This window comes from Typopeltis vanoorti, chromosome 14 (genome assembly GCF_054136105.1).
Source record: "Typopeltis vanoorti isolate ZY-2024b chromosome 14, IOZ_Tvanoo_1.0, whole genome shotgun sequence".
NCBI lineage: Eukaryota > Metazoa > Arthropoda > Arachnida > Uropygi > Thelyphonidae > Typopeltis > Typopeltis vanoorti.
Window position 1 is genome coordinate 9,949,497 of NC_143562.1, and position 60,948 is coordinate 10,010,444.

Sequence of the window (60,948 nt, forward strand, 5' to 3'; positions counted from 1 at the left end):
TCCCATCAAGAAGAAACTTAGGTGGCCAAATCTGGGCACAGTGGTCGAGATGAGGTCTTATCAAGGCTCGGTACAGAGGAAGAATAACTTGCTTGTCTCTGCTCGTCAAAGTATTTTTCAACAACCAAGTGAGTTGATCAGCTGATTTAGCCACTTTTGCAATGTGCCCCTAAACTTCATATCCCTATCCACCAACACTCCCAAATTCCTGGCCTCATCAATTTCCTGGAGTACGATTCCACCAATGTAGTAAACTGCTGCTAATCTTCTCACCCCAAAATGCATAACCTTACATTTTGTCATATTAAATTGACATCCATTCTCCTTAGCCCAGAACTCCAATCTATCCAAATCATCCTGCCAGATTTTGTCATCTTCTGGATTCACTATTGCCCTACCCAAATTTGCATCATCAGCGAACAAGTGAACTGTTCCTCTTAGATCCTTCCCTATATCGTTAATGAACAAATTAAATAGCAGTGTGCCACAGGGTTCTGTTCTTGGACCACTGCTATTTAATTTGTTCATTTGGGAATCACAGGCCGTCTTTTGGACTCTACTCCTGAATAAACTACTCTCTGATATCTCTCCATCAAATACCCTACTATCCATCTGACAAACCTTATATCCATTCTCATATGCTGCAGTTTACTGATTAGAATTCCATGTGGTATCCTATCAAAGGCTTTAGCAAAGTCCAGTAGAATCACTGTAAACTCGTTACCCTTATCCAGTTCAGCCGTCACTGTGTTATAGAACTTGAGCAAGTTACTGAGGCATGATCTGCCCTTCACAAATCCATGCTGTCCCCTGTACAGTATCTCATTTACATCAATCCATTCCTGTATTTTTCCCTTGACTACTTTCTGCAAGACCTTGACAACGACTCCTGATATGGTGATTGGTCGGTAATTTGCAACAGTAGTCTTGGATCCTCCTTTATGCAGTCTAACTATTTTCCCCTCTTTCCACACCTTCGGGACTAAACCAGACCCAAGATTCAGATTAAACAACATGGTCAAGGGCACTGATGATTCTTTAGCCGCTTCACGTAAGACCCGTGCCGGTATACCATCCAATCCCACAGATGTATTCAAATTAAGGTTCTGTAATAGACTATTCACCACCACTTCATTCATCACAATTCCCATATAAACTAATAGTTCCTTCATTTTTTCAATGTCACCACCTGGATGATATACTCTTGCAAAATGCTCGCTCAGTAATTCTACTATATCGACTGATTCAGTGACCTCCTTACCATCGGCATTCCTTAAAATCATTCTGTTGTATATAAATTTTGTTTTGTTTTGTTTTGTTTTGTTTTTTGCTTGCAGCATATTGAAAGAACTGTTTTGGATTCTCTTTAGCTTGCATAACTCGTTTCCTTTCATAATCCGCTTTTGCTTTTTTTTTTTTTTACCACACTTGTTACCCTTCTGGCCTGCGCTTTATACCGCTCGTGTGCCTGCCGGTTATCTTTCTCTTTAAATGCCCTCCACAGTTGTTTCTTTTTTTGCAGCTCAAGCTTAATGATGTTATTCATCCATTTAACCTCTACTTGTTTTACTATTCGGACCCTAGGTATACAATCGGCCATGGCCTCTTGTAAATGCTCCTTAACCACTTACCATGCTCTATCGACATCCAGCCCTTGCAGTTTTACATGCCATGGTGAAGCCACCTCCCAGGTGAAGCCACCTTATGATCACTCTCACCAATAGGTGGCAACATGGTCATATTCATTACAGTCAAATTCTCAGATGTTATTACCAGGTCAAACACTCTCAAACACCTAGTATTTTCAATTACATGCTGTCTCAGATAGTTATCCCTTAATAATTGAATAAAATCCAGTTCCTTCCTCACATGTGTCCTCTCCTCCTTCCAATCAATGTTACCATAGTTGAAATCCCCCATAATAATTTCCCTCCTTCCACTCATTTCATCAATTTGTTTATGCATACCATCTCCACCATCTATTCCATCACTTGGTCTATAGCAGCACCCAACTGCATATTTTGTTCTGCCAGTCTCAATCTCACACAAAATAGCCTCAAATGAGCTCTTTTCACTATCCTGCAATACAACTTCAATTCTCCTTGGCTGCAGTTCATCAGCTATCATCAATAACACTCCCCCCATTTTATTCTCTCTGTCCCTCCTAAACACACTATAACCTACACATTCTCTCCCACTAACTATTTCATCTTCCGTCAGCCATGTTTCCCTAATGCCAATAACCTGTGGCCAGGAAGAGCCAACCAAGACCAAAAATTCTTCCTTCTTGTTCCTAATACTCCTGGCATTAGTATACATGAAATGCAGAGGTCGCTTTGTCCCTGTTTTTATGCGTTATTCTAACTATACCATTCCGATTACTTGTCCTTAGTACTCGCTAGTACATTATATATATTCTTACACTCAACTGCCTCACTAATGTCCGCATATCCACCCCCCCGCTCCTAGGTAGTTCTAGTTTCCTTGGTTCTACACATCCATTTTCACTTCATTCGGCAACACGTTTTCCGGTCTCTGCACCAAATCCATTCAAATGCAGGCCATCCATCTTGTAGAAATCCTTTCGCCCATCAAACTCATTCCACAAGTCCACGAATTCCACACCACACAGTCTGCATAACCTGCGCATAAAGTCATTTGCGATTATGGCCCTCCTTCTAAACTCCTCTCTGTCGTACCGCGGAAACAGACTCACCATCCTAACTCTGTCACTCTTTTCTTTCGCTATCTTTAACAATACTTTCAAGTCCTCACTCATAAAAAAATTTTCTCCTTTCAATTCATTCGTACCCGCCACAATTATCAATTCTTTCACCCTCTGTTTTTGTGCTCTAATACTCTCACTCACATCCTGAAATTTCGCAACCTGTAAATACGATTTACTTAAACTGCCATCTATCACACCTCTTAATAACGAGTCACCGTACAACCCTCTTTCCTTTATTTCTGAAACTCACTCACTCTTACGCTTATTTTTCCTTTCAAACACTTGTTTATTTCTGTTAGCCGAGGCACTCTGGAAAGAGTTTTGCAGGTGCTCCAACTGCCGCTGCGCACTGGGTATTACTCCGCGTAACTTGCGATTTCACTCCTTACAAATAATTCCTAATTTTTTCATCATTTAAACCATTTTCTCTCTCTCTCTCTCTCTGTATACTTGCTTTCATTGATCACCGCAATTCCCTATCAAGCCATTATTTTCACTCACATTCTGGCTTTCTTCAACCACAACAATCTCACGACCTGATACATACTTCAATTCCTCACTTTCCTTACACTTTCTGCACAGTCTCCCACCACTATCATTTTCCATCCAAACTCCAGCCTCTTTCGGGAAAGCATACATATCACACTGGACAAACTTCCTCACATTAAAGTTGTTGAACAAAGTCGTCGTATTTTTGGACGCCATTATGTTTTGTCGCATTGGCGCGATGTGCTATTCTATGAAACGTATCTTTAAAATACTAAGTTAAATAAAAACGGAATACACACCAAAATCACACAGACAAAACACTCTACCAAAAATAAACAATACTACGTTAAGATTTAAACCAATATTCCAATTTTTACTCAAAATTATATTTAGCAATTAATTAAGCGGAACACCTTAAACCAGGGGTCGGCAACCTTTACAGACTCACGGGCCATGCAAATATTAAATCATTAAGGTCAAATTCCAATTGTTTTATGTCGCTTTTCTCAGAAATTGAACGATGTATAGAATACTGGGATAGTGAGATATCAATCCAATAATCTAAAATTGGTCGATATTTTCACGTTAATTATGATACCATTAATGATCGTTGGGATTTTAACCATCTAGTTGCAATTTTGCATTCTTAATCTACATAAATTAGACTCAAATACGAAGTGCTGAATCTGTTATGACAGTAAGACGTATTCTCTTGTTTACTATATATCGTGTACGCGATGGCGCAGTTGATTCATTTTAAGTGAGTTAAATAATGTTCTGACCATTCAAACATAAGATATAATACCACTGAATGATATAAATTTGCATTTAGATAACAATAATACAAAATTTAAGCATAACCATCATCGTATGTTACGCTTTTCTCGCAGGCCTACACATTTTACCGCATAAGCTTCCGTAACAGATAATCCCGCGGAATAGGTTGGTTGCTCCTTATTCCTGGTGGTATCCCATGTCTGTCGAAGCGTGTGTTCACGGCGCCAGTTTGCCTTCTTTGCGGGAGGAAAACCCCCAGGATAAACTGGGAAAAACCCTGCTGTCCATCCCCAAGATCGGCTATCCGTGCGGACATTTGAAACATATGAAAGTATATCATCTTCGCATGGGTTTTTTTGCATAAACAGAAAGTAACACGGGAGAAGCAGGCAATTTAGCAAGTTGTATTGATCACATATAAGAAAAGAACTGTCCTGTGAGGTATCAGATATAGTCTATCTCAGCAGTATAACAGGCCATCGCTTTATACTGCTGCCTCAATCTCTACCATGCAGTAGGGATATGAGTGATATCATGGGAACTAGCATAAATTTTAATGCTTTTGAGAAAAAAATATATAAGAAGTTTCAAATCACCAGTCCAGTCTTAGATCGAATTTATGTAAATCAGTTATATGAGGAACTCATCAAAATTATTAAATATGTAGATGGAAAATCAAAATATTAAATGAAACAAAGGATCTTCACATAAGTTCCGTTACAAATGAATTAAAATTAATTAGAACTAAAGTAAAATCATACAATAAGCATTGCAAGAACCCTTATAAATGAATTTTTAGAAATGCTTGTAAAATTTCGGTATCTGGTTAAAGGAAAATATAAAGTTTCCAAAAGAAAAAAAAGTAAAGAATGGAGGTTGGTAAACACCATAATTGGATATACCAAACAAAATACACGCTGAATTCCCAGAGGGCAATGATGACGCCGCTTTCCTTATCGAAATGAAAAATCTCATTTTCTAAATTGTGATTTTCATCTTACGGGCAGGGCCAAGTATGTACGAGGGTAGTCTTCATGCAAAATATATCCTACACGTTCTTTTGAAATGCCTATAGTCTCAGCAATTTCACACACTTTGGCTCACCGGTCATTCAATACCATATTCTGCACTTGATCAATGATTTCTGGTGTTGTTACACATTTTGGACTTCCTTCACGTGGATCATCTTCAAGGCTGGTATGATTTAAACTCAGCAGTCCATTTCTTAATTGTCAAACACGAAGGAGAAGAGTGCCCATAAACTTTTATGAACTTTGAATGAATTTCTTTTGGCGTTAAACCTTTTTTTTACAAAGAATTGTATAACTGCACGATACTCAATTTTATCCATTTCAAGGGATACAGACGACACTTTTGCTTCAGACAGCTGTTTAAAACAAACTGCTGGATAGAATGACTTTCAATTTCACATGGATGCTTATGACAGTAGGAAAAAAAATCTTGCCGATAGTGTTGCCATCTATGTTCGGGGCCGACAACTTTTCAGACCACGCTCGTAAATCACTTCGCTTTAATAAATAATTCATTTTAACTAGATGCAATAAATGAGGATGAAGAACAAAATGTAGTAATCGGATTAAAATCAAATTACCGTTCAAAAGTAACTGTTAAAGGTTCTCTACCCCTAGTAATAAATCTTTTGAATAGAATGTTTGAAGGTTGAAGAAATTTATAGAATGCTTGAAGGTTGTTTCTGTGCTTTCGTTAATTCCGTTACACAAACGAAATCAAAAATTACAAGCATTATCGATATTATCGACAGCCTCAAAAGTTATTTTTTTCCTAATAAAGCAAATCGATTAAATAGTACCTAAATTATATTTTCTTTTACATGCCTAAGCAATACTGGTTTCAGATTCGGATTCGGTATGGAAAAAGCTCTTGGTGTTCCATAAAACTCTTTAGTGGAATAAGTAAAGGAATGTACAAAGCCATTTTACTTGATATATCCAAAGCATTCAAGTGTGTGCATTATGACTTACTCCTTCAGAAAATATCTAGATACGGCATTAGTAAACTTTGGTTCAAATCCTATTTGAATGAAAGAAAATAATATTTCAGCCATGGAACCTTTAACAGTAGAACGGAAATAACACAATACGAGTCATACAAAGTTCGGTGCTAGTTCTTCTTCTTCTTCTGCATCAATCCGAAGATTGCTTAGTTATAGCAGCACATCATAACATCCTGTCTTGTGACCTCCTTTTTATCTCTTCATAACTCCTAGCGCCGGTTATTATCATTATGTTATTTATATATGAAATTCTTCGTCTATCTCGTGGCTTCTTTCCTTCTACAGTCCCCTCCATTATTTGTGTAATCAGTCCCCCAATGCCTCATTTGAGATTTTGTGTAGTTTCATAAATTGATTCAATTGCTGCAAAACTGAGTGAGAAAGAAAAAAAAAAGTTCCGAATTTCAATCACCGTGGGCGTTGAAAACACGAAATACATGGAATATGCATATCATTCAACTCAGCAGGTGCGAGAAAGGTTTAAAACGATAGACAGCGGATTTTCCCCTTCAATCTGGTTAATACTGTCCTCAGTGAAGGCACTAACCTTCCCCAACGTGCTTTGCTCGTGAAGCTGAACTAGTTAACAACTGTAATGCTGTTGATGCACTCCACAAATTTCGTCGCTAGTCGTTTGGATGAAACGGGATCGTTGGGAGTTAGACCTGGCAAAGGTTGGCAGAGGTCACAAAGCATTCAGTTCACAAAAAATAAATGAACATTTGTTAGGAACTTAGAATTTAGAATGTTGTAGAATTTTCCAAACAGCTGTGTGGCAAATTCTACAAAAGATTCTGCATTTCTACCCACTCAAGATAACATCGATATGGGATTGACATTCGCTTTAACATTCCATGCTCGAGTGGAGTGGACGATGCGTGGTCGTGGATGATTTTGTATGGAGCTGAGACTCACTTTTTCCTGAACAGAGCTGTGAATATCCACATCTGCCGGATGTGGGCAACACAAAACTCTCATGCAATCCTAGAAGTTCTTGTGCATTCACCCAAAGCTACCGTCTTGTGTGAATTTACAGCTTCGTTTATCATTGGACCATTTCTTCTTTGAGGACATTCGTCATTGATATCTTGTGACCTGCTCAGTTGCTGTAAAGCGGTATCGCGATATGATGAACAATTTTGCTGCGCCACAACTACAGCAGCGGCCTGTGCATGAATTTGTTATTGTCAAGCAGGATGCGGACCTCCCACACATCTGTCGATTGATACAGGAGGTTCTTCCAGAAAATTTCACGGAAGCCAGAGTGATCATCTGTACGTTTCCCATTGCATGGACACCTCGTTCTCCTGATTTGACCCGCTGTGACTTCTGGTTCTGGGAAATTTCTGAAAGATAGGGTTAATCGGGATCATCCTGATGTCTAGCCAATATTGAAAGGAAGTATAACGCATCATGTGCGCTACATCAGTCCTAACCAGCTGCGTTCTGCTGTCGAACACACTGCTGTGCAAAGGATGCAGTTTGTGGAATACCGGGAAGGACATCACACTAAATACACCCCATGAATGCCTAATGGGAGTGAATAAAAGTGTTGAAAATGAATGAAAGTGAAAATGTTATTTATGCTTGTGTCGCTTTTCCTTCACACACACACACACACACACACACACACACACACACACACACACACACACACACACACACACACACACACACACACACACACACACACACACACACACACACACACACACACACACACACACAGAGAGAGAGAGAGAGAGAGAGAGAGAAATATTACTATATGTACATTTCGCTCATCCTACAACGTCTCGGGTGAGGAATTTTGGATCTGTTGTGTTTTCTTAAATATCACTTCCGCATGACGCTAAATGTATTACTGTGAAGTTTCCCAGCATCTGAATCACTGGGTGACTCTCCACAAGAAAATTTTACACAAAAAACAGGAAATTTTTATTTTTGCTCACCGTCTATGTAAATAACTTTTATGGTCACAAACCTTTTGGCAAAGTAATTTCGTTCGCTGATGTAACTGCATTCATATATACAGAAAACGACCATTGAGGATTTAAAAAATCAGATTCACCATGAAAATTGAAAAGTTTAATTTTGCAGTGACTGTCTACATTTGTATTTTTATAATAACCAGTATGGCTACAGCTCTTGCTTACACATATTGCACACTTCCTTGTAGTCTATTTCTATTTTCTTTTCTTTATTCATAAGTGGTTTCTTTAACCTGTCAGTTTCTGTATTACTACTGAAGTGTGATTGTAGTATTTTAATAATATATGTAGTATTAATTTTACTATCTCCTATTATCACTTTTTATTGTTATGTTCATCATGTGTAATCATCACTCTTGTATTCATTTGTACTACTCCTTCAGGTCAAATAAACTTTCAACTTGAGAAATGATAGTCGTTAGTACAACTTGTTTGGCAAAGGAATTGTAGTAAGAGGGATTCGGTGTCAACAATATTGAATTTTTAGATAGGATGCAGAGAAGATGCAAATAGAAGAGGTGACCTCTACCAGAATCAGAGACTTCACCACATCCACCCAGTATATGGTGGGTGTGGTGCTATTGAAGCTCTCCTATGTGAGATAAACGTGAATGTGGCAACAATATATAAACTCGTGTGCCGGCACTGGGCGAGGAGGGATAGTAGAATGCTTTGGCATTTTAGCACAAATGGACACAGGACGTTTAATTTTCATTAAAACAACACGATGACATACACGAGAAAGACGAAAGAACATGTGTGTGTGGTGGGGGGGGGATAAAATAGAATTTAAGCAAGTGAAATCGATTGTGTAGCGTAATTGGAAGAACCACATCGTTTTGCGTTCTTTGGTTGAGAAGTCTTGGCGTTGATTTTCTTTGTAACGAGAGGCATCTTTTCGTGGGGTTTCTTCAGAAAACCCACTAAAGGTTTCTTTTCGGAGGTGATTTTGCCAATATTATACAGAAGTAGGGTTTATATATGTATTTTTTTATATTTTAAATTCCGCATGCAGGGAAATTCGGAACTAGTGTTAAATAATATTAACGACAGCAGATGGTACAGTTGTTGAAATATGGTGTGGTGTGGTTAGATGGAGGTTTATGCAGCGTGGGGATAGAGCGTGTAGAGCGAAATTTTCTACCGCATCGATTTCTTGGGCTCTACAGTTGTCATCTTGTAATAAGAATTACCTACTAGAGCACGTTTTGGAGAGGATTTCAGACTGCTAATGAGACAGCTGATTGCGTGTATCAGTGTGAACCCGTCAAAAACGTGTCGAAAAGTGCAAAAGCTTTGATTATGGAGGGGTTGCACATAACAATATCCAAGAACTCAGCATAAAAAGTATTTCAATTGCAAAAAGGAATCTTCTAAAAATACATTCATTCATAAAATTTTGCACAGCCCTGTGTTTTACATTTTTATAAACAAAACATCTTATAAATATTTATATAAGATTTAATATTTATAACTTATTATACTAAATTATGAATTTATATTCATTACTAAAGTCACGAGGGTGTGAAAATCAACACAATCACAGATCGTTATCATTAAAATCCAGAGATTCATTTGCTTAAAACACTGTCCTGAATTAAAGGGGATTTACTATGATTTTTAATCACAGAACCTCATTACACTAACTGGGTTTGAGAAAAGTATGATCGTTCATATAATTAATTGATTGGACACTGTTTAGTTATAATATCCAGAATATTATGTGCTTCAACTTTGTGTAAGAGGAAAAATAATACAAATCCATTTTTGGTATAAGTAATTTTGTGCCTATTACAACTGTTTATTGTAATTTTTGATAGGAAAAAATTAAATAGAAAATCCGCTGATACCGGCAAAGAAGAAAAGCTGTAGGTGCAACGGTTCTGTCAACACCAGTCTACAAATTATGTCGAAAACAGTCTTCTTATTGTGAAAAAATTTATATGAAAAAATGCAGACTCCTAGTTATTTTCAGGTTTCTTTAAAAAACTCCTCAAAATAATTTATCCCAAACTAATTCTGTAAACAATATCCAGTCCAGATCATATGGTAATAATAGTTAATTTCAAGAACTACAGGAAGCAAATTTATTCTTGCATGCTCAAGAAAATAATTTAAACTGAAAACCGTTGAAATATTTTAAAAGGATCATCTAAAATCATTTATCGACCACAATAGAAATGCCTTTCTATTTTCGATTTGACACTAAGATATTCTGAATTCGCGAATGCTGAAATCTTACCATGCTCGGCGACAAAAACGATGTCTTGTAATATTTGTAGGAATATGTATCTCAAATCAAGTAGCTTGAAAATACATTTATTCGTTCACACTCACTGACAATTATTCTCTTGTGAAACTTGTGGTAAGACATTTAAACAATCCGGTAAACTTAAAAACCACTTATTGGTTCACAGCAAGAAGTCTTCCTCTTGTGAAACGTGTGGGAAAGCATTTTCTCTATCAAATAAATTGAAGAGACATTTGTTAGTTCATACGGAACAAAAACCATTATCTTGTAAGAGTTGTCGAAAGGCAAGTGATTTGAAGAGACGTTTATTAGTTCACACTAAAATAAAATCCTTGCCTTGTGATATTTGTGGAAAGGCATTTTCAAGCTCAAGTAACTTGAAAACCCATTTGCTAGTTCATACTCAAGAAAAACCATTCTCTTGTGAGAGTTGCGGAAAGGCATTTTCACAGTCAAGTAGCTTGAAAACCCATTTGTTAGTCCATACGCAACAAAAACCATTCTCTTGTAAGGATTGTGGAAAGGTATTTCTACGCGTAAGTCAAATGAAGACACATTTATTAGTTCACACACAAGAAAAACCATTCCCTTGTGATATTTGTGGAAAGGCATTTTCACGCTCAAGTATCTTGAAAACCCATTTGCTAGTTCATACTCAAGAAAAGGTGTGCCTGTGTAGCTCAGTGGATGTGGCTGGAGCTGGAGGTTTAGCATTGTAAGGCAGTTGAAGTTGGATCCAGGTTTAGCATTGCTAAACATCCATCTGAAAACTCTCATCGGCAGGGCAATAACAGCAGCCCAAGCACACACAAAAACCTTTCATGCCTATGCGGCAACATTCTTACAAAAGTGTTTGCCGCATAGGTATATAAGCTCACTTCCAGATATAAAAAAACCAAGCCCGAGAATGTTCAAAGAAATAGCCGAAGGGTACACATATATAATGAAACACTCAGATACCGAAACCTTACTGACAATCAAACCAAGAAAACTATATAAAACATTAAGTCAAGTGACATTCCCACCTCCCCAACACAGGGAAATAAGAAAAGGAGAAATTAGGCTAAGTCCGGTGCTTAGCAAAGTTTTCCGACTTCCAATACCACCAAAATACAAAACATTCTTCTATAAAGTACATCATGCCTGTCTCCCCACAAAACTGTGGTGTGTAGCAAAACAAATCCCACTACAAGGCCCAGCGAAGTGTCATTTCTGTCCCGACCCAGAAACAATACATCATATTATGATGTTCTGTAGCAAAACGTCCACAGTATGAAACACCATACAGAAATTCCTACATAAGACACAACCATTCTCTGAAAACACATCATTTTGGTTGGAAGACCAAAAAATCAAAAAAACAGAACTAATAATCATAATAATAACAATATATGCAATATGGTCCCACAGATGTGACAAAATACACGGAAGAGACACCAGACCAGACATACTAGCAAAAATTAACAATTATTTAAAGGAAATTATCTTAAACACTACACAAACCAAAAGCATAACAACATAGCAATGGAGGAAAGTGGGCCTAATTGAAGAAGGAGAAGAAGAAGGAAAAATAAAACTTATATCGATAATGGAACCCCCGTAGTTAGTGGTAGACAATAATGATAACCCACTATCTGAACAAAAAGCATAATCCCAGACAAAGGTTCTGTTAACGTAGGCCCATTCGCCACAATGACAGGAATAATGACAACAAGATATCAAATCTAATAAAAAAAATAAAATGAAAATAAAAAAATTAAAAAAGTATATATGTATATAAAATTAATAATTAAAATAAATAAATAAGTAAAAGTTTAAAAAAATAATAAAAATATTAATAATAATATATAGGTACGCCTATATATAAGGGATAAGAATGTTATATATATGTATAGCTAATTGTGTAAGGGGAAAAAAATGGAAATATAAATAGCAAATTACTCCTTAAGATAAGTCAATACTATTCTAGTAATAAATATGTAGATTAAGATATATTACCACAAATATGTATATGTTCTTGTATATACAGACACAAGGATGGCAAAAATGTCAATTGTTAGAAATGCAGATAACATAAGTTCATAACATGATAATAACCCAAAATGTTAATAGGATATATTATCCATTTATAGACTTGTAACTAATTCTGCAATTCAGAAAACTTTGTATATAAGAAATTACAGATTTACCGCTTAAGTTAAGCAAACAATATAATGTTAAAGCAAGATGGAATTCTTTTTGTAAAAATAAGAGTGCCTACAAAAAAATAAAATCTGCATGAGATATAGAGATACTACCAAAATATATGCATATATAAATGTAAATAAAAACATAAGCAACGTATGTATTTTAAGAATAAGATGTGCATTTAAATAAAGTTAATAAAATAGTCATCCAAAATATGTGAACAAAGATATAAAATGAAGATATATGTGAAACGAATTGTACATATGGAAAATGTCAATGCTAACATATATATGTATGTATATGTATATGTATATGTATATGTATATGTGTATGTGGGTGTGTATATATGTATATGTGTGTATATATATATATGTGTGTGTATATATATATATGTATATATATGTATATATATATATATATATAAACGAGGATAGACTGATCGGATAATGGAACTTATAAATAGACTGAAATCATTTAAACAGTGATTGTAAAACAGGTGTCATAAGTATATTGTAACGAGTAATATATACATATATATGTATATATATGTATATATATATATAAACGAGAATAGACTGATCGGATAATGGAACTTATAAATAGACTGAAATCATTTAAACAGTGATTATAAAACAGGTGTCATAAGTATATTGTAACGAGTAAATGAAAATGCCTAATAGAATTAGCAGCCTATGTACAAATTGTAAATAGCTGTATATATAAATGTACACAGCTGCTGTTGTTGATACAAATAAACTCAGTGGATGTGGAGTTTGCACACCACGGCGCTTGGCCGCGTGAAGCAAGACTTGGTTTCGAGTCTAGTCGGCGACTAGAGGAAATTTTTTCTAAGCCTTTTTTTCGCCCGGTTCCCGAGTTAGTCGATCTCTGGCACGGGCAAGCGGGTTTTTCCTCCCGGAAACTCGGGTTTTTCGTCCCGTAAATTCAAGAAAATCGACCGTAGAACCCACATTATTTCAGACATTAAATATATTGTGTTAGGGTTAGCGACCACGAGGTGGCGGCACATTTGAGCCGTCTCTCTTCGCTGTGTACCGCTTAATTAGTGATAGCCTTGGGTCATCTATCTCTGATTGGTACCAGTGGAGATTGAACTGCCCACTCAGTCTCCAAAAGTTAGATAGGGCTAAATGGCCTCGCCTACTCACCAAATACGGGAATAAAATGGCGTTAGCTGATTTTTTTGTTTTTTTTTTTTACTCAAGAAAAACCATTCTCTTTTGAGAGTTGTGGAAAGGCATTTACACAGTCAAGTAGCTTGAAAACCCATTTGTTAATTCATACACAAGAGAAACCATTCTACTGCCAGAGATGTGGGAAGGCATTTTCACAGTCAGGTAACATGAAGAGACATTTATTAGTTCACACTTAAAAAACCATTTATTGGATTAAACACGCGATGAAAAAAAATCAATTTTTGCAATATTTCTGAAATGATCTCTATCAAGAAAGTATTTCATTGTGTAAACGTTTTCGAGACATTTAATAGTTCATTGTCAATAAAAGTATTTATATTTTGAAATTTGTGGCAAGATCTTTTAGAAAAAAGGCAATTATAGAGCCATCTATTAGTTCCCACTGTGAAGAAATTAGTTTCTTGTGAAATTTGTGGCAAATTATATTCCGAATTAAGTGACTTGCAAAACCAATTTTCCAGTAAATTGTAAGATGCATTGTTTTCATGAGCAGGCAGCTTATATAACTATTCATTAGTTCACGCAGTGAGGATGGACTAATTTTTCTTTTGTTCTGAAATGGTTTATAACGAGAAAGTATTTCATTTTGATTTCGGGATCAAGTTAAATGGGATGGCATTTAGGAATTCAATATCAGTAGAAATTTGGTTTGAAATTTTTTTCTCAACTAAGTAAACTGAAAATTGTAATTTCCACTTCAGACAAACTCTTAACTCGTCTGCATATTGTTGTAATACTTGCACAGCTCTATAAGTAGAAACATATTTCTTTGTTCCTGCTCAGGAGAAATTTCCATATAAGAAGACCTGAAAAATAAAGTGATGTTATTAATAACAGCTCTCAAGATATTAAAGAACTCATTTTCATGACTATCAATTTTCGCAGAACTTGAAGCAAGGTTTTCGACTGAGTGTCATGTTATACTTTGCAAAAGCCATTTGCTTGCATAATATGTTAGGACACCTAAATCAGGAGATCCACATAAGTCCGTCGACGTTCACTTAGAAGGATCGCGTTGTATGTTTACTGTGAACGGGTAATTCATTTCTCAAGATGTTTCAACAGGTTGTTTCGAATTCAAATTAATCAAACCACTTCACACTCTCACAAAATACGTCTTTGCAAATTTTACATCATTAGCGTTTTCCATAATCAATACATTGTGGCATTTCTATTTCAATGCATGTTCTTGTTTAATATATTTTAACTGTGGGTATAATCTTTCCAGATATTAACTGGAAGCATTCAAAAATGAATTTCATTCTGTTCTCAGTTGGTTAATTTTTATGGAACAGTTTACTAAATAAAAGCTACATATTTTGAATATAACAGTAGAACAGTTATATGTTATGTAAACATCTTTCTTTCGAATTTTAATTTGTTGAAAAATTAAAATTTGAAGAATTTTATTTGTTGCTGTGATTGTTAAATCTCGCTTAGCATTTTGAGTTTATTAATTGATTTGCATAATTCATGTTATAATTTGCAATTTATCGTTCTTTTTGTTACAACTACGAATGGATGGTAGTTATCCATGTACTCTTTTGTATGTTTCCTGTTTATTAGTATTTTAATGTTAAGTATAACTTAATATTCTTCTCAGAAAACTTCGGATGTACCTTGTGGTTAGTATTTATATGTATAGACGTAAACATCTTTACTTTTTGCAAAGGCTGCTGTTCTTGTTAACATATATTTGTAAAGCTATGTATCTTATTGCATGTTATTAGTAAATAATCTTCTTTCGTAAGATGACCCGTCTTTTTGTTATTCATTCAATTAATTTACAAAATATACTAGAATAATTACCAGTAGACTCCAAAAATATATCAGTATAACACATACTATTTCTTTACCAAAATCTTATATTTTACTTCCTCCCCCAAGCATTTTAACCAAGTTTGGACTACCTCTGCATTTAATTAGACTGTAAGAGGGTGACGCTATAAAAATATTAAAACTTGGAATAAACGGAAAATATTGAAAAGAGAAATAATATTTATATCAATAGCATACGGAGCGTGCGAAAATATTTGAAGCAACTGAAAGAAATCCCCGAAAAGAATGTCGGATCATTTTCTACTACACAACAGGATTTGTTCAAATCTACTAATTATATGAAATTACAACAAACTTAACCCCTAAAATAGCTAAATATTCGGAAGTCATAAATATATCTTAATAAAAATCAATTATCCAATCCGGTTTCTTTATTTCTGTTTAATTTCCAATGAGAAAAGGGATTATCAGAAATCTTTATAATAGAAGTATCTGCGATGTCAAAATATCTATTCATGATTGTAACATTCAGTCATGATCTGATAATTGAAGCTTATATTTTGTATTATTTTCTTTCTTCCTTGTTAATTCTGGAAGTATTAAATAGTGCCATTTTCCGTTGTTGCTTAACTAATAACTTCCTTAATGAAGATAATTTTTGAACAAAGGGCTGTTTACAAGGGACTGCATGTTTTAGTAGACACACCCAAATTAATGTAATTGCCGCAGCTGATAATCAGTTCATGTATACTGCATTAATTATAGTAATATAGTAATAATATAAACTATATTTTATTACAGTATAATAAAATATAGTAATTTAACGTCTAGACGTTCAATTACAATAGCACATTCTTTCGAATATGAATATTTTTCTTAGTGTTTAATCTTGGTACATCGAATCCACACCAAGAATACTACCAAAGACGCAAGTTTCCAATACTGCAAGCTTTGTTTCAAGGAAAGTTGCTTTATTTTTCCATATCTTATGCATTTTCTCATAGGCTTGCTGTCACTTTTGTTATCCCAATGCCTTTATCCAATAGGATTTCATGCCTCATATGACTTCGTAAATACGCGAAACTTCTAATCTCAACAGCCTCATCCACTGACGTTCCATTTCGTCCTCTTACCCATAAAAACCATCATTTTGGTTTTTTCAACGTTAATTATGAAGTCATAACTCTTTCTTCCTTCGCTTAATTTTAAGGCTGTTCTTTACCGTTCGTCACGTTCTTTAATAACGATTATAATATCTTCAAAACTTACATTCATGGTTCTTGTACCTTGACCTGAAATTCCCTTTATATATATATATATATATATATTCATTTATAACTCCTATTATTCTCTCCAAAACCATGATAACGATGCTCAGGGATATTCTATTTTCTTGCCTGGCTCCTCTTGTTGTTGATGGAACTATAATCATCATCATCATCATCATTATGCATATCAAAAATTTAGGCCTAGCATGGCCTGTTCCGGCCTTAGAAGTCATCGTTGAATCGTTTAAGAGGACGTCCTGATTTTCTTTTTCCTAACGGCTTGTACTTTAAGGCTTGTTTTGGTAATCTTTCTGTTTTCATTCTTTGAACGTGTTCCATCCATTTATGTTTATATTTTTTAATTTTTTCTAACTTTCTAAATGGAACTATAATATTATCGTATTTTCCCCTCATTCGGTCACAGTAGACTCCGCATTATCGTAATGTTCCGTAATGGTTTTATCACATTCATGTCCACTTTGAATTATTAGAGTTGTAACTACCGATGTACTAGTAAATTTTAACAACAGGCTCACAAAAAAAAAAGAACTTCATGGGTTCAGTAGAATTACCGAAAAAAAAAATCAACCGATGCCTTTTATTTCCTAATAGCGAGTAGGTGAGGCCTGTGTAACTCAGTGGAAGTGGTGCTTGCGTCCTCTGCGCTTGGTCGCTCGAAGTTAGACCTAGGTTCTAGTCTAGTCACCGACTGGACTAGAACCTAGGTCTAACTTAGGAAGATCGACTAAGCCTATCTTCGACCGGTTCCCGAGTTAGTCGATCTCTGGCACTGGCAAGCGGGTTTTTCCTCCCAGAAACTCGGGTTTTTTGTCCTGTAAACACAAGAAAATCAACCCTAGTATCCACATTATTTCTGACAGTGACATATCTTGTTAGGGTTAGGTCCAAGAGTTGGCAGCACTTGTTTGCCAGCCTCTTCATCGGTGGCTGCTATAATTAGTGACAGACATGGGCAAGCTATCTCTGATTGGCTACCATGGAGATTGAACTGCCTACTCAGTCTCCAAAAGCTAGATAGGGAATTACCGAAAGTATAAAGGAATTCGATTATATTTGTAATGAACAACTTGATGGTAAAAAAAAAAAAAACATTTATTCAGACGTTCAATTACTGTGTGAAGTAAAGTTATCGAAGTCAAGCTGTTTCACATGGTTTAATACCAGTTTTACAATTTCACCATGCCTTATCACAGAAAACCTTCGCAATGAAATGTATATATATCATCCATTTCTTAGAAAAACACTCATTTTCTTTATTTAAGTAAAATAAGTGAAGGAAAATCTCCATTCCGTCGTACTATTCTGTGTTTTTCTTCATTATATCCTTGTGCTGTTCTTAATATACTCCAACGATAAAAGAGTTTAGTTTTGGAATCAAATACAATTGCTTGCAATCTCCTAGAATTGATGATAATACTTAATACAATATATAGCACAAAGAACATTACTACATTAAAATAATTCCATTTAAGAATAAAAAAAACAACAACAACTAATTATAATACAGTGAACGTTTAGGAACAAATCTGCTGAAGGGATGGACTAATCTTTGGACATTTTGAATAGGTCTGGGAACGAAGAAGAGAGAGAGTTGTCTAATGAAACCAAACAGGCTGCAGATGCAGGTATAAAAAAAAAAACACAAGGAGGTAACTTGTTATGTCTATATGCAAGTTCCAGGTGCATCAGACACAAAATGTGGAATTTCTTGCTTTAATGATTATGTTGTAGTATACGATTGTTGGCGACTGTGAAACCTGACTCTCAGAGTCTAATGCAGTAACAGGAATCGAGTTTAAATGGTATAGTATTTTAGGAATGACAGAAGATAGGAGAGGAGTACTACGAATGATATCAGATTATTGGAGTTCAGTTATGGCAAAAACTAATAGGAATGACAGAAGATAGGAGAGGAGTACTACGAATGATATCAGATTATTGGAGCTCAGTTATGGCAAAAACTAATAAAAGAAATATTGGTAATAATGCTCCATGTAGCAGCTTGTGTAGCTCAGTAGTAGAAGTGGTGATTGCACTTTATGGCCTTGGCTGCAAGAAATACTTGGGTTCAAATCTAGTCACCGGCTTAGAGGAACATTTTCTAAGCCTTTGTTTCGACCGGTTCCCGAGTTAGTCGATCCCTAGCACGCAAGGCGGATTTTTTTCTCCCAGAAACTCGGGTTTTTCGTATGGTAAACTCAAGAAAAATCGACCGTCGAAGCCCCACTATTTTCAGACATTAAAATTATTGTTATCGACCACGAGATGGCGGCACTTGTTAGCCGCCTTGTTTACTACGTACCGATTAATTAGTGATAGCCTTGGGCCAGGTATCTTTGATTGGCTACCAGTCGAGATTGAACTGCCCAATCAGTCTCCAAAAGTTAGATAGGGCTATAACAGCCGCGCCTACTGCCTATACAGGAACAATAAAGGCGTTAGGTGATTTTTTTTAATGTTCCATGTAGAAGTGAGTTTGAGGCTGTCTGGTGTGAAGTGGAGGACAAACAGGATAAAATAGTACAGTTGTTGGAGATGAAGAAATTCATCACCAAATTGCCTCGATGAGTAATTATTATGGGTGACAAATTAGCTGAATTTGATTGGTAGCAGAGAAAATTCATAAGAATGAGGAATTTATTGAGCTGTTGGGAGACAACTTTCTAAAGAATTATGTGAAAGAAACAACTTGAAAACAAAAAATGTTAGAAAGTTTTTTCACCTTGAATACATGATATGCCCAAGTTAAAAAACCCTTTACATCTATTTCTCATCTTGAGATTTTATTTAATAAGGTCAAAGTACCTGTGGCAACTTGTTTAGGTAAAATTCATAAGCTCTGTATTACTTCAACCTTAGCATTGTCAGATCTGGCTCCCACTGACGAGACCTCAATAAAGGTCGAAACCGGTATGGGTAGTGACTATTGCCTTTAATGCATAGCATTAAACATCTCCGCATGGGGATGTGCTTTACATTAAGGGAAAAATACTAAAGAAAGTGATCAGTACTTAATCCACCTTTACCACTAGTTGCACTACCATAATTTGCCTCAGACTTGCACTACGTGCAGGCGAAAACTTGACTGACTTGTCTGTTTGCTCATTTGTGAAATAGGATTAAAAACCAAGTTTATATAAAATTACTCAGTATCTTGATTACATAATATACCAAAGTTAAAAAACTTTCTACATCTCATCATCCTTTTGAAAGCCTGGGAACTAAATCTGTTCACAGTAATACATATGCAGTCTGATCAGTCTTGTACAATTGAATCAAAACATTCTTCATCAGTGTTCTCCAGATCATTCACATAATCAGCTGTCGTCCCCAGTTTTAGCAAAATGTCCACGAAATTTCAAGTCTCTATCCACCACAACACCCAAATCCTTCACCTCCTCCACTTCCTGCAAAATATCTCCACTAACCACATATTTGCATCTCAAATTTTAAACCCTTACACCTTGTAACATTAAACTGACATCTACATACACACGCTTGTCCATTCAGTCTATTTGGGTCCTATTGCAAAGCTACATCTGCTCTACATCTCATAACTCTTCCAACTTTGCATCATCTGCAAACGATATATCATTTAAGTCCTTTCCAATGTTATTTACATAAATTAAACAATGGCCCCAAAACATACCCCTGGAATGAGTCACTAATGACGTTCCTCTTCTGCGATACCACTCCCCATACGCAACCTGTTGCTACCCATCAGACAGCCAATATCCAGTCCAACTCACTAATCTACTATCCATGTCATCTGTTCAATTTAACTACTACTTTGTCATGTGATAATCTATTGAATCTTTGCAGAATCTAAATATACTAACTATATATGCATCTCCCCTTGTCTAATGTATTTGTCACCTTCTTATAATAAGACAACAGATTGCTAAAACACGATCTCCCTTTAGCAAGCCTATGTGCTATCCATTAAAGAGAATTCTACTGGTATTCACCAGTTCTGAATCCATGTCTGCACTAGCTTCTCCAACACCTTGAACACAACCTCAGACAAGCAGATTGGACTCTAATTCGAAGTCTGTCTTATCATCTCCTTTATGAAACAAAACAATTCTGCCATCTTTCCATACTTTTGGGACCTGGACTAATCTAATCGAAGATTCATGTAGAAAATGTACGTTCAAGTTTTTGTTAACTCTCTGGAACATTCCCTCAAGACATGCAATGATATACAAGTCCTATGGACTTGTTGACATCAAGTTTACTTAATTCCTCATACCTGCCCACTCACCTTCAGCGGTTCCTCCCCCATTCCCACTGTTCTCAAGTTTTGCATTATGTTACAATCACAAGGATGGAATATTTTAATGAACTGCTCATTTAATACTGCTACTATATACTCTTCCTTTCTACTGGACACATATCGAAAAAACTCCTTAGGACTTCTTTTAGCATCATTAGCAAAAGTGCTGCTCATATTGTACTTTTGCTACTCTTGCTGAGTCTTTCCTTGCTTGCTCTTGGTACTCCTCTTGTAAGTGATTATCTCCACTTATCTTGTGATGCATCCAGAATGCGTTTCTCTTTCAAACTGCATGCTTCACCTCTTCAGTCATCCATTTTACACCTACCTTATTTAATCTCCTGACTTTCGAATACACTCAGTCATGGTCTTTGGAGATAATTCCTGAGTAGAGACCAAGCAGCATTGATTTCCGTTCCTTGCAATCCCTCATTCCATGATATTGCTGCAAGCTGTCTCCTGAGTTTGCCATAATCACCTGTCTATATAGACAGGTGATTATGGCAAATAATTACCTAACTTCTACATAACTCTTTCTCACAAAAGTCCTGAAATGGCTGGTCCACCCAAGTGATCATCTCATGGACACTTTCACCAACTGAAGGATGATGTGACACTATATTTACAATTTACAGCAATATTATCTCATCAGTATCTTCTGATGAGATAATCAAATCCAAGATCCTCATGTGGCCTCTGTATCATACTGCTTGAGGTAGTTCTCCCTTAAAAACTCAAAAAATTCATTTTTCTTTGGTTCCTGATACTGTCTCTTCATTCATATGTACTACCATAAATGAGATCACACTTTTCTTATTAGCCAGACCAATTTCTCTAAATATTTCCCTTTGCCACATTACCAGGTTTATAGCAGCATCCTACTAAACATGTCATCCTGTCCACTTCCACTTCACACCATACTGCTTCAAAACGAGTCAGTATTTGTTCCTGGCACCTCCAGCCTAGATGGGCACAACTACTTGTGATCATCGATCACTCCTTTTTTGCTTTGTTTGCCTTTGCGAAAGACTACATATCCCTCCGTGTCTATTTCTGTCAGAATGTCATCCTCATTCAACCATGTCTCACTTATACCAACCATTTTTGGGCAATGAACCCTATCAATGCTATAATTTCATTCCCTTTGTTTCAAATACTTCTAGCATTCGTAAAACACACACTAGCTCATTTCTGTTTCTATAACAAGTCCCACTAACCCCTTTTGGGACATAATTCATTAACACTCTCACTAACCACTCCTGTCTATCATCACTGATACATATACTATACCCTTCCGCAGACCTGAATATCATCCCCAAATCTGACTCTGTTAATCTTTTCTTGTCCAATCGCACATCTCCTGAAACCATCATCTACACTTTTCACAGTGTCCACCCTAACCCCATCCACATTTCCCACTTCACTGTGTTCCTTCTCTTATTCTCTCCACTTGTGTCACTCTCCACTCCCTTCACAAACCTGTCTTGCTTCCTCAGTTCTTACATTCGCTTCAATCATTCTCTCTTGCAAGTTTCTCCAACAGACTTGCACCAAATCCATTCAAATGTAGCCCATCTCTTTTATACAGCTCTATCCACTCCTCAAATTCATCCTACACATTCACAAAATGAACTTCTTTCTCTGCATGCAACTCTGCTAGCATACCATTCAAAATCTTTGTTCGCCTTCTCAACTCATCATTATCATACCTGGGCAACATGCTGACTACCTTACCTACCACTGTTATTTTTCACTCTCCTTAACATCATAATGACATCCCTCCTTATGTTCTTGTTACCAGTCAGATCATTCATGCCAATTACCATTACCAACTCTTTTGCTTATGTATTCCTCTTAACCTGTGGTTTAACCACCCTGTTCATTTTACTTCATGGAAAACAGACCTTCTGTACATTTTCATTCACCGCACTTCTTATCATGGAATCTCCATACATTGCCACTCTCAAATCATTCGATATTTTTCAAATCTTTTGTCCAATTCTTCTTCTTCTTCACATTCCCATGCAAATCCATTTTCAAGATATGAAAGCAAACTCAGCTTTAATATCTTGAATTAGATTTTCAGTGCCTATGCAAATTGCATTTTCACTACCTTGCACGTCCACTGTCCTACTGCTCACTATTGCTAACTCGCTATCACCTCTCATACTGCCTGCTACTGTTTATATTCAACGATATCTCCTAATCAATAAGTATGCTGCACTTATTACATGCTCAAACTCTCTTATCTCTTATTTTGTCTCTCTGCAAAAACATCTTCAATCTCTCCTGAAGCATACATACAACATTCATGAAAAATGTTATTATCCAAAAACCAATGGCCTCAGACTCATCTGGAAGGTCCTTGTATCATACACACACACACAGCTCACCATACTGTGCTTCAAACACATTCAAATTCTCTGCAGACATCACTCTCTCAGGTATCCCAATCATTCACAACTCTGCATGAAAAAAAAAACCTGCTTCTCACTCCACTGTCTTATAAGTACCGCATGCTAACCAGTTCAAACACTGGGAACTCATTTGAATAGGCTAGAAAGGTAGCAAACAATCATCATGTGTATCAAGGATTTAGGCATAGCATGGCCTGTTCCAGCCTTAGAAGTCATCATTGAATCATTTAAGAGGACGTCCTGGTTTTCTTTTTTCTAATGGCTTGTACTTTAAGGCTTGTTTTGGTAATCTTTCTGTTTTCATTCTTTGAACGTGCTCCATCCAATTATGTTTATATTTTTTAAATTTTTTCTATTACTGGTTCTTGGTTTAATTCTTTCATAATTTCTTCATTTCTTTTGTGATGAAATAGGGTATACTTTGCAGTTTTTCTCATAAACTTCATTTCTGCTGTTATTAATCTTTGTTTTTTTGTTTTATTCTCCAGATTGCACTTCCATACTTTAAGACTGGTTTGTTTTTGACCTAGGTTTGGTTTTAATATAGAGTTAATTACACCAGTTATTTTAAAATATTTTGCAATTTTTACATTTATATCTTTTTGCAATTTTCATATGTGATCATACATCCTAGGTAGTTAAAGGAATTCACCTGTTCTAAGATCTTGTTATCTATTACTATTTTAGTTCTTGCTGGATCTTGTCCTTTAAATGCCATAGTTTTTGATTTTTCTGTTGATATTATGATACCATAATCTTTGGCTATCTCATTTAGATCATACAATAACTGCTGTTAATTCAATGTTAATAAGTGGAAAGTTATGCACAAGAATATCAGTCATTTTTCCTCTTTGCAAGGTGCATATATATATATAAATATATATACACACAATTAAATAAAATAAAGTTAGGAAAGATTAACTGATTTTAAAAGTACTATCTCTCACAAAGGGAATAGATGTAGACCATCAGATCTGTTTAAGTTAGGAGAGTGAAGTTTTACATGTTTCTTAATAAAGCTGTTCCATGAGGAACCAACTTTTGTGAAGGAATCTTGTCTTGTTCCAGTGAGCTCTGTCTAGTGTTGATAGCATACTCCACAAGTCCAGACTGTTCAAGGCTCAAGGTATTGAATAAAACAAAATCAAAAATTATTAAAAAACTGGTTCATCGGGCTCACTCCTTATGTTCTTCACATGAACTATTACAGAAAGAGAACTGGTATCTCTACCTCTGTATTCGATAGAGGTAGAGATACCAGTTTTGGTATCTCTACCTCTATCGAATACAGAAGAAAGAACTCATATTCTTATCCCTTATGTGCAAAGCATTAGTGAACACATAGCAAAAGTTTTAAAACCACTAAATATCTTAGTTGCCTTTCACCCGATGAGAAAAATCTCCATCTTTCTCACTTCTCCAAAGGATAAGCTTCCACATCTCAATTATCCAGTTGTCTACAAGATTTCTTGTTCTTTATAGGTTATCTTATTTTGGACAAATAGGGAGATCTGTTTTTATTTGTCTAGAAGAACAGAAGTCTTATATTCAATACCTTGAGCCTGAACAGTCTGGACTTGTGAAGCTTGCTATCAACATTAGACATAGAGTTCACTGGAACAAGACAACAATCCTTCACAAAAGTTGGTTCCTCGTGGAATGGCTTTATAAAGAAACGAGAAACTTTAACTTCATTCTCCTAATTTAAAAACAGATCCAACAGTCAACGTCTATCCCCTTTGTGAGAGATAGAAAAGATTAGCTGATTTAAAAAGTACTAACTTTTATTTAATTGTGTGTGTGTGTACACACACACACACACACAATTAGGTGGTGCCTTTTGGAACTGTCAGTAATTGTGCAAAAATGCCTTTGATAGTCAGGAGAAAATTATGCTAATAAAATAATATGCTATGTGAGTTTATTTGGTATTATGATTTATTTAAATATGCCTACTCACAATGTTTCCTGTTGGAAGTTTTTTTCACTTGGTTTGAGTATAAATTATATATTTAGTTTAATCCTTTATCCAAGTGTAAGCAAAGAAAGTTTGCAACTGAAGTATCTTCAGGACTGGGGCAACTCATGGAATGGAAAGGCATAGCATTATACATCTCCTTGCAGACATGTATAATGCTATGCATTATGGGAAGGGTCACTACCCAGACTGGTTTCGACCTTATTGAGGTCTCTTCGGTGCTTTGCATTATGTGATGATAAGTGATCAGACCTCAGTCCACCTTTACTATGAGTTGCTTCAGTCCTGAAGATACTTCAGGTTCAAACTTTGTTTGCTTACACTTGGATAAAGGATTTCACTAAATATATAGTTTATAGTCTAACCAAGTTAAAAAAACAAAAAAACTAACATCTTTCTCCAATCCAGAGTGATTTAATAATAAGGTGTGACACCTTTTAACAACTGGCATATGGAAATATGACTTCTGCATTGCTTCAACCTTGGTATCACCTATGGGTGTGGCTCCCACTGAAGAGACCTCAATGAAGGTTGAAACTAGTCTGGGTAGTGACCCTTCCCATAATGCATAGCATTATACATGTCCACAAGGAGATGTGCTTTGCATTATGGGATACTAAGGGAAGTGATCAGAACTCAGTCCACCTTTGCCACGAGTTGCCCCAGTCCTGAAGATACTTCAGGTGCAAATTTTGTCTGCTCACACTTAGATAAAAGATTAAACCAAATATATAATTTACAACAGGGGTCGGCAACCTTTTCACTCTTGTGGGCCACATTCGACTTTTATTTTTAATAATCAAGCCACAAGCATTTAAGAGAAAACAGTGAAAAAAAATACTTCATTCATCAATTTTTAATATATCAATCTTAAAAAACACAGAAATATTTAAAGTATGAAAATGAAACTTATCACATAAAAACAAAGTAATATAGTTTATGGATCATAATATGTGTGTCTCCCTGATTAATGTGCCTTTTGTGATCGTTTTCCCTTAGCCAAATTATCTATATTCACTTTATAACCTGATGTGCAAATTCGAATGTTCATCAGTCAGTCGAGAAGAAAATTTACTTTTTCTAAAACTCATGGTAGAAAATTCTTGTTTGCAAATGTGTGTGCTTTCAAATTTTTTGCTAAGCATCGATAAAATGTTTCAACATTTTCTAGCAAAAATACATTCTTCAATGTTTCATTCTGTTCCAAAACTTCCATCTGTAGTTGGTTTGGTACATCATCAATGTCGACATTAAAAGGGTTCAAAAATAATCACATTTCGATGCTATTTTTATGAAAATCCACAAATCTTATTGAAAATTCCATTTGTAAATCTTCAATAATACCAACAAAAGTTTTCTTTTGTGTTTGCCATCCAATTGTAGATGCAGATTTGCAACATATATAATGATGTAGATTTTCTTCCATCATATGTTTCTTCAACAGACATAGTTCACCCTTCAAAAGCTTTTGTCAGAAAACAGTTAGACTAGTAATTTACCTTGGCCCTACAGGTTCACATTAAATTCATTAAGGTACATTGTAATATCTACCATAAATAAAAGAGACTATCAATTTTTTATCCAATAATTGTAAGCAGTATTTCATGTTCTCTAATGAAAATATCTATTTCTTTATGTAAATTAAAAATTGATTTTAGCACAGCACCTATACTTAACCATCTAACAGCTGAGTAGTAGATAACATCTTTACACTCCGATTCTATTTCTATCAAGAATCCTTGAAATTGGTGGTGGTTCAGACCGTTGTGTTGGAAGTAATTTATAGTTGTGTCACGATGTCCAATAACGTCTTTCACTGATAGAAATAGAATACCCCCATTTTCAATAAAGAGGTACTTGCTGTTCCGTTCATCATTAAACCTTCATCTGCAATTTTGTTTTCTTGAACCTATTTTTGAAATGATTTTTAACAAATATACATCCTCTGAAAATAATAGTCGATGTTATTGAATTATATTAAAAGACAGACCAGGAACGCAACTGCAAAAGTGCGCCCAAATCTCGGTTGTTGTTGGATGAAGTCGCCTTTGTTATCCCCACTCATGATGACTCACACAGTTAACGCATGCCAAGTTGCACTGCAATATCACGAAGTATAGGTATAAAATTATTTTTAATTTACTATTCATATTATAAAATGCATTATTTAAATAATTCAACCTACAGGCCACATGCCATGTAAGTATGGTCAACCTATTATGGGCCATCAAAAATGCATATTTGGGCCACATGCAGCCCACAGGCTGCCAGTTGCCGACCCCTGATTTACAGTGTTTCCTGATTGAAGCTAAATTTGTTTAAATAATGGCATGACTGCTGGTGTGGGTGATGTATAATCTCCCTGGATAAGTCCTTGATTCTCTGGAGGTCTAATAATAATTATATAGATGTCTAAATGTTCAGTTGATATGATGTGAAGCACCCACCTGGCATGAGTCCTTGGAGTCCATGGGAATTTACCATAATAAATAAATAACCATTAAAATAGTAACAATATTAAAATCTGCTACTGATTTTTATTTCTTAAAAGGGATTAGATGAGGCCATAGCTAACTTTCCAAGTTAGCTATGGCCTCATCTATGGGTGTGCAGTGATGATGAGATAACAGCAGACAAATGCTGCCATTGCATGGTCCCTAACATTATATACTGAATAAGGACTAGTTCTATGATCGCTTTTCTCAAGTTACATGTTTATTTAAATAAATTTAATGCTTTTTTATTCCCAAAGAGAATACATAGAGTTCCTGTAGTCGTAACTTTTGAAGATGAGAAAACAATTTCCATCCTTACAGTAATAGTGAAAGCTGAAAAGCACAGAATGAATACTGTATTTAATTTCAAGTCAAGTCAAGGAATTTTATTACATGATCATTTCACACCATATTTATTACAAAATTTGATTACTGAAAAAAAAACAAAAAAAAAACCGAATATAATGAAAAACTCATTTCTTACAAACCATTCATAGTCTACATTAATACCAGATGTATGGTAAGACTATACCTTTAAAGGATTGATCAAATTGGCAATAACAGTGTAATTATTGTCCCATGTTTTAGAATTTTCTTCTTATTATTATAATCTAATTGTATTCTCTTTTTTACCTTTTTGAAGATTCTATATCTTCAAAAAGAAGATTACATAAAGAAGATTCTATATCTGAATTTTACTAGAAGTTTCACAGTGAAAATCTCTCTTAGCATGACATCTCATGTGTCTATTAAAATCATAAGGTCTCATAAATGATTTATCACAAATTTTGCAAAACGGTTTTGGAATAGTGTGAAGCTTTGTATGTGTTTTTAGATGTGAAATTTGTGAAAATGATTTACCACAAGTCACACATGTAAAGGGTTTCTCATTTGTGTGAATCCTTAAGTGTGTTTTATAATTTGACATTTGTGAAAATAATTTACCACAAATTATACATGGAAAGGGTTTCTCATTTGTGTGGACGGTTTTGTGCCTTTTCAAATCAGAAGATCTTGCAAATAATTTCCCACAGGTTTCACAGATGAAAGGTTTTTCATTAGTGTGCACCTTTGAGTGCATTTTTAAATGTGATATTTGTGAAAATGCTTTATCACAGACTATACACGGAAAGGGCTTCTCATTACTGTGCACCTTGGAGTGGATTTTTAGATGTGATATTTGTGCAAATCCTTTACCACAGACTGGACACGGAAAGGGTGCCTCATTACTGTGAATCTTTATATGTGCTTTGTAATTTGAAATATGTGAAAATGATTTACCACAAGTAGCACATGTGAAAGGCTTCTCATTTGTGTGAATTCTTATGTGATTTTTAAGATATGATGATAGAGAAAAGGATTTTCCACACTGTACACAAATAAATGGTTTTTCTTTAGTATGAGTTCTTCTTCTGTGTTGAGTGAGTTCTTGAGAACGTAGGAATGACTTACCACAAATTTCACAGGTAAAAGTTTTCTCATTAGTGTGAATTGCAATGTGCGATTTAAGGTGTGCTGTTTGTGAAAACGATTTTCCACAAATATTACATATAAAGGGTTTTTCATTGGTATGAAGTTTTATGTGTACATTAAGACAACAAGTTCTTGCAAATGATTTACCACAAGTATCACAAAGAAAAGGTTTTTCGTTAGTGTGAACTGTTCTATGAGCTTTAAGATGATGAGAATTATAAAATGATTTCCCACAACTTTCACAGATAAAAAGCCTCTTCTTAGTATGAACTGCAATAGGCTGTGTAATTTTTTGGATACAAATTTCCTTTTTAAAGTTTTTTTCATTCATGTGAATCACTGCATGCTCTTTCAGATGAACAAATTCTTCAGATGAGTTTCCAGACATTTCACACCTAAACTGACTATTATTAGTGTAAACTCTAAGGTGTCTCAAATCAGAAGCCTGTGAAATTTGTGATAGCTTGTTTTCACAATCAAAAGGTTTCTCATTATCAAGAGTTGAAATTTGTGAAAATGATTTATTGCAAGTTATGCAGGTAAATAATTTTTCATTAATATGAAGCTGTGTATACTTTAAAATAAGACCTTTGAGAAAACAATTTACAAGTTCTACAGATAAAAGGATTTCTTTTCAGCATGAACTCTTATGTGTTTTCGGATGTTCACGTGTATGAAAGTGATTTTCTGTATTTCAACCATGTGAACCCTTATGTGCCTTTTAAGATGAAAAGAATATGAAAATGATTTAATACATTTCACTCAAGAAAATGAAAATCAAAATATTTCACGAGGAAATAATTGTCTCATCAACATAATCATTTAGAACCTCATATTTTGAGGTCCTTTGGGTAAATTCTTCTAAGTTTGAAAATATGAGATTGCTGTATTTCCATCTATAAAAAGTTTCACAGATAAAAATTTTATCCCTAATGCAAAGCAAGGAAATACAGTGTCATTACTTAAAAAGATTTGATATATTCCCCAATGTACATTCTTGAAGCTCTCTATGTTATTTCATATTACCCAACAGGAAAGTCGATTTACAATAACATCTTTCAAGCAAATCTTTATTCCACACAAAGCATGTGCATGTATTTGAAGTGAGAGTCTTTATATATAATATTCAGAAATAAAAAGGATGGCAGACAAATTTTCATTGCCTCTATCTACAAATGATGATCAATCACCCTGAAAGAGAAGAACAGTATTAGATCAATGTACAATTCATATTAAAAAGAACATAACTAGAAATAACTAGAAATGCAGGTATGCTAATCACTCAGTCAACCATAAATTAATGAACAAAGAGTAAAATCAAATTACTATATTGACTTCCAATATAGTAATACTATATTCCAACTGGCAATTTCTGCATCAAGTGCAGGTAGTGTTTGTTGAGAGCTCCTGATAGGATAAGTGTTATTTTAAGTTATCATTGACATTGCTTGAATATCACATAGTTTTGTTTGCTTTTCGTATCTTAGTGTGCCTGTTTGTGTGTTTTTGGTGTTATTTCAATTGTTAATTTGATAAGATATGATAGAAGCATGCACATGGCTCCAGTAAGAAGGAAAATAATGGCGGCCAGTAAAAATGGTTCACCATCTCTGTTCAATAATTGTAACATAAAGGAGATTATTCAATGTACTATCTGGGAAATGTATGCTTTGCAGAGAGCAGTTGGGGTCTGGATAGATGATGAGAGTGGAGTTAATGTGTGCAGAAAATGTAAAGAAAATGAGGAATTAAAGTGCGTTTCAAGTCGTGATATTTTTGTCGAATGTAGACAATAGCGATATGATAAGAAAAAGGCAGCGTTGAAAGTGAGAATGAAGGTATTAATACAGATCAAATGAATGGTTTAACAGATAATAAAAAAGATGAGATAGATGCAATGAGTGAGACTGCACGGTTGAGCGGAGCGATACATAGAGCAAAGCGGCACCTGGAGCGTATGCACAAATGTCTACCAAGTGTAGCAGCCAATAAAAAAAGTATGATAGGAAAAATAAGAGTATAATTGTGAACATAAACAAAATGAAGGAGCGAGTGCTGTATGGAGATTAGTTAATACGAGGTGTGATAGTATAGAGTTTGACAAAATCATACCAACCTGGTGCGACCATTAAGGACATAAGTGAGTCTATTAGGGAGGAAAGCAAAGGGTGAAAGAAATTATAGTGCTGGCAGGTACGAATGATTTGAAAGGAGATAAAATGGAAATGATAGAGGACCTGAAGGAATTGTTTGAGATAGCAAAAGAGAAGAGTGAGAGAGTTAGGATGGTTAGTCTTTTGCCACGGTATGACCATGAAGAGTTTAGGAGGGCGATAATTGCAAATGACTTTATGCATGGGTTATGCAGGATGAGTGGGGTGTAATCTGTCAACGTGTGGAGCGAGTTCGATGGGCGAAAGGATCTATATAAGATGGATGGTTTGCATTTGAATGGATTCAGTGTAAGGAGACTTGAAAAAGTGTTGTTGAATGAAGTGGATGTACAGAATCAGGGAAACTAGATTTATTAAGTGGGGGAAGTAGATATGCAGACCTTACGGAGGCAGTTGAGTGTATGAATGAGTATAATATGCCCGAGCGAATAAGAAGGACAACAAATCAGAATGGGATAGTTAGCATAAGGCATTAAAATAGGGATGGGACAAATGGGCTTCTGCAATTCATGTATACTAATGCCACAAGTGTTTGGAACAAGAAAGAATAATTTTTGGCCTTGGTTGGCACATCTAGACCACAGGTTATTGGCATTAGTGAAACATGGTTGACTGAAGATGATATAGCTAGTGGGATTGAATGTGAGGGGTATAGTGTGTTCAGAAGTGACAGGGAGAATAAAATGGGGGGAGGAGTATTATTGATGATAGCTGATGAGCTGCAGCCAAGAAGAATAGAAGTTGAATTGCAGGATAGAGAAAAGAGCACATTTGAGGACATTTGGTGTGAGATTGAAGCAAGCAGAACAAAATATACAATTGGGTGCTGCTATAGACCAGGTGATGGAATAGATGGTGGAGATAGTATGCATAAGCAAATAGAAGAAATGAGTGGAAGGAGGGTAATTATTATGGGAGATTTCAACTATGGTAACATTGATTGGAAGAAGGAGAGGACACATGGGAGGAAGAAATTGGATTTTATGCGGTTATTAAGGGATAACCATCTGCGACAGCATGTAATGGAAAATGCTAGGGGTCAGGGTGCTTGACCTAGTAATTGTATCTGAGGACTTGTGTGTGGAATTTGCAATTAAGACAGGGTACATGTGGAATTATCGGGCTGGTAAGTATGACAAGCTTAGGAGTTTGATTGGTTTAGCGCCATGGCATGTAAAACTGCAAGGGCTGGATGCTGATAGTGCATGGGAGGTGGTTAAGAAGTGTTTGCAGGAGGCAATGGTTGACTGTATACCTAGAGTCCGAATAATAAATCAAGTAGGGATTAAATGGATGAATAACACCGTTAAGCTTGAGCTGCAAAAAAAGAAACAACTAGAGCTAGCACTCTATCTAGCCACGTTCTCTTTTCAGCTAACTCAGACGAAGGCCACCAACACATTGTAAACTGGACTCAAACTTCTAACATCCATGTGTGCTACGATGAACTTGAAAGATTGTCGAATCCAGGGAAATTTCTCTAGATTCCTCTCATATCAACAACAGCCTGAGTTACAATCTCTCTGATGCACACGTTGCTTCTGTTCAGTACTGGCGCACTTGCGACAGCGTGTGGTATACGTTTGTTTGGAACTCATACTCGCATTTGTTTTTCAAATACGCTACTGTCTTTTTATACTTGTTCTGTTATTACAATTTTAAGTCTCTGTAATTTTTTATATACTTCTTTGATTGTGATACCTGAGGATGTTGATCTAGTCAACGAAACTAGTAAACTAGTAGTATCTTTTTAAATATATCTTGTCATCTTTTTATCTCTCGGTAACAGTCATTAAAGCTTTTCCATAATATTCCAACCGAGTAAAAATGAATTCTCATAATATATATATATGTGTGTGTGAGTGTGTGTGTGTGTGTGTGTGTGTGTGTGTGTGTGTGTGTGTGTGTGTGTGTGTTAGAGAGAGAGAGATAATCGGCTTTTACTCGGTTGTTGTGAAACATTTTAAAAAATAGATTTAATAACAAAAAACCGAGATAACTTATAAAGATTTTAATAAGAATAATACGACTAGTTTCGGCTTATAACAGCCTTCCTCAGGTATTCTTAAAGGAAAAGAATAGTAATAAACATCATCATCATCATCATCAAATTCCTGCCATGTACCCTCAAGGGGTGTACAGGATATGATAGTACTACATGAAAAAAATTACATTATTATTAATTTCCTATCTACAATTTTCCTCCAAATCAGTCTGTTACTTGCCAAGACTCCAACATTATCAGATCTTATATTTCTATCGTCTAAAGCATTTTGTACCGTATCAATCCACCTATATCTTGGTCTTCCTCTGGGTCGTTTTGCTGCCAACCTGGCAGAGAACACTTGTTTTGCTAATCTTTCCTCGCCCATTCTGTTTATGTGACCATACCACCTAAGATTGGCTCTGCTAACGCATTCCTGGATGATTACAATGTCAAGTTCTTTCCTAATATCCTCGTTTTTAATATGATATTGCCATTGATGCCATCTGTTCATGCCTATAATCTTTCTCAGGACTCTCATATCTGTGGTCTCTAGTCTTTGGTCAAGTGTTTTACTTCTGATTCAGCTCTCAGATCCATAAGTTAAAACTGGTTTGAACACTGTCTTGTACACAGCTAATGAATAAGAGAGAAATCCGACTGATTTCTCTCTTATTCCATATGAATTTATTCAATTGACTTCCCACCATACCAGCTTTGCTGATTCTGTTGTCTATTTCTATTTTTAATTTACCATCTTCAGTAAAAATCGTGCCTAAATAGCTGAAATGTTTTACTTGTTCCATAGGTTCTCCATTCACAACACAGTTGACATTTTCAATGATTCTGCCTATTTTCATTGTCTTTGTCTTTTTATTGCTGACCTTCATACCATATCTATTACAACAGCTATTCAATTTAGTCAGAGAATCTTGAAGACTTGTAGCAGATTTATTTAGAAGTATAACATCATCCACATAAAGCAAAGAGCTGACATTAACATCTCCAATTTTGATATCATGTTTAATACCACTTTCCTTCATAATGTGATCCATATAGATAATGAATAACAGAGGGGATAATGTACTTACTTGTCTCACACCAGATTTAACATTAAACCATCTTCCTGTAATTCCTTCAATTCTAACTGCTGACTTACAACTCAAATAAAGACTAAGTATTGCTTGATATAATTCCCCATTGACCCCATATAACTGAAGCATATTGAATAGCTTCTCTCTTGGCACCTTGTCATATGCCTTTTTCAGATTGACAAAACTTAAATACCGATCTTTGTTATATTCCCATGCTTTCTCAACTATTTGTCGTAAAGTGAAGATCTGATCCTGACAGCCTCTATTTGGCCTGAATCCAGCTTGTTCTTCACCAAGCTTTTCTTCCACAATTCTTCTCAACCGTTTCTCAAGTATACTTGCATAGATCTTGCCAGGAACACTCAGTAGGGAAATACCTCTGTAATTCTCACATGCAGTTTTATTTCCCTTTTTATATATGGGTACTATGAGAGCTCTACTCCAATCATCGGGAATTCATCCCTCTGTCCAGGCTTTCTGAACTATGCAGTGCAGCCACTGTAACTCTTATACCACCATACTTCAGCATTTCTGGTCGAATATCATCTACTCCAGCTGCCTTTCTACATTTCAAGCCTTTGATCGCTTTTTCTACTTCTAGTATGGATATGTATTCCTGACTGCATGCCTGGTCAGTGTTTTTTACCACTGTACTGTCATCACTGCTTCTTTCATTTAGCAGTTTTTCAAAGTAATTACTCCATACTTCAAGGATATCTTTTTCTCTCGTTTTCATGTCACCTTTATCATCTCTAATTCCTTTTACAGCACTCTTTCCTCCATTCTTAAGCTTCTTCAACAACCTCCAGAATATTTTGCCACCTTCTTGATATTTATTTTCTATATTCTTGCCAAAGTCCTCCCATGACCTTTGTTTAGCTAGTTTTACACAGTGTTTAGCATTCTTGCATTTGTCTCTATATTCTCTAAGAGCACAAGCTGACTTATTTGACAGGAACTTTTGGTATGCTTTCTTCTTTTCCTTCACTGCCTCTTTAACTTCCTGTGTCCACCAGGGAGTTCTGATTTTTTTTATCCTTACAGATAACCTCACCACATGCCTCTCTGGCATAATCAATCAATGTTTTCTTCAGAGTTTGCCACTGAATCTCCAAGGTTTGATTCCTGTTCTCAAACTCTTTCATTTTATCTTCAATAATCTTTGTGTATTTTAGCCTACAGTTCACATCTGAGAGCTGCTCAACTTTTATTCGCTTTAAAACTTTCTTACATGTTATTCTTTTCAATATGAAATTCAATTTTATCCTGCTCAAGACTAAATAGTGATCACTTCCAATTTCAAATCCTCTGTACACTCTGGTGTCCTGCACCAGGGAGAAAACATCACTATCAACAATAACATAGTCAATGAGACTTTTCTTATTCCTAGCCTCTTCTCTCCATGTGAATTTGTGCACATTTTTATGTTGGAACATGGTGTTAGTAAGAACCAGTCCATGTCCTGAGCAGAAATCCAACAGATATTTGCCATTATTATTAGCTTTGTTCTTTTCTCCAAATTTTCCCAAAATATTTTTGTATGTCTCACAATCATTTCCTACTCTGCTATTTAGATCCCCAACAAGGACCAACTTTTCATTTTTCATTGTGTCAGTTGCTTTTTCTAAATCCTCAAAAAATTCCTCCACTTCTACCTTAGTAGAACCTTCTGTGGGACCATAGGCACAAATAAGTCTCATTGTCCAGTTCCCCATTCTCATATTTGCCCACATTACTCTACTTGAGACCGACTGCCATTCAAGAAGATTAGCCTTGTATTTTGTGTTGAATACTATGGCTACTCCTTCTTTTCCTTGATTGTCATTGCCTGAATATAACATTTTGTATTTATTGCTCAGAAAGATCTCACCAGTTTTGGTCTTTTTTGTTTCAGTCATCCCTATTATGTCGATCTGGTACTTATCTAATTCCTCAGCTAGCTCCATTTCTTTGCCATTCAGGCTTCTTACGTTGATAGTACCGATCTTTAACTCTGGTGATGTTGAGTTGGGGTTTATTTTCAGATTTGTTCCAGTAGCTGACTTTTCGCTGTTCGCCCTGGTTTCCTGGCGAAAACAACGGGGGCCTTGTTTAACCGGGCGACGCCCCAGCCGGCATGAAATTTTGTCATGTTGTACCATCATTCTATATTTCGGTTTAACCAATAAGAATACAATTTGGTCGGCTAAATCCCAAATTGCCAGCCCATCCTCGTCCGTTCAGTATCCAAGTAGATACCCAACAGGGTGCACCACGAGAAGGTGAGGATTGGACATTAAGTCAGAAGCCCTGGTCGGTTCTCCGCATTCCTTTAAAGGCTATGTGGAGGTCTCCTCTCAGTTATACAGCTTTGACCCTTAAGCACCCCTAGTAATAAACATTGAAGTATCAAAACAAACTGGAAATTACAGGTAAAAATTGCCACACATAATTGATACATAAAAAACTTTGTATTTTTTCAAGTTGTTCTAACAAGCGTGCCATTGTTTATTGTGTGCATGCAGGCTCACGTGAATGCCAATATTGAATAACTGCAGCATGGCTATCTGGGATGTTATAACTCAAATTGTTGTTTAAGTGGACAGGGTTCAGCAGGATTTCCTTTGATTCTACAATTTTCCTCTCAAACACATCACAGCGAGAGATATTTTCTGATCTATCCCAGCAAACGGAGTGGCCTTGTTGATCATCATTAGGATTATTTGAAAAAAGAACATGACTGGATAACACAGTTGCTAGAGATCTTTTGTAAGAGATGTCTCTCTTATGCTCTTCTATACGTTGTTCAATAGATTTGTTAGTTTGTCCAAAATAAGGGATATTGCAATCGCACCATAATTTATATACACCTTGATATTTTAGGTTGTGATGAGTGGGTTTTGGATGGCTGATTAGAGAACGGATTTTAGGAAGTGTGGTGAAGAACGTCTTGATATTATATTTTATATATATATATATATATATATATATACAAAAATCAATATAATACATCATTCATTCAGTTCAAACATCATCATGAAATTCCTGATATGTACCCTCAAGGGTTGTAGAAGATTCTATGATAGTGCTACATAGGTGTGCATTATTAATAATTAACAATTTTCCTAACGTCATGACTTCAGTATTGTCAGAACTGAAGTCATGACATTAGGAAAATTGGTAATTAAGTGTCATAGACAACTCACTGTCAAAGACAATGAGTTGTCTATGACACATTGTCTTTGCTTGGGAATTTTTCCTGGCATCAAACAGCTGTTTTGACCTTTCTTCAACCATTCTGTTTATATGACCATACTTTTACATTAATGCTAGCAGTGTCAAGTTTTCTCTCCTTTTTTTTTTCGTAATAGCTTCATTATTATTCTACCATATGTTCACTAAAGCAACGTAGCATTTCCCCCCCTTCAACAAGGGGGAAAATCTGGAAAATTCTGATATACAACTAGAAGAAAAATTATATTAAAGCAATTGATATAACTGCAAGAAAGAACATATCAGTAACAGAGTTATTCTCATATCCTCGTACGTATTTTCTTTCTTGTGGTTATATCAGTTGCGTGTATATCATTTTTGTTCTAGTTGTTCATCAAAACTTTCCAACCTCGTGTTTGATTCTGTGCCTATGGCATCTGTTAGATGAGCATAACTGTAGTGGCATATATATTTCATATGTTCTTCAAGATCATGTTGTTTGTTCATATTATGATAAGATGAAGAACAAGAAACCTTGCTCATATATATATATTTTATGTGGATCCCATGCTCAAAAAAAAGGTTATTAGTAGGCCTATAGTACTTGCCTACCTACCTATGGTACAAATGTACCATAGGTAGGTAGGCAAGGACTTTTTTCCATTTTTATTTATTTTTACACAAACAGGAAACCATATTCTAGAGACCAAACTTAAAACTTTTTCAAGCCAATTCAGGCCTCCAAGAAGTGGGGAGGTGGTGGGCAATGCAATTCATTTTCCACCTGAATTTTCCATGGATGTGTGTGAAGACAATCACACACATCCATGCTATGGCAGGATTCAAACCCATGACCTGTTAGTTGGAGAGCGGGTATGCAAATCACTCAGTCAACCATACATTAATGAACAAAGAGTAAAATCATGATAGCTCAAAAATTTTAGGATGAATTTTTATGCAATATAACAGACAAGCTTAGATGTTGAATATTATTAATAACTTATTTTAACAATATTAACAACACCAAAAGAACTATTTTATAAAAAGATATTTATTAATTGGCTTACATTTCGCTGAATTTCAAATCAGCATATTCAGAGCAAAAGCAGCATGTAACAGCTTATACGAGACACTAAGTAAGTGAAATAATACAAATTGTAATGGACAAAAGATCTAAAGTCCTAATTTGGCACCTCCTAATGTTGTAAAAAAAAAAAAAGTATTACAGCTATGTAGGAGTGTCGATCTTAGGATAACAGTCTCCAAAATGTTTGGCAAATTAATGCAAACCTACTTGTTTGGGTTAGAATTCTTCATAGCCATGACTGACTCTCAAAATAATCTTTCTGATCTGTAATGACTTCTAAATAGCACATTGGTTTTCTTACATCTAATTCTGTGTGAAGAGGTGTCCAAAGCAATGTCTGCCAGTCCTTACCTGCCATAATAATGGTGGTGAATGTATTTTTTTATGTTTTCCAAGGCAGATGTGAAAAGATGTTCCTGTCTACCCACAGTAGGCCAAGTTGTTAAGAGAATGAAGTTAATCCTTAGGAGACCAGATCAGAGTGAGTAATTTAACATGTGATTTGAATGTGGTGCAAAGGCCATGTTTTATTAGTACTTCGGTTATCTTTTCTGATGTACCTCTGACTAATATTTACTAATTTACTAAGTATGCAGATTACTTTACATGGGAAGGAAAAATCTACAAACGATTAATGGTCCGTGTGTAGAGGCTTAAGTGCTGTGAGGACATCATATTGGAGGCTAAATGAATTTTTAATACAGCACTCAGAAAGGATTAAAGAAGAATTTAATGCATCCTATATATATTTCGTCTCAGTAAATGAGACATCTTCAGGGATTACATAAAAAACTAATGTAAAATAAAAACAAATAACACACAATACTAAGTCCAACCACGTGGGTTACACTCAAGTCCTATCTAGGTGGAGCACCCTCTAAGGGTGGCTGTAGGTGACCTAGAATGTAAAGTGCAACCTCTGGTAATAAGCGTTTCCCAAATCTTAAGAAGCTTAATGCAACCATATTTGTTGCGATTTGGTTGATTCCTGAGAGCTGCTGCTCATTCTAAGAATAGTCTCTCTTTTTTGAATTTGCTGTGGTGTAGCATGGTGGTTTTTTTACACGAGATCCTGTGGGTTGTATCCAAGACATGGTCAACCAGGCCTAACTAACCATAGTCATGTTTGCAGATGTATGACTCATGTTCCTCCAGGCAGATAGTGGCTGATCTGCCTGTCTGTCCAAAGTACACCAGTTTCAGGAACAGGGTAGTTTATAGACTCTAGGCACTGATCTTTTGTAGAGCGGATAATGGTAGCAAGTTTGAGGTGGGGCTTGCTATGTGTAGGTTGTACTTTTTTAAAATCTAACTATTTTTTCTGATGTGCCACAGATGTAGGGTATGGTGATGGCATTTCTAAACTCTTTCTGAAGAGAAGACCAAGGAAAGGGGGGGGGGGGACTTGATTTTTTTTAATACTATGATCACTGTAGCCATTGGAGAGGAAAGTGTTGTGTATGTGGTCAAGCTCAGTTGTAAGGGTGGTTGCACTGGAACAAAGATTGTGGGCTCTCTTGGTAAGAGTTTTAATAATGCCATATTGTTGAGCAGGATGGTGGTGGTGGGAGAGTTTGTGAATGTATCTGCCTGTGCCTGGAGTCTATAAAGTACCCTGTTCCTGTAAACTGGAGTACTTTGGACAAACAGGCAGATCAGCTACTATCTGCCTGGAGGAACATAAATCATACATCCGCAAACATGACTATGGTAAGTCAGGCCTCGCTGACCATGTCTTGAATACAACCCACAGGATCTGATGGAAAAAACCACCATGCTCCACCACAGCAAATTCAAAAAAGAGAGACTATTCTTAGAATCAGCAGCAGCTCTCAGGAATCAACCAAATCTCAACAAATATGGTTGCATTAAGCTATTATTGTTGAGATATTATCACCAGAGGTCCCGCATTACATTCCAGGCTGCCTACAACTGTCCTGAGAAGGCGCCTCACCTAGATAAGACTTGAGTGTCACCCACGTGGTTGGGCTTAGTATTGTGTGTTATTTGTTTTTATGTTACATTGGTTTTTTATGTAATTCCTGAAGATGTCTTATTTACTGAGACGAAATATATAGGAAGTATTAAATTCTGTTTTAATAGTTTCTGAGTGCTGTAAAAAAATCCATTAAGCCTCCAATATGATGTCCTCACAGCACTTAAGCCTCTACACATAGATTCTAATCATTCATGGAGAAGATATAGCACGCAAATCCAGACAATACGGTAAGTCAAAACTACGACCATCTGGGCAACTAAATAGGCAGGGCTTTTTAAAAAGATCTCGGAATACAAGAGTAATACCAAACTGTGTTAAGCTAAAGATCAACTTTCATTTCAAAAAGGCCCTCCACATATATCCCCACGCCAGCTTGTCACTTCTGCGGGAACAAACTGCTGCTACTTGTGCCACCCTCTCTGTGATGAATGCAGCCATTAGCTCTCTACAATCAGAGCTGTCTGGTGTACTTAACCCTCAACTTTGGTCTATTCTCTCTGGCATCTCAGAAGCTTCTGCACAGAAAGAATTTCAAAAAATAAAAAATAAACATATCAAGAAATTTAATAACCTGGTTAAAGCCAAACCGCAACCGCAAATTCAACCACTCCAGACAGCAGTGAACTTATCATCCAAAAGGCTCAATGAATGCCGTCAGTGCCCTATGCCTCGGCCACAATTTCGCGGCAGCTCCTAAAGAAGTGGCGGCGATTCGTGTGATGTACAATGTCGAACGCAGCATCTGTCGCTTAGCGCCGGAGATAGCTAATAACATCAGACTTAGCACTGCCAACATCCTCACCCAGTCTCCACCTCCAAAAAGTAATTTATCGTCCACCCAACAAACCACTCTCATGAAATAACGAAAAGAAAAAAGTATCGTCATCACCAGAGCAGATAAGGGTAATACCACAGTCGTTCTTAATACCATGGAATACAATCGGAAAATGGGGATTATCCTCCAAGATCGTACTACCTACACCCAGCTAGAACACGACCCTACAAAAACACAAGTTAAAAAATTAAAAAACTTACTTAAAAAGTGTCTTCCTGGCCACCGGAAATCACGAGAAAACTCAAACCTTTCCATTCCTGTCCCCCCCGAATATACGGTTTACTAAAAATCCACAAACCCAATTCCCCACTAAGACCTATAGTAGATGCCACTAATGCACCTTGCTACAAGCTTCAAAACAGCTGGGCAGCACTTTGATCCTGCTCACTGGACTTTCCACATCCTATATAAAAAACTCTACCCATTTTAAAACTCATAGAAAATTTAATCTTAAATAACACAGACATATTGGTAAGCTTTGACATCACTTCATTGTTTACCAATATTCCCTTAATTGGTACCTTAGCAATCTTAAAAAACGTTTTTCCTTCTGACATCTTAGATCTTGTTTCCTTTGCCATTAATTCTGGTTATTTTTCTTGGAAGAACAAAATCTACAAGCAGATAGAGGAAACCAACTAACCCCCACTCACCCTTCTTGCCAATTTTTATATGGAAGAATTTGAAAAACGAGCTATAGATTCAGCCCCTCTCAATCCTTCTATCTGGCTAAGATATGTAGATGATGTGTTCTCTATTTGGCCTCATGGCCCAGACACATTAGACTCTTTTCTCAGTCACCTCAGCAGCCTACATCCAAGAATCCAGTTTACAATGGAAAAAAGAAAAGAACAATTGTTTACCTTTCCTAGACACCTTAGTTACATGCCTTCCCAATGGTACACTTTCCTTCACTCTATATAGAAAACCCACGCACACAGGCAGATACAGTCAAAAACTCTCCCACCACCACCCTACTCAACAATATGGCATTATTAAAACTCTTACCAAGAGAGCTCACAATCTTTGTTCCAGTGAAACTGCACTTACAACTGAGCTTGACCACATACACAACACTTTCCTTTCCAATGGTTACAGCGATCACAGTATTAAAAAAATAATCAAGTCCTCCCTGTTTCGCCGGTCTTCTCTTCAGAAAGAGTTTAGAAATGCCATCACCATACCCTACATCCATGGCACATCCGAAAAAATAGTCATGATTTAAAAAAAGTACAACCTGCACACAGCATTTAAGCCCCACTGCAAACTTGCTACCCTTATCCGCTCTACAAAAGATCAGCTCCCTCCTCTCTCTGTGCCTAGAATCTATAAAGTACCCTGTTCCTGTAAACTGGCGTACTTTGGACAGACAGGCTGATCAGCCACTATCCGCCTGGAGGAACATAAGTCATACATCCACAAACATCACTATGGTCAGTCAGGCCTTGCTGACCATGTCTTGGATACAACCCACAGGATCTCATGGGAAAAAACCACCATGTTCCACCACAGCAAATTCAAAAAAAAAAGAGAGACTATTCTTAGAATAAACAGCAGCTCTCAGGAATCAACCAAATCTCAACAAATATAGTTGCATTAAGCTCACTAAGATTTGGGAAATGCTTATCACCAGAGGTCCCATATTACATTCCAGGCCACCAACAAACGCCCTTAGAGGGTGCTCCACCTAGATAGGACTTGAGTGTCACCCACGTGGTTGGGCTTAGTATTGTGTGTTATTTGTTTTTATGTTACATTAGTTTTTTATGTAATCCCTGAAGATATCTCATTTACTGAGACGAAATATATAGGAAGTATTAAATTCTGTTTTAATCCTTTCTGAGTGCTGTAAAAAAAATTCATTAAGCCTCCAATATGACGATTAATGGTACTGCTATGTTCACCCCCCTTAGCAAACTTTTACATGGAACACTCTGAAAACAAAATGCTAACATACATGTCCCTAATGTGGCTACACTTTGTTGATGATGTGTTTCCATTTGGTCCCTTGAAGAAGACACTGTGGATGCTTTTGTTACCTACCTAAACAGTCAACACTCCAAAATTCACTTCACAGTAGAAAACGAATCTAATAACTGTTCACCTTTTCTTTTTCTTCTCTTTTTCCATTTACCGAAAGCCAACACACACACACACACACAGGAAGATATCTACATAAACAATCTACATCATCATCATCAAGTCTAACAGTATGGTATTTTAAAAACACTTATGCACAGAGCCAGAGTTTGTTCTAAAGATACAGCTTTCTACAGAACTTAAATATCTGTGTCATACTTTCTTGGATTAGAGGGAAGAAAACTAATGTGCTATTGAGAAGTCGTTACAGATCAGAAAGATTATTTTTAGAGTCAGCCATGGCCATGAAGAAATCTTCTCATCTGAACAAGTATGATTGCATTAATTTGCCAAAAATTTGGAAGACTGTTATCTTAAGATCAACTTCTACATAGCTGTAATACTACTTTTTAAACAACATTAGAGGGTGCCAAATTAAGACTTTAGACTATTTTGTCCATTAAAATTTAAATTATTTCACTTACTCATTGTCACGTATAAACTATATGCATCTTCAGAACACAAAGCAGCTGATTTGAAATTCAGTCAAATATAAATTAATAACTATCTTTTTATAAAATAGTTTGTTTGGTGTGGTCAAAATACCCCCAACCTACACACAAAATCAGAGGATCTATAGGATCTTCTGTTTATGAGATGTGTTGCTGGGAAGGGGGGGTAACCATATTCCTTATTGAGGCACTTTGATAATATCATTGTGACCTCTTGTTTTTGACCACTGTCTTCATGTACCCATTTATAACTGAATTAAACTATTTATTTATAATTTTTGTAAACATTTCTTTTGCATCTCATTTCAAACTTCTTTTTACCGAATTGCATAAAAATTCATCATACAGTTTTCTTAAGTTATGTTTTTTTCTCTCTGTTCCTTCATTTATGAAAAACAGTATACTTAGAACTGAGAAGGAGATATACAGAGAACTGAAAATTCATAAACCCAATAACCCTCTCTGACCACAGCAAATGCAACTATGTAAAATGCTAATAAATGCTAATTTAGTCAAACAATTTGGTAAATCTTTAAACTCTTATTACTGGCTATATTTTCATCTTTTATTAGAAAAAAAAAAAATCTACCATTTCAAATCTTTAATTCAAAATTTACTTTAAAGCAGAAATGATATTATGGTTGGTTAAGATGTCACATTTTATTTACAATATATCCCATTCCTGACAACCTCAAATTTACTTAAAAATACTCCCTCCCCACCATATTTACTGATGTCTTCATTTATGTCATCTATGCTGGTTGCTTTAGTCGGAAGAATCATATTATTATTGACATAACTGATACACAGTCAAAATAAGATAAAAATAATAATGAAATCTTAGAGATTTCATTATTATTTTTCAGCCATTCTTCTTTAAAACTCTTTCAAGTTGCTCAAATCAGCTCCAAGTTTGTTGACTTTTTTTGTTCCAACCGGATTTTTAATGGTGCAGATTGTTTCATCCTTGGGTTTTGCTCTTGTGCGGTTTGCAACCAATATTCACTGTAATGATATATGCTATGCTGTATAGGAGCTGATTTGTTTTCTTAATACTGTTAGTTGTGCTGGTATTAATCAGAGTATTTGCATCTAAGAGGGGCTGTTTTAGCTTAGATTTATGTAAAGTTTTTAATGGTGGTAGTCTTATATGGTCATTTATGGAGTTCATATGGTCCAATATCCCTGACTTCAATTTATACTGCACTTCTGTCAAAACATTCTGAGGTATGTTGTCTAAGCTTGATGCTTACTGAATTGAATTCCAAAGTTTGATATAGCTACCTCCTGATGATTTGATGTTAGTGGAGTTGTTGGTTTATTATGTAACTCTTGCAGCTCAAGTTCAGTAAATATTTCGTTATGGAAAATGAAATTCTTTTGGTCGATAAGTCTTTTTTCTGTTATTGCAGATTCTGGGAGTTTTTGTTTCCAAATTAAATGCATACACTTTCTAAAACCTCGTTTTTCTGGTGTTGAACTGTAAAATATTTTCTAACTTCTCTGTTTCCTTCTACAGTCCATTTTTTATGTTTGGTTTCTTCCAGTCGCTTTTCAGCTTTCTGCCCTGATTGCCCAGCAAAGAGAGCTGGGTCCTGTAGCCCAGGATCCCCAACATTTGATGCAGTCCTTGATGACCCAGGTGTCGACTCTTCCAGTATGGATCTCTTCTTACTTTTCACGATTAAGGTGGGAGATGGATTATTATTATTATTATTATTATGGATTATTATTATTACACCCTCCATGGAGTCGGCCGACTCATCGTGGGAGGTTCATTCAACTGACAACATATTTATCATGTAGAATCTTAAAGTCCTTAACACTCTTTGCATTAAAACAACACATTCTGGTAATGGATTCCATTCATTGACAATTCTTCATGTAAAAAATCTACTCCTCACACCCTTCTTCATCACACTTGTACATAACTTACAGGAATGACCTCTGGTTCTTCCTCTCTCACATTCTATTCTTTTATGACAGATATAGCAATGAACTCTCCTCTCCTAGCCAATTTTTACATTGTAACATTAAAAAAAAACATGCTCTAGATGCCATTTTTAAACTTTTCATCTGACTATGAAGTACTAAAAAAAAGAAGATAGTTGTCTTTTCCAGAAACTTTAATCAGACATCTTCCTAAGATATCCTTTCTTTCTTTCAGGTAGATATTGTTTTTCTTCTTTAACAGCTTAATGGATGACAGTATTAGACCTAATTGGTCTAATGCAGCCATCAAAGTTTAGTTTCTTCTGCATCTACTTCTATCAGGAGTTGAATCTAAAGAAGTCTTTACAGCTGTCTTAGAGATTTCATTATCACATCTATCCATCTTGTTCTGGGTCTTCCAGCAGGTCTTTTCTTACAAATTTTACCTGAAAGCAATTGCTTTGTGTACTCACTTTCTGCCTTCCAAATCACTCAGATTCTCTTACTTCTCATAAGTGATGGGGTCTTTCTAGGTATTTTTCTTTCAAATGTAATAAGTTTTCTATTATCTCCCTTTGTTGTTGGCCATATTTCATTGCTGTAGGTTAATATTAGACATAGATAAGTTAGGATCTCTCTCTTTGAATTTTTTTGATACTCTGCATTTTAGTTGTAAAATTACAAAAACCTCCACAACTAGCATTCTCAGTTCTCTTTTCTGTCTCTTAATGCATATCAGTGCTTCAGAAATTATGCAAGATCCTACTCGGCATGCATAAAATGTACCTGCCCAAGATCCCCCCCTCTCCTTGTTTTAATGATATGTCCAAATAAGTTAATAGGATTTCTATAAAGTGATTTGTAATGCTGTATCATGGTTGGAGAACATTTCCTTAACCACCTAACCGGCCATTATGGATCAAATACGCATCCTCATATGCTTCGTATCCATTGTATATTTCAATGTACAGTGGAACCTCGGTTGTCGAACTTAATTTGTTCCCGAAGACTGTTCGGAAACCGAATTGTTTGAAAACTGAAACCATTTTCCCATAAGAATTAATGTAAAATGGATTAATCTGTTCCCAATCCCCAGATGAATGTTCATTTAAACCTTTATAACAGTACTTCATGCATAAGATTGTATACAATCATAATGAAAATGAATAAAATCTTATATAAAAAGAATAAATGCAATAAATAGATAAAATAAAAATGAAAATTTAACTTCACTTTTAACTATACATATGGAGGAGAGTTCATGGCATAAGTGGAAGGAGGTGAGTCCCCTTCCATAAAAACATTATTTATTTTTTATTCATCATCATCATCATCAAATTCCTGCCATGTACCCTCAAGGGGTGTACAGGATATGACAGTACTACATGAAAAAATTACATCATCACTAACTTCCTATCTACAATTTTCCTCCAAATCAGTCTGTTACTTGTCAAGACTCCAACATTATCAGATCTTATATTTCTATCGTCTAAGGCACTTTGTACCGTATCAATCCACCTATATCTTGGTCTTCCTCTGGGTCGTTTTCCTGCCAACCTGGCAGAGAACACTTGTATTGCTAATCTTTCCTCTCCCATTCTATTTAAGTGACCATACCATCTGAGATTAGCTCTGCTAACGCATTCCTGGATGCTGACAATGTCAAGTTCTTTCCTAATATCCTCATTTTTAATATGATATTGCCATTGATGCCATCTGTTCACGCCTCTAATCTTTCTCAGGACTCTCATATCTGCGGTCTCTAGTCTTTGGTCAAGTGTTTTATTTCTGACCCAGCTCTCAGATCCATAAGTAAAAATTGGTTTGAACACAGTCTTGTATACAGCTAATTTAGTGTTCCAACTAATTTCTTTCTTATTCCATATGAATTTATTCAATTGACTTCCCACGATACCAGCTTTGCTGATTCTGTTGTCTATTTCTATATTTAGTTTACCATCTTCAGTAAAAATTGTGCCTAAGCAGCTGAAATGTTTTACTTGTTCCATAGGTTCTCCATTCACAACACAGTTGACATTTTCAATGATTCTGCCTATTTTCATTGTCTTTGTCTTTTTATTGCTGACCTTCATACCATATCTATTACAACAGCTATTCAATTTAGTCAGAGAATCTTGCAGACTTGTAGCGGATTTATTTAGAAGTATAACATCATCCGCATAAAGCAAAGAGCTGACATTAACATCTCCAATTTTGATATCAGGTTTAATACCACATTCCTTCATAATGTGATCCATATAGATAATGAATAACAGAGGGGATAATGTACATCCTTGTCTCACACCAGATTTAACATTAAACCATCTTCCTGTACTTCCTTCAATTCTAACTGCTGACTCACAACTCAAATAAAGACTACGTATTGCTTGATATAATGCCCCATTGACACCATATAACTGCAGCGTATTGAATAGCTTCTCTCTTGGCACCTTGTCATATGCCTTTTCCAAATCGACAAAACTTAAATACAGATCTTTGTTATATTCCCAAGCTTTCTCGACTATTTGTCGTAAAGTGAAGATCTGATCCTGACAGCCTCTATTTGGCCTGAATCCAGCTTGTTCTTCACCAAGCTTTTCTTCCACAATTCTTCTCAACCGTTTCTCAAGTATACTTGCATAGATCTTGCCAGGAACACTCAGTAGGGAAATACCTCTGTAATTCTCACATGCAGTTTTATTTCCCTTTTTATATATGGGTACTATGAGCTCTACTCCAGTCATCGGGAATTCGTCCCTCTGTCCAGGCTTTCTGAACTATGCAGTGCAGCCACTGTAAGACTCTTATACCACCATACTTCAGCATTTCTGGTCAAATATCATCTACTCCTGCTGCCTTTCCACATTTCAAGTCTTTGATGGCTTTTTCTACTTCAAGTATGGATATGTATTCCTGACTGCATGCCTGGTCAGTGTTTTTTATCACTGTGCTGTCATCACTGCTTGTTTCATTTAGCAGTTTTTGAAAGTAATTACTCCATACTTTAAGGATATCTTTTTCTCCTGTTTTCATTTCACCTTTATCATCTCTAATTCCTTTTACAGCACTCTTTCCTCCATTCCTAAGCTTCTTCAACAACCTCCAGAATATTTTGCCACCTTCTTGATATTTATTTTCTATATTCTTGCCAAAGTCCTCCCATGACCTTTGTTTAGCTAGTTTTACACACTGTTTAGCTTTCTTACATTTGTCTCTGTATTCTGTAAGAGTAAAAGCTGACTTATTTGCCAGGAACTTTTGATATGCTTTCTTCTTTTCCTTCACTGCCTCTTTAACTTCCTGTGTCCACCAGGGAGTTCTGATTTTTTTATCTTTGCACACAACCTCACCACATGCCTCTCTAGCAGAATCAATCAATGTTTCCTTCAGAGTTTGCCAGTGAATCTCCAAGGTTTGATTCCTGTTCTCAAATTCTTTCATTTTTTCTTAAATAATCTTTGTGTATTTTAGCCTACAGTTCACATCTGAGAGCTGCTCAACTTTTATTCGCTTTAAAACTTTCTTACATGTTATTCTTTTCAATATGAAATTCAATTTTATCCTGCTCAAGACTAAATAGTGATCACTTCCAATTTCAAATCCTCTGTACACTCTGGTGTCCTGCACCAGGGAGAAAACATCACTATCAACAATAACATAGTCAATGAGACTTTTCTTATTCCTAGCCTCTTCTCTCCATGTGAATTTGTGCACATTTTTATGTTGGAACATGGTGTTAGTAATAACCAGTCCATGTCCTGAGCAGAAATCCAACAGATATTTGCCATTATTATTAGCTTTGCTCTTTTCTCCAAATTTTCCCAAAATATTTTTTTATTCCAAGAAATTTCTTGGATTAGCAAAGGTGGACCAAGCTAACCACAAGGAGATGTGTTTTGCATTATGGGAGATACTGAGATAGGAGTGATTTTAGCTTGGCCAACCTTTGCTATGAGTTTCCCGGTGTTGTACTACCTTACCCCAGCCCTGAAGATATTTTCAAGTGCAAACTTGTTTCGTATTCTGTATGTTTCGTATTGAATATAAATACAATAAATATTATAATAATATATGTCTATATTACAATTTTTTTCGAAGGGGGTGGCGTGAAATATTTTAATTTTTCCAAAGGGGCCCCTGACATCCAGAAGTTTGGGAAGCACTGGACTAGAGAAGCTTTTTTTTAAAGTTTTCTTGAACTGCTTCCCAAGTTACTCAATCTCTGACATGGGAAAGTAGGTTTTTCTCCTAGACACTTAGGTGTTTCATTCCATAAAGTCAAAAAAGTCAACTACTGTGCTATTTCAGACAACAATATACAATGCTACAGTTACAGACCACAAGATGATAGCAGTTATCTGCCATGCCCACATCCCGAAGTGCTGATTAAAATTTCTAATAGCGTTGGGGCAGCTATTCCTTGAATGGTGATGCGTAGAGCCTAGCTGCTATAGCCTTCAAAAGTTAGAGTTAAATTGCCTAGCTTCCGTTTAGGGAATAAAAGGTATTAGATTTTTTATTTTATTTTTTATCTCCCCTCAAACTAATTCATTGTCAGAACATTCACTCTGACAGGTAATAAATGCCACACATACTAACTAGTCTTCACAAAAACAATCTACTTGTTGCTCTTTGTTCAGTAATTTTATAGCTTTCTGAGATTACTGCATTTTCTCACTAGCTGCTACTTAAAGCCCATGCAATATCTTTCCTATTCTTCAAAGACAATGAATCATAACTATTCTCATCAACAGTAGAACAACCACACAATAATTTTTTGTTGGTAATAAATGACACTCTGACAGGTAATAAATGCCACACATACTAACTACTCTTCACAAAAACAATCTACTTGTTGCTCTTTGTTCAGTAATTTTATAGCTTTCTGAGATTACTGCATTTTCTCACTAGCTGCTACTTAAAGCCCATGCAATATCTTTCCTATTCTTCAAAGACAATGAATCATAACTATTCTCATCAACAGTAGAACAACCACACAATAATTTTTTGTTGAAAAAATAGTTGAGAAATCTTGGGAATATAAAAATGATATGTATTTAAGTTTTGCTGATTTGGAAAAACATGTTAAGAAGAAAGCTATTCAAAACGCTAAAGTTATATAGTGTAAATGGAACATTATATCAAATAATACACAGTCTCTATTTAAGCTGTAAGTTAGCACTTAGAATTGAAGAAGGTACAGGAAGATGGTTTGAGATAAAATCAGGTGTGCAACATGGGTGCACATTATCTCCACTGTTATTCATTATCTATATGGGTCACATTATGAAGGAAAATGGTATTAAATCCAATATCAAAATTGTTGAAGTTAATCTTAGCTCTTTACTTTATGCAGATGATGTTATACTTCTGAATATATCTAGTACAAATCTGCAAGATTCCCTGACTAAACTGAATGACTGCTGTAATAAATTTCGTATGAAAATCAGCAATAAAAAGACAGACAATGAAAACAAAAAAAATATTGAAAACATTAGCTGTACCCTGAATGGTGAACCTATAGAATAAATAAAACATTTCAGCTATTTAGGCAATATTTAGTGAAGATAGTATATTAAATATTGAAATAGACAACAGAATTAGTAAAGCTGGTATGGTAGGAAGTCAGCTGAATAAATATGGAATGAGAAAGAAATTAGTCAAAACACTAAATTAGCTGTAATACAAGACAGTGTTCAAATCATTTTAACTTATGGATCTGAGAATGGGTTAGAAATAAAACACTTGATCAAAGACTAGAGACCTCTGGTATGAGAGTTCTGAGAAAGATTATTGGAGTGGATAGATTGCATGTGTGGCATTAATGGCAGTATCACATTAAAATTAAGAACATTAGGAAAGATTATAAAAAAAAAAAAAAAATTGCCATTGTTAGCATTCAGGAATGTGTTAGTAGAGCTAATCTTAGGTGGTATAGTCACTTAAACAGAATGGGAGAAGATTGTCAAAACAAGTGTTCTTTGCCAGGCTGGCAGGAAAAAGACTCAGACGAAAACCAAGATGTAGATGGATTGATATAGCAAAAAGTGCCTTAGAAGCCAGAAATATAAGATCTGATAATACTGGAATGTTGACAGACAACAGATTAATTTGGAGGAAAATTATTGATTGGAAGTTAGTAATGGTGTAACTTTTTCATGTAATACAATCAAAATTATCCTGTACACTCTCTGAGAGTGCATCAGTAATTTGATGATGAATGTTATCCCATGCAAAAAAAAAAAAAAAAAAAAAAAAAAAAAAAAAAGCAGTGAATGTATTCCCAAACATTCATGACCGACTGGGTGAAGAGTAGATGATATCCACTTGACTAACCAGGCCAGCAAAAAATATAAAGTAAGTGTTCATTAAAATACAGCAGTTGGATACAGGTGTACTAACTGGACTGTTAGTCATAAGACAAAAGTAAGAAGGCATCAGTGTTTAGTACCTCCATCTTGGATAACGCACACATTGCTGGTTGCTCATGTCCCATGAGGTGCATAATGTCACAATGACTAACAAAACTATTAAGGACCACAGAAAGTGAATGCTCGTGGTGAATTGCCACACAGCCTCTTATGCACTAATACAGGCGACATAGTCACCTGTATTAGTTCATAAGGAAATATGACTTGTGCACTACTTCAACCTTGGTATCACTTCTGGGTCTGGCTCTCAATGATGAAACCTCAACAAAGGTCGAAATCAGTCTGGATAGTAGCCCTTCCCATAATGCATAGCATTATACATATCTGTAAGCAATATTATACAAACAGTATAAAAACAAATGGTAGTGGCCCTTCCCTTAATGCATTGCATTATACATGCCTGTAAGGAATATGTTTTGCATTATGGTATACTAAGGCAATTCATGTGAAGTCATTAGCCTCTATATAAGAGTAGGGGCCTGTCATGAAGTTACTTCATATGCAAACTGTGTTTGCTTACACTTGGATAAAGGAAGAAACCAAGAATATAATATCTTGGCATCTTTAATTTATGTTACACATGTGAGGTGCATGAATATCAGTGATGGCAATATATCCTACCCTTGGAAGTACAGAGCTCCAGTGCCGAAAGACATTCTATCTTTACTGAAAGTCATCAAAAGCAGTGGTTGTGTTGTCAACCACATGCTGGTTTAACAAGTTGCAGTTCCTACTGAATCATGCAGATGAATGGTTAATCAAGCAATATTATACAAACAGTACAAGTCGATGTATCTTTATCCACTTTCTAGGTCAATGTAGGTGATATCATATCGGGAATGTTTCGAATTAGGTTTCCTATTATATAATGAACAATGTATGTTAGTGTGTGTGTGGCCAACTGGCAGTATGCAGCAGATACATCCTGCTTATAGATAGAATATCCTAGAACAAATGTCCCATATCATTGTGTAGGGAGATGCTTGAAGAATACATGTAAGACATCGCTCATCTTGAATGGAAGGGTAAATTCAACTCAACTCAATAAAATGTCTATGGAATATTCTCAAATTTATTATGCTGCCTCCCCCTCCATTCAGTGATTATGAGATATCCTGTATACTCAACAGATCAGATCCAAAACAACTTCATTATACAGCAATGCCAGGTATATACAGGCTGTCATTCATGTAAAAAGTGGCTACGATGAAATTAGATAGTGACATAATTCAATGTTATGTAGTGTATTTGACAAAGATGTTATTTGAGGCCTGTAAATTTAGATGCCTTCTATTTGCCAAGATCTGTCAATAAAGCTTTTCTTTTAAGTTTGTTGAAGAACATGCAATAACCTGTACGAAGGTCAGCACTATGAGCATATGATCTGTTTATGTTTGCTGTCTTTAATATTATCAAAATAATAGGAATATAATACATGACAGCAATACCATTTTGAATCTTTGCAAGTCACTTAATAATGTTCAATATATACTGTCACTTATATATCTGATTTCTGCCTGCTTAAAAAAAAAACAAGGCTGAATGCAATTTTTTTTTTTTTCAGGAAGTGAATGTACATGCAAAGTGAAAGGCAAAAATTAGCAAAGGACATCCACAGGATATTCATATTCTTTAAGTGGCTTGAAAAAGTATCACGACTGGTCTACAGCAGAAATTAAAAATTATCTAACTCCTTAATCCACCTCCAAGAGTTACTGGGTGACAGCATCAACCACAGACAATATGTATAAACACATACCTGCACTGGTATTCTTAATTGGTTTGCTGGAATTACAAGTGAAACTATGAGGCCAATATTATTTTACACGACACCTCCAAGAAATACAAAAAACTCATTGCAGAAGGGCAATTGACTCTGCTATACACAACTCACCACCAACTCCATGGAGTCGACAGACTCATCGAGGGAGGTCTTAACATCATGTCACGAACAACTATTCGACATTCACACAGTATCTGTCATACCTCGCCTTGAACTCATTCATGGTCATAGCACCCACAACAGACTCTGGCAGCTTATTCCATTCATTCACTACTCTCCAAGTAAAAACCTAGCTCTAACACCTCTGCTAACCACATTCTTGCCCAGCTTCCATGTATGGCCCCTAGTCCTCCCACCACCAGTCCTATTCTCAAAAATATCTTCTGGATTAATCTTACAGAAACCCTTCAGTAATTTGAATGTCTCAATCATATCACCCCTTTTATGCCCACCAACCAATTTTTGCAACCCACAAATCTTCAACCTGTTCTCATAAGGTTCATTCCACAAAACTGCTATCATCTTGGTCACTCGCCTCTGGATCCTCTCCACCTCCTCCCCATCAAGAAGAAACCCTGGTGCCCATATCTGGGCACAGTAGTCTAGATAGGGTCTCATCAAGGCTCGATACAGAGGAACAATAACTTGTTTGTCTCTGCTTGTTGAAGTATTCTTTAGCCACTTTTGCAACATGCCACCTAAACTTCAATTCCCTATCCACCAACACTCCCAAATCCCTGGCCTCATCAATCTCCTGGAGTACGGTTCCACCAATGAGATATACTGCTGCTAATCTTTTCACTCCAAAATGCATAACCTTACACTTTGCCACATTAAATTGACATTAATTTTCCCTAGCCCAGTCCTCCAAACTATCCAAATCATCCTGCAAAATTCTGACATCCTGTGCACTCACAATTGCTCTACCCAACTTTGCATTATCAGCAAACAAGTGAACACTTCCTCTCAGATCACTTCCTATATCATTGATGAACAAATTGAAAAGTAATGGTGCAAGAACAGAACCCTGCTGCAGATCACTAGTCACAAGCCGTCTTTTGGACACAACTCCTGAATAAACCACTCTGGTATCTCTCCATCAACCACTCTCTTATCCATAGCACCAACTCTATATCCATTCCCATATGTTGCAGTTTACTGATTAGAATTCCATGTGGTATCCTGTCAAAGCCCTTAGCCAGGTCCAGCAGTATCACTGGAAACCCATCACCCTTATCCAGTTCAGTTGTCACTGTGTTATAAAACGTGAGCAAGTTACCGAGGCATGATCTACCCTTCACAAAATCATGTTGTCGCCCATACAATATCCCATTTTCATCTATCCAATCATGTATTCTTTTCTTGACTAATTTCTCCAAGACCTTGACAACTATTCCTGATATGCTAATCGGTCGGTAATTTACAACAGCAGTCTTGGAACCTCCTTTATGCAGTGGAACTATTTTCCCCTCTTTCCACCCCCTTGGGACTAACCCAGACACGAGACTCAAATTAAACAAAATGGTCAAGAGTACTGACAATTCTTTAGCCGCTTCACGTACGACACAAGCTGGTATACCATCCAACCCGACAGATGTATTGATATTGAGGTTTTGCAATAGACTACTCACCTCCACTTCATTCACCACAATTCCTGTATAATCAATTGGTTCATTCATTTCTGCAATGTCACCACCTGGATGATATATTCTTGCAAAGTGCTTGCTCAGTAACTCAACTATATCAACTGATTCAGTTACCTCCCTACCATTGGCATTCTTTAAAATCATTCTGCCATATACATTTTTTCTTTCACTTGCAACATTTCGAAAAAACTGTTTAGGATTCTCTTTAGCCTGCATGGCCAATGTTCTTTTGTAATCCTTTTTTGCTTTTCTTACCACACTTGTTACCCTTCTGGCCTGCGCTTTATACCGTTCATGTGCCTGCCGGTCCCCTTTCTCCTTAAATTCCCTCCATAGTTTTTTCTTTTTTTGCAGATCAAGCTTAATGATGTTATTCAACCATTTAACCCCTACTTGATTTATTATTCGGACTCTAGGAATACAGTCAGCCATTGCTTCATGCAAACACTTCTTAATCGCCTCCCATGCACTATCACCTTCCAGCCCTTGCAGCTGTACATGCCATGGCACTGAACCAATCAAACGCCTAAACTTGTCATACTTACCAGCCCGATAATTCCATATGAACCCTGTCTTAATTGTAAATTCCACACCTTTAGCCACCTCCCAAGTCAAGACCCTATATGATCCCTCTCAATTGGTGGCAATGTGGTCATATTAGTTACAGCCAAATCCTCAGATGCAATTACTAGGTCAAGCACTCTCTGACCCGTAGTATTTTCCATTACATGCTATCGCAGATAGTTATCACCTGGTCTATAGCAGCACCCAATTGTATATTTTATTCTGCTAGCCATAATCTCACACCAAATGGCCTCAAATGTGCTCTTTTCTCTATCCTGCAATTCAACTTCTATTCTCCTTGGCTGCAGCTCATCAGCTATCATCAACAATACTCCTCCCCCCATTTTATTCTCCCTGTTATTCCTGAACACATTATACCCATCACATTCAATCCCACTAGGTATATCATCTACAGTCAGCAATGTTTCACTAATGCCAATAACCTGTGGTCTGGAATTGCCAACCAAGGCCAAAAATTCTTCCTGCTTGTTCTTAATACTCCTAGCATTAGTACATGAATTGCAGACCCCCATTCGCCCCATCCCTAACTTGATGCCTTATACTAACTATCCCATTCTGATTTGTTGTCCTCCTTATTCGCTCGGGCATATTATACTCATTCATACACTCAACTGCCTCCCTAAGGTCTGCATATCTACTCCCCCCCACCCTTAATAAATCTAGTTTCCCTGATTCTGCACATCTACTTTATTCAACAACACTTTTTCACGTCTCCTTACACTGAATCCATTCAAATGCAAACCATCCATCTTATATAGATCCTTTCACCCATCGAACTCATTCCACACTTCAAAACAATGCTGAATGCAATAATAAGCCAAAAGACTATTTTCCCAGGGACATAAGTTTTTTCAGCATGAAACTCTAAGGTTCGATGCATTTCGATCCGAGTTTCATACCTGGTTATAAAATAAAATGGGATTTACCATCTCCCTTTAATTAATGCTGAATGCAGTTTTTTTTTTTTTTTTTTTTTCTTTTCAGGCAATGAATGTACATGCAAAGCGAAAGGCAAAAATTAGCAAAGGCCATGTACAGGATATTCATATTCTTTAAGTGGCTTGAAAAAGTATCACGACTGGTCTACAACAAAAATTAAAAATGATCTAACTCCTTAATCCACCTCCAAGAGTTACTATATTAATTCTGTCTCTTCTGTCGCAGGTTTATTTTGTCAGATAAAAAACTGGAGTTTCTGAGAGGGAAAACTAGTTCCACACATGAGACTAGTTAACTCATCTTTGGTTGAAAAACACACGTTATAAAGATTCCTCAGTCATAAACATGATTTGAACCCAGGTCTTTCCAACTGAAGTTATGGTTCATCCTGGCTACTGTAACACAATTAATTTGAATTTTATGGGATCGTTACTAAAAAGTTATTGACTATTAATTATAATTACTAAAATATATTTAATTATATCTTTAAGATAACATGCGTCAACTTACATAACACTCAGGCACGAAAGATTTAAGACCAAACAGAACTGGTTCTTGACAATCTATTTTTTTTCTTTTCTTCAGTTATATCTCTGTCGCCTGTAGTAATATTTGTTCGCACCTGAAAGAATATTTTTAAACTAAGATAAACATTTTGTCTGTAATATAACTTCCATAGTAAAAAATAACCATATCGTAACAAATATAATTAACCAGAGTGAGTAACTTACTAATAATGCCTATTACAATTCGTCGCGACACTGCTGCTGCTATCTACCGGTAAGATCAATGAACTCCAGTGACAGCGCGCAGAGGCGAATTTAGTATCAATGTGATGATATAAACATACGAAATAAGATCCTACGCATATAAAAAAATACGATTCAATGTATAACATTACTATGGTAGATTATCACATGAAGGTATGTTTTAACTACACCACTAAAAGTTGGCTTCACCCCTGCCGATTGTAGATTTCTGGGTGATGAGACAACAAAGACAGCTGTCACCATTTTATATTAGTGCCTCCGTTGCTCAATCGAAAAATGACCGTACGTTGTGTTCTTCGATTGGAAAATGTCAAAGATCGCTTCTCGGCGTGACGAAAGAAACCTTATTATGTTTTTTTTTTTTTTCCCTTCTTCTTCAATTGAAGATGAGATAACCGATCTTATACGGAGGTAGCGAAGTTTTTTCTTCCGGAAACTCGGATTTTTCATCCCGCATACAGCAAAATCGGCCTTTAGAACATTCGCAATTTACAGACAAAAGTACTAGTCATTTTGGTGAGCAATAGAGAGAGTTGGTGTAAATAATGATTATGGTAATTGCGGTACGATGAAGTTGGTGGATTACGTAGTGGACACGGAGAGTTGTAGAGTAGGTGTCCTCCCATTATGTGTCTTTGGACTCCTCGGAGCAGTGGAGTAGCTAGGGCTTTTGCCGCCCCTCTGAATAATAATAATAATAATAATAATAATAATAATAATATTATTATTATTATTATTATTATTATTATTATTATTATTATTATTATTATTATTATTATTATTATTATTATTATTAATAGGCCTGTGTAGCTCAGTGGATGTGGCGTTTACACACCACGGCACTTGGCCGCACGAAGGAAGACTTGGTTTCGAGTCTAGTTCCAGAAGTGAGTAACTTACTCACTAGAGGAAATTTTCCCGAGTTAGTCGATCTCTGGCATGGGCAAGCGGGTTTTTCGTCCCGTAAACTCAAGAAAATCGACCGTAGAACCCACATTATTTTCAGACATTAAATATATTGTGTTAGGGTAAGGGACCACGAGATGGCGGCACAATTGAGCCGTCTCTCTTCACTATGTACTGCTTAATAAGTGATAGCCTTGGGCCATCTATCTCTGATTGGTACCAGTGGAGATTGAATTGCCCACTCAGTCTCCAAAAGTTAGATAGGGCTAAATGGCCTCGTCTACTCCCCGTATACGGGAATAAAAAGGCGTTAGCTGATTTTTTTATTATTATTATTATTATTATTATTATTATTACGGACGAATCCAAGGAGTCCTTAGACTCATCGAAGGAGGCCCTAAACATCATGTCCATCACAACTATTCGACATTCACACAGTATCTATCATACATTGCCTTAAATTCATTCACTGTCATAGCACCCACAACAGACTCTGGCAGCTTATTCACTCATTCACCACTCAAAAGTAAAAAACCCAGCTCTAACACCATTACTAATCAAACTCTTGCCCAGCTTCCATGGATGTCCCCAACCACCAGTCCTGTTCTTAAAAATATCCTCTGAATTATTCCTATAGAAACCCCTTCAGCAATTTGAATATCTCAATCATATCTCCCCTTTTCCACCTCAACCAATTTCTGCAACCCAAAAATCTTCAACCTGTTTTCATAAGGTTCATTCCATAGGCCTGCTTTCATCTTGGTCACTCGTCTCTGGATCCTCTCCACCTCCTCCCCATCAAGAAGAAACCTAAGACCAAATCTTGGCAGAGTAATTGAGATGGGGCCTTTTCAAGGCTCGATACAGAGGAATAATAACTTGCTTATCTCTGCTCGTCTAAGTATTATTCAGCTTCAAGTGATTTGATGAGCTGATTTAGCCACTTGCAATGTGTCCCTAAACTTCAACTCCCTATCCACCAACACTCCCAAGTCCCTGGCCTCATCAATCTCCTGGAGTACAGTTCCACCAATGTGATATACTGCTAATCTTTTCACCCCAAAATGCATAACCTTATATTTTGTCACATTAAATTGACATCCATTCTCCTTAGCCTAGACCTCCAATCTCTTCAAATCACCTTGCAAAATTTTGACATCTTCTGCATTCTCTATTGCCCTACCCAACTTTGCATCATCAGCGAACAAATGAACCGTTTCTCTCAGATCCTTCACTATATCCTTAATGAGCAAAGCAAACAGCAGTGGTCCAAGAACAGAACTGTGCAGCACACCGCTAGTCACAGGCCGTCTATTGGGCTCTACTCCTGAGTAAACTACTCTCTCGTATCTCTCCATCAACCACCTTCCTATCCATCTCACAAGCCTATATCCATTCCCATATGTTGCAGTTTACTGATTAGAATTCCATGTGGCATTCTAATCAGTATTCTAACCTGTCAAAACCCTTATCCAGTTCAGCCGTCACTGTGTTATAAAACCTGAGCAAGTTACTGAGGCATGATCTACCCTTCAGAAAACCATGCTGTCCCCCATACAGTAACTCATTTTCATCAATGCATTCCTGTATTTTTCCCTTGACTACTTTCTCCACACCAAAC

The 60,948-nt window shown here is 36.1% G+C and overlaps 1 protein-coding gene across 1 annotated transcript; it reads right to left on the reverse strand.

The window, feature by feature from the left end:
* Positions 1-28,104: 28,104 nt before the first annotated feature.
* On the reverse strand, positions 28,105-58,595 carry LOC150099194 (uncharacterized). The gene is made up of 3 exons (XM_090403999.1): positions 58,383-58,595; positions 58,162-58,273; positions 28,105-30,570 (listed from the first exon to the last, which is right to left on the reverse strand). Exon 3 carries the CDS (start codon positions 29,765-29,767, stop codon positions 28,589-28,591), a length of 1,179 nt encoding a protein of 392 aa, XP_090260125.1. The 5' UTR covers positions 29,768-30,570; positions 58,162-58,273; positions 58,383-58,595; the 3' UTR covers positions 28,105-28,588.
* Between the last annotated feature and the right edge of the window lie 2,353 nt (positions 58,596-60,948).

Excerpts from the sequence above, each read along its gene's own strand:
- LOC150099194 (XM_090403999.1), bottom strand. The coding sequence starts at position 29,767 with ATGTCTGGAAACTCATCTGAAGAATTTGTTCATCTGAAAGAGCATGCA.